Source organism: Bombina bombina, chromosome 7, assembly GCF_027579735.1.
Source record: "Bombina bombina isolate aBomBom1 chromosome 7, aBomBom1.pri, whole genome shotgun sequence".
Classification (NCBI taxonomy): Eukaryota; Metazoa; Chordata; class Amphibia; order Anura; family Bombinatoridae; genus Bombina; species Bombina bombina.
Genome location: NC_069505.1, coordinates 131484651 through 131553750, shown reverse-complemented (window position 1 = coordinate 131553750; position 69100 = coordinate 131484651). Strand labels below are relative to the sequence as shown.

The 69100-nt window shown below is 39.9% G+C and overlaps 1 protein-coding gene across 2 annotated transcripts; it reads left to right on the top strand.

The window, feature by feature from the left end:
- Positions 1–8458: 8458 nt before the first annotated feature.
- LOC128665980 (activating molecule in BECN1-regulated autophagy protein 1-like) lies at positions 8459–47433 on the top strand. Of its 2 annotated transcripts, none has more exons than XR_008403200.1 (3): positions 8459–8644; positions 36231–36335; positions 37971–47433. XR_008403200.1 is itself a non-coding variant. In XM_053720301.1 (3 exons), exons 1-3 carry the CDS (start codon positions 8488–8490, stop codon positions 38374–38376), a joined length of 624 nt encoding a protein of 207 aa, XP_053576276.1. In that variant the 5' UTR covers positions 8459–8487; the 3' UTR covers positions 38377–47433. The 2 variants fall into 2 exon arrangements, 1 of the variants encoding a protein (XP_053576276.1); XM_053720301.1 differs by having other exon boundaries at positions 38015–47433.
- Positions 47434–69100: the final 21667 nt, after the last annotated feature.

Genomic DNA, 69100 nt, shown 5'->3' with positions numbered 1-69100 from the left:
GGTTCAAACGGAACCCCTTGAAGAACCTTAAGAACTGAATTTAAACTCCATGGTGGAGCAACAGGTTTAAACACAGGCTTGATTCTAACCAGAGCCTGACAAAATGCCTGAAGATCTGGAACCTCAGCCAGACGTTTGTGCAAAAGAATAGACAGAGCAGAAATCTGTCCCCTTTAAGGAACTAGCTGACAAACCCTTCTCCAATCCTTCTTGGAGAAAGGATAATATCTTAGGAATCCTGACCTTACTCCAAGAGTAACCCTTGGATTCACACCAATGAAGATATTTACACCATATCTTATGATAGATTTTCCTGGTGACAGGCTTTCGTGCCTGTATTAAGGTATCAATGACCGACTCGGAGAAACCACGTTTTGATAAAATCAAGCGTTCAATCTCCAAGCAGTCAGACGCAGAGAAATTAGATTTGGATGGTTGAAAGGACCCTGAAGTAGAAGGTCCTGTCTCAGCGGCAGAGTCCATGGTGGAAAGGATGACATGTTCACCAGATCTGCATACCAAGTCCTGCGTGGCCACGCAGGTGCTATCAAAATCACTGATGCTCTCTTCTTCTTGATCTTGGCAATCAGACGAGGGAGCAGAGGAAATGGTGGAAACACATAAGCTAGGTTGAAGGACCAAGGCGCTGCTAGAGCATCTATCAGTGCTGCCTTGGGATCCCTGGACCCGTAACGAGGAAGCTTGGCATTCTGACAAGACGCCATGAGATCCAGTTCTGGTTTGCCCCAAAGTTGAATCAACTGTGCAAATACCTCCGGATGGAGCTCCCACTCCCCCGGATGAAAAGTCTGTCGACTTAGAAAATCCGCCTCCCAGTTCTCTACTCCTGGGATATGGATAGCTGATAGATGGCAAGAGTGAATCTCTGCCCATAGAATTATCTTTGAAACCTCCAACATTGCTAGGGAACTCCTTGTTCCCCCTTGATGGTTGATGTAAGCTACAGTCGTGATGTTGTCCGACTGAAATCTGATGAACCTGACCGCAGCAAGCTGAGGCCAAGTCTGAAGAGCGTTTAATATCGTTCTTAGTTCCAGAATGTTTATCGGAAGGAGGGCCTCCTCCAGAGTCCATGATCCCTGAGCCTTCAGGGAGTTCCAGACTGCACCCCAGCCCAGAAGGCTGGCATCTGTTGTTACTATTGTCCAATCTGGCCTGCGGAAGGTCATACCCTTGGACAGATGGACTCGAGATAGCCACCAGAGAAGAGAATCCCTGGTCTCTTGTTCCAGATTTAGTAGAGGGGACAAATCTGTGTAATCCCCATTCCACTGACTGAGCATGCAGAGTTGCAGCAGTCTGAGATGTAGACGGGCAAACGGCACTATGTCCATTGCCGCTACCATTAAGCCGATTACTTCCATACACTGAGCCACCGAAGGGCGAGAAGTAGAATAAAGAACACAGCAGGAATTTAGAAGTTTTGACAACCTGGCCTCTGTCAGGTAAATCTTCATTTCTACAGAATCTATCAGAGTTCCCAGGAAGGAAACTCTTGTGAGAGTGGATAGAGAACTCTTTTCTTTGTTCACTTTCCACCCATGAGACCTCAGGAAAGCCAGAACAATGTCCATATGGGACTTGGCAATTTGAAAATTCGACGCCTGTATCAGAATGTCGTCTAGGTAAGGGGCTACTGCTATACCCCGCGGCCTTAGGACCGCCAAGAGTGACCCCAGAACCTTTGTAAAGATTCTTGGTGCCGTGGCTAACCCAAAGGGAAGAGCCACAAACTGGTAATGCCTGTCTAGGAAGGCGAACCTGAGAAACCGATGATGATCTCTGTGTATCGGAATGTGAAGATAAGCATCCTTTAAATCCATGGTAGTCATATACTGACCCTCCTGGATCATAGGACGGATGGTTCGAATAGTCTCCATCTTGAAGGATGGAACTCTGAGAAATTTGTTTAGGATCTTGAGATCTAAGATTGGTCTGAAGGTTCCCTCTTTCTTGGGAACCACAAACAGATTTGAATAGAATCCTTGCCCCTGTTCCTCCTTTGGAACTGGGTGGATCACTCCCATAACTAGGAGGTCTTGAACACAATGTAAGAATGCCTCTCTCTTTATCTGGTTTGCAGATAATTGTGAGAGGTGAAATCTTCCTTTTGGGGAAGAAGCTTTGAATTCCAGAAGGTATCCCTGAGACACAATTTCCAACGCCCAGGGATCCTGGACATCTCTTGCCCAAGCCTGGGAAGTACTAGGTGTCCCCTGAGCGGGATTTATAGAATCTGACACGTGGGGAGAGTTAGCCGGCATAACTTCCTCCCTGTCAATTTCTTCTGGTGATACATTTTTTAAAGCCAGAATATGGTCTTTATAATTTATAGTAAAATCAGTGCATTTGGTACACATTCTAAGAGGGGGTTCCACAATGGCTTCTAAACATAATGAACAATGAGTTCCCTCTATGTCAGACATGTTTAAACAGACTAGTAATGAGACCAGCAAGCTTGGAAAACACTTTAATAACTGTGAACAAGCAAAAAATAAAAATGGTACTGTGCCTTTAAGAGAAAAAAACAATCACAGAAACTGCTAAAACAGTGAAAAACGCAGTAAATCTTACGAAATTTTTACAGTGTATATAATAGGCTAAAAGAGCATTGCACCCACTTGCAAATGGATGATTAACCCCTTAGTTTCAAAAACGGATCAAAAAAACAATATAAACGTTTTTTAAACAGTCACAACAAACTGCCACAGCTCTGCTGTGGCCCTACCTGCCCATACAACGACTTTGGAAGGCACAAAAACCCTTTAGAGAGGTCCTAAATGTTCAGGGAAATCTATTCAGTAATGTGAGTAAATAATAAAAATATTACCCTTTACAGCAAGCATGATACCAGTCGTTATTAAATCACTGTAATCAGGCTTACCTTAAATAAATCTGGTATTGTCAGCATTTTCTAGCATATTCATTTCTCTAGAAAAATGTAAAACTGCACATACCTCAGAGCAGGAGACCCTGCACGCTATTCCCCCAGCTGAAGTTACCCATCTCTTCAGTTATGTGTGAGAACAGCAATGGATCTTAGTTACAACCTGCTAAGATCATCAAAGACCACAGGCAGACTCTTCTTCAACTTTCTGCCTGAGGCTAAAATAGTACAACTCCGGTACCATTTGAAAATAACAAACTTTTGATTGAAGATAAACTACATTAATGCACCACATCTCTCTAGCTACTTCCATTGTCGAGAGCTGCAAGAGAATGACTGGGGGTGGGCAGTTAGGGGAGGAGCTCTGCTGTGGGTGATCCTCTTGCAGCTTCCTGTTGGGAAGGAGAATATCCCACAAGTAATGGATGATCCGTGGACTGGATACACCTTACAAGAGAAATATCGCTTAGTAGCATAGTGGTTGTTAATTGCGGTGGACCTGTGTGATTTCTATTCAGGTTTGTTCCTCTGCGTTCAGACCTTTTTTGGTTTCAAGGTCCGTTTTTCCTTCAGGATCTTGATTCTCTAAGATTTATGGCATGGTGATTGAATGAATATTTCTCAGGCAGAGATATTTCTCTTATTATGTTGTGAAAACTTTGATACAGGTCTGCAAGCCTTTGACTAGGATGTTTTATCATTAGGTCTAGAAGACTTTTTTTTCTTTCTGGTGTATAGATAGTTTTTTTTTTTCTCTTGCATTCTTTTAGAATTCCTTTTGGTTTTTCAATTTTTGTTGGTTTGTTTAGATAAGAGTTTATCTACTAGCTATTTGAATGATCAGATTTCTGCTCTTTCAGTTTTGTTCCTCTAGAAAATTGTTTATCTTCCTGTCATTCATAGTTTTGTTCTAGCTTTGGCTAGAATTTAACCTGCTCTTAAGCCAATTTCTCTTTCTTGGAAGGTTTTGTTTTCTTTTGGCTATCTCTTCTGCTAGATGAGTCTTTAGGTTGTCTTCTTTTTCATGTGATTCTCCTTATCTTCAGGATAAGGCAGTTTTGTGGGTTATATTTGTGAAGCCGATTTTGATAGCAAGGTTCTTCATATTTTTTATCCTGCCCCCATTACTTATGGACTATCACCAACTCGAAAGAAATGAATTTATCAGGTAAGCGTACATTTTGTTTTCTTTCATAAGGTGGTGAGAGTTCATGAGGCCCATCCTATTTTTTTATTTTAATTGTTAATTTTTTTTCTGGCTGCATTTTTAGTTTTGCACCTTATTTCCCTGTTCTGTCCTTTCCTGCCTTTCAACTTCTCCTTACTTGGCTATACGTAAGACTGGCAAATTAGTGAGGTGGGAGGGATAGAAGAGTTTTTGGGAATCTTTGCCTCCTCCTTGTGGCCAGGAGTTGAATCCCAGAAGTAATGAGCTGATGGACTCTCACCACCTCTAAAGAAATGAATTTATTAGGTAAGCATTCATTAATTAATTAATTTATTTTTTGCTAGGTGTGCTATGAGAAATAGCGATGCATTATGGTGTGAGTGAGCTTGAGTGAGCTTGAGGGTTAAAGCAAAGAGAGCTTAGTGCAGATGAAGAGAGCATGGTGGTAATACAAAAATGGAATGATTGTGCATGTGGAGAATGGGTGAGGAAAAAAAGTTGGAGAAACAGACTACAGATAATATTTTAGATTTATCAAGTCATGATGTGAATATCTTATAAGTGACTCTTGTGTTATGTAGTCATTTGTTTCTCTCACTCTCATAAAACCATATAAACACTTGTGGGTAGATGACCACTTACCTCTGGAGTATGTAGAAATATCTCCTAGAAGTCTGAGTAGATAGATAGCTACCCTTTCTGGTTTTCCCCATGGATTTGTAAACTGTGACTGATTCTTGGAGGGTTACTCTTATAGCTCAACCCTGTAGTAGCAGGCAGTATATTGTGTTCTCAAGCTTGTTAGCTCTGTAGGTTAAGTCATTCTCTACCAGGGTGAGATCTGCAGAATTATTACATTTTGTTATCCCTGTACTGTTGCTGGACCACTGTGTCCTGAGGTTTTGCCAGGCTTATGTCTCAAAAAGGCTGATATGTAAAATAAAGCTGTGTTTTGCTTTTACTGCTGTGGTTTCATATTGTACGTTGTGGCTTATAGTGAGCATAAATAAAGAGCTTTATATAGTACCCCAATTAGTACTATCATTCCTCTGAGGGTTATTTTCCCTTAAATGGAAGATGTGTAAGGAGGAACTTTGTGAAGATAATGCTATTAAAATGAGGATGTTTCTCATTTCATCAACTGTTTCTAGTTAGAATCCTGAGGCATTTCTTTAGTTCTGGTCAGATATTTTATACTTATTTTAGGTTTTAGTTTTATGCCATTTATCTTTTTGTTGAGTTACCTTTATAGCTCTGTAAGTTGTTCCAACTTTTAGTTTATGTTGTTCTTTTAAAGGGACAGTAAACACCTTGCATTTACAAGACATTTCTGTTGTGTTGCTATAGAATAACATATCAGCCTAGTCTTAACGTTTTTCAAACAAATTTACTGCAATTATTTTACAATAGCCAAACTCCACTCACCATTTGCTGTCACTTTTGTAAAGTTAGTAAAAATTTAATTGTTTTGCAGTTGTTATCATTTAAAACCAAATAGGCGCAGACATGTAGCAGGGTTATAGCCTTGAGAAGTCAGCAGGGTGCGTTTCAAGGTCTGATAGTTAGAAATTGCAAAATAAATAATGAAAATATATTGCAAAGTTGTTTCATTACGCATAACTAAACATTTTACATAAAAATCTCAAGGTGTTTACTGTCCCTTTTAACGCTGTCTCCCTTTTTAAGACCCAAATAACAAATTAACAAGCACAGTCTCCAGCAAGCATAAGCCATGTATAAGACACTAAATACATTTCAGGCATCTTCCTCTAATTATGGGTGCCGCCATTTTGGAACCTTGGTTACACTGCAGGTATGTGGAGAAGAGTTGCTGCACATGTGCAGACAAGTCAGCACTGGAATGTAGTGGAACATAGATTTCAACATCACAGTCATAACTAGATGAGGGCAGGGAACAACCCTTAATACTATTCTTATAAATTGCATTTAGTGTTTAATATCCCTTTAATGTTTGGAAAGTTCCAGGTTAATATCTGGTTGCCAGTCTGATTAAACAAAATCAATTCCTGTTGAATAAGCTTTTAGCGAATCCACTAATGTACTGGTGGTAAGAGCTATTATTTTCTCCATGGCCATCAAAGCAAGCCAATGTCCACTCCTTATAATTCAGGGACCTTTTTGTTATACATGAACTCTAATGGGGCTAGGAAGTCTTCTTGAAAGTTTGATTGCTATCTTTCAAAAGCTCCACTACGAAAGCCTAAGGAGGCTTGATTGCTTTCTACCAGTCTATCCATTTAGGACTGAGGTTTTTAATGGTAAAATGTCCCTCAAATCATACTTGAGTGAACAGGTTGTTTTCTATAATAAAGATTTTTCATCAGCCCTCCTCCAGGGTTCCCCCTTCTCTGGTGAAGGGAAGACTTTAGAGGCTGTGCTTGCAGTCCTATTCCCAGTCACTTTCAGGGATAGTATTTGTTATCTGACAAATGAGGGTGTATTTTGGTGTTAATTTTAAGAGCTATATTCCATCTTTTTAAAGGCCTAGAGGCTTAGCAGATTTAGCTTTTACCTTTAGGTTGGCCCCTGCTATAAGGATCTTTGCAAGGTTCTAAAACATCCTCTGAAAAAGATCAAAAGACAGAGTGGTTCTGTAACTCCTTATCTAGACTTAATCAATGAATAAGCATTATCAACTGGCCAGATGACCTAAGTTGATTTTGCTTTACACATTTGTGTTTCATAGATCAGTCTTTTCAAAGCTCCCCAGTACCATCAAACATAGACTGGTTCTTTGGAATTATTCTGGGCTCAGTATTTGCCAGAATATTTCTGCCATGTACTTCTGTGCAACAAATCTTTCACATTTGGTTTCCTTATACAAATGATTTATTGGTGGTAGTTTTGAATGTTTTTGTAGCAGACCATTGCAGTTGAGCTTTCTCCTCCACGGATACCATGTCTTGCTTTGGAAGCCTAAGAAATATAATTCAACTCCTCAGATTTTAGTCCCCAGCGGTGCGTAACATAGCACAAGTGCAACTAGGGAAGATGTTTCTGTTGTTCTTGACTGTAATTTTCTTATGCTCATCCTTTCTGTTAAAAGGAAACTAAATACATTTTATGTACTTCCCTCTAACTATGGGTGAGGTCTTGGTTTCACTGCAGGTATCTAAAGGAAAATTGCTACATCTATGGAAACATGTCAGTAAAAGCTAGATTTCAATATGGCTGACCCATGACTCGAGGGAGGTGAGGAAAAACCTCAATACTATGATTATGAAATATATTGTGTTTAATGTCCCTTTAAGTCCAAATTTGGTGTCGGCTCTTGACTCAGGAGATGTTGTCTCATTTGACGTCCTCTCGATACGTGTATTTGAGCTGAGTAGTGTTTCAAAGTCATATTTCTCCCCTCAGATGGTGAGAGTCCACAAGTCATCACTCTTCTTTGGTTTCTTCCTTATCTGAGTTTCCATCATAAGGCAGAATTGTTTGCCAGATAGTTTCTTCTTGAAATATTGTGATTCCTTAATTCCAAGAACAAACATAAGCTTATTTACACAGGTTGTTATAAGACTCTCTAAATATTTTGTTAGAAGGTTTGAATGCAATTGGGAAGTTTCATTTTTTTCTTTTTGTTCTCGATTCTGGTGCCAGGCAGGGCCAGAAAGCTTTGTAAATTATTTTGATGTTTGGATATGCATCCTGGGCCTATTTTCATGAAGCTTTTGGTAAAAAGGTAGATGATTTCTCAGAATAAATTTTTTTATACCCACCTTTGCCACATGCTCTGGCTTTGTTACTGACCTACCAGTACTGTTATGGTTTCATGAGAGTTTGAGAGAGAAAATAATCAGATTTACAATTACTGCTAAAGCTTTTTCTTCACACTCAAAGTAGAACCCTTTGAAGGACCACCCTGTTCGGCACAATTTTTTTTTATGCCTAACATTTGCAGTCACTTCATTGTGAAACCCCTTTCCTCTTCAAATACTTTCTTCCTTGACTTTACGTGAACTCACTCAAACAGGGAGGGGTGGATTATATGTAGGAGTTGGATCCACCCTCTGAGACCTCTTATAGACATGTCTACTTACTCCAGAGTCTATCAGTAAATATATAGTTCTACTTTGAGCATGAAAAATCTGATTTATCAGTAAGAACAAGTCTGTTTTTGTCTTATGAGACTATTTTACAATTTAGAATGTAGAACTATACATTATAAACACTCTGAATTCCACCCACACTGTAAATGCGTGGATGTTTTGGGAACATTATTGTGAATTGCAGAGACGTTTAAAATGCTCTGTGCAAAATATATTGCTTACAGTGAGTTAAGGACAAGTCATAAAGTAGTGGTGTGCCGTAAGAACGCCATTCTATAGTTTTGAGCTATATGTACTTTGCTCCCAGGACCAGTCGTGCTGCTTGGAGATCAGAGAGGGAGATGGGTCTGATGAATGCCATTGGCCTCCAACCTCGGAACCTAAGCACATCTGTGACATCGCAGGGCACACAGACACCAACTCCACAACTGCAGAATGCTGAAACCCAGACTGAACGAGAAGTACCAGAGACCCGGCCTGCATTGCCTGGCGGTGTTGGTACGTGCACACAGCCTTTACTCTCAGATTTCTAACACGTTTTGGCTTTTCATGCTCTAAAACAAAAAATTCGTACACACCAGCATTAAAATAAATATGATAAGAATAGCAGTATATCTTGTCTGTCTGTTTCCTTGAAATTAGCAGTAATAAATATTTAAATATGGGGTTGTCCACTCTCTATACACATTCTTCCTTCTATATTCATGAGGCTGTAGTACAGCATTCCATAACACTTATAGAAACATCCTATGCTACCACATTTACATGTTACCAGCCAATATCAGCACGGGTACTACACTGTTAACACTTTAACATCCCTTTTAAGTGTTTTGTACTTTTTAATAAAGAGAATAAATGAGTGTTGACTGTTGAACAACCAGTTTAAACAACAAAGGGCTAGATTACAAGTGGAGCAATATTAGCGCTACACTTTGAAATGCCAGGGCATACTAATAGGCGTTGGTATTACAAATTAAGCGCAATGCGAACGGATCTCACGTTTGCATTGCTAGGAAGCATTGCACTCATGAGAGCACACTTCCGTAGGCTCTAATGGGAGCCTCGTTCTGATGCCTTCAAAGACGACACAGAACTTAAGTGCAGTGAAGGGGGTAAGTTGCTCAGTGATTACAGCATTTTTACATATAGAGTATATGTATATGCTTAAATACATATATATTTATGTGTTAATATGTGTATAGACACAGATTAACACATAAATAAATATATATGTTTATAAGCATATACAGGTGGCCCTCGGTTTACAACGGTTCAATTTGCACCGTTTCAGAATAACAACCTTTTTTTCAGTCATGTGACTGCTATTGAAAAGTATTGAGAATCAGTGCATTGATAAAAATAGCCAGTAGGTGGAACTGTCCGCTTGTGTTGCAGCAAAGATATGCAAGCCAAGCAAGCTGTAATTAATCAGTTTAACCAAACCTGACCTATCGAGCAGATTTCAAAGGAACAAGATCTTCCTGTCTATAAATCAGTCCAGATAGGAATGCATAGAAAGAACTGTTTGCAGAAAAATGCAAGTAAAGTCTTTGTTGTGTGATTATTTTATTAGGTTTATAATGCTGTTAAGCAAATATTTTTGATCATTTAACTTAGTTTAATTATATTTTCTGTGTTGTGTGATTATTTTATTAGGTTTATAATGCTGTTTAGCGTTTAAAGTCTTCATTTCAAAGCTTTAAAAATAATGTATTAGGTGTTACTCATGACAATTTTGAGAGGGGCCTGGAACCTAACTCCCTCACTTCCCATTGACTTACATTATGAACTGGGTTTCAATTTACAACGGTTTCGATTTACAACCATTCCTTCTGGAACCTAACCCCGGCGTAAACTAAGGGCTACCTGTATATTTACTGGGAACACACAGTTCCCATAGACCGCAATGTAAAGGCACTTTTCAGTGCCGTTTTTTCTAACACTGCACACCCGCCAACTTTAAAGATCCAGAACTGCCTAGTGTCGTTATTGTTCATTTAAAAAAAATCTATTTTTTATTTCAAAAACTATAATGCCCTCTATTTTGAGGGCATTTTTGTGCACTTTTGATCTAATCAATGGTTAATTTTCTGAGCGATAATGGCTGGTTATTTATCGCATGCCTGCAAATGTGCCCGTGTTGGTGCACGATAATTTAGCAATCCACTTGTAATCTAGCCCAAAGTGTTTAGTTTCCCTTTTGTCTGTCCCTAACTTTCCCTTCTTGTTTTCTTAACATATCCCCTTTTGTCATGTCACCTTATTTTGACTTATATCATGCCTTATCTCCTCGAAATATAGCCTTTTAATTTCCTAGCCTTTTGTTCTTTTATGTTCTGCCCCGCTTCACCTAGACATCCTTTTCTCTCATTTCCTTACCACTCTCACCCCTCATAAAATGCCTCCTGATTTCCCTTTTGATGTCTTAATAGTGCAAACTTTCAATACCTCTGTTTCCTCCATATCCAGCCCTCCTGTTCTCTGTGTCCTTCCCTCTTGTTTGTTCACACTCCTTTCTCTTATCAGCCATGTTGTTTGTCACTGTGTCTTTGTCTCATTTCTTCTCATCGTCATACTCATCTTATTTCCCCCCTCCTTTCTTTCATGTAATTAACAAGAGTCCATGAGCTAGTGACGTATGGGATATACATTCCTACCAGGAGGGGCAAAGTTTCCCAAACCTTAAAATGCCTATAAATACACCCCTCACCACACCCACAAATCAGTTTTTACAAACTTTGCCTCCAAGGGAGGTGGTGAAGTAAGTTTGTGCTAGATTCTACGTTGATATGCGCTCCGCAGCAAGTTGGAGCCCGGTTTTCCTCTCAGCGTGCAGTGAATGTCAGAGGGATGTGAGGAGAGTATTGCCTATTTGAATGCAGTGATCTCCTTCTAAGGGGTCTATTTCATAGGTTCTCTGTTATCGGTCGTAGAGATTCATCTCTTACCTCCCTTTTCAGATCGTCGATATACTCTTATATATACCATTACCTCTGCTGATTCTCGTTTCAGTACTGGTTTGGCTTTCTACAAACATGTAGATGAGTGTCCTGGGGTAAGTAAGTCTTATTTTCTGTGACACTCTAAGCTATGGTTGGGCACTTTATTTATAAAGTTCTAAATATATGTATTCAAACATTTATTTGCCTTGACTCAGAATGTTCAACTTTCCTTATTTCCAGACAGTCAGTTTCATATTTGGGATTATGCTTTAATTATCATATTTTTCTTACCTCAAAAATTTGACTTTTTTCCCTGTGGGCTGTTAGGCTCGCGGGGGCTGAAAATGCTTCATTTTATTGCGTCATTCTTGGCGCGGACTTTTTTGGCGCAAAAATTCATTTCCGTTTCCGGCGTCATACGTGTCGCCGGAAGTTGCGTCATTTTTTTGACGTTATTTTGCGCCAAAAATGTCGGCGTTCCGGATGTGGCGTCATTTTTGGCGCCAAAAGCATTTAGGCGCCAAATAATGTGGGCGTCTTATTTGGCGCCAAAAAATATGGGCGTCGCTTTTGTCTCCACATTATTTCAGTCTCATTTTTCATTTGCTTCTGGTTGCTAGAAGCTTGATGTTTGGCATTTTTTTCCCATTCCTGAAACTGTCTTATAAGGAATTTGATCTATTTTGCTTTATATGTTGTTTTTTCTCTTACATATTGCAAGATGTCTCACGTTGCATCTGAGCCAGAAGATACTACAGGAAAACCTCTGCCTGCTGGATCTACCAAAGCTAAGTGTATCTGCTGTAAACTTTTGGTAGCTATTCCTCCAGCTGTTGTTTGTATTAAATGTCATGACAAACTTGTTAATGCAGATAATATTTCCTTTAGTGATGTACCATTGCCTGTTGCAGTTCCCTCAACATCTAAGGTGCAGAATGTTCCTGATAACATAAGAGATTTTGTTTCTGAATCCATAAAGAAGGCTTTGTCTGTTATTTCTCCTTCTAGTAAACGTAAAAAGTCTTTTAAATCTTCTCTCTCTACAGATGAATTTTTAAATGAACACCATCATTCTGATTCTTTGGACTCTTCTGGTTCAGAGGATTCTGTCTCAGAGATTGATGCTGATAAATCTTCATATTTATTTAAGATGGAATTTATTCGCTCTTTACTTAAAGAAGTACTAATTGCTTTAGAAATAGAGGATTCTAGTCCTCTTGATACTAATTCTATACGTTTGGATAAGGTTTTTAAAGCTCCTGCGGTTATTCCAGAAGTCTTTCCTGTTCCTAATGCTATTTCTGCAGTAATTGCTAAGGAATGGGATAGATTGGGTAATTCATTTACTCCTTCTAAACGTTTTAAGCAATTATATCCTGTTCCGCCTGACAGATTAGAATTTTGGGACAAAATCCCTAAAGTTGATGGGGCTATTTCTACCCTTGCTAAACGTACTACCATTCCTACATCAGATGGTACCTCGTTTAAGGATCCTTTAGATAGAAAAATTGAATCTTTTCTAAGAAAAGCTTATCTATGTTCAGGTAATCTTCTTAGACCTGCTATATCATTGGCTGATGTTGCTGCAGCTTCAACTTTTTGGTTGGAAACTCTAGCGCAACAAGTAACAAATCGTGATTCTCATGATATTATTATTCTTCTCCAGCATGCTAATAATTTCATCTGTGATGCCATTTTTTATATTATTAGAGTTGATGTTAGATTTATGTCTCTGGCTATCTTAGCCAGAAGAGCTTTATGGCTTAAGACTTGGAATGCTGATATGGCTTCTAAATCAACTCTACTTTCCATTTCTTTCCAGGGAAACAAATTATTTGGTTCTCAGTTGGATTCTATTATTTCAACTGTTACTGGTGGGAAAGGAACTTTTTTACCACAGGATAAAAAGTCTAAAGGTAAAAACAGGGCTAACAATCGTTTTCGTTCCTTTCGTTTCAACAAAGAACAAAAGCCTGATCCTTCGTCCTCAGGAGCAGTTTCAGTTTGGAAACCATCTCCAGTCTGGAATAAATCCAAGCCTGCTAGAAAGGCAAAGCCTGCTTCTAAGTTCACATGAAGGTACGGCCCTCATTCCAGTTCAGCTGGTAGGGGGCAGGTTACGTTTTTTCAAAGAAATTTGGATCAGTTCTGTTCACAATCTTTGGATTCATAACATTGTTTCAGAAGGGTACAGAATTGGTTTCAAGATGAGACCTCCTGCAAAGAGATTTTTTCTTTCCCATGTCCCAGTAAATCCAGTGAAAGCTCAAGCATTTCTGAATTGTGTTTCAGATCTAGAGTTGGCTGGAGTAATTATGCCAGTTCCAGTTCCGGAACAGGGGATGGGGTTTTATTCAAATCTCTTCATTGTACCAAAGAAGGAGAATTCCTTCAGACCAGTTCTGGATCTAAAATTATTGAATCGTTATGTAAGGATACCAACGTTCAAGATGGTAACTGTAAGGACTATATTGCCTTTTGTTCAGCAAGGGAATTATATGTCCACAATAGATTTACAGGATGCATATCTGCATATTCCGATTCATCCAGATCATTATCAGTTCCTGAGATTCTCTTTTCTAGACAAGCATTACCAATTTGTGGCTCTACCGTTTGGCCTTGCTACAACTCCAAGAATTTTCACAAAGATTCTCGGTGCCCTTCTGTCTGTAATCAGAGAACAGGGTATTGTGGTATTTCCTTATTTGGACGATATCTTGGTACTTGCTCCGTCTTTACATTTAGCAGAGTCTCATACGAATCGACTTGTGTTGTTTCTTCAAGATCATGGTTGGAGGATCAATTTACCAAAAAGTTCTTTGATTCCTCAAACAAGGGTAACCTTTCTGGGTTTCCAGATAGATTCAGTGTCCATGACTTTGTCTTTAACAGACAAGAGACGTCTAAAATTGATTACAGCCTGTCGAAACCTTCAGTCTCAATCATTTCCTTCGGTAGCCTTATGCATGGAAATTCTAGGTCTTATGACTGCTGTATCGGACGCGATCCCCTTTGCTCGTTTTCACATGCGACCTCTTCAGCTCTGTATGCTGAACCAATGGTGCAGGGATTACACGAAGATATATCAATTAATATCTTTAAAACCGATTGTTCGGCACTCTCTAACGTGGTGGACAGATCACCATCGTTTAATTCAGGGGGCTTCTTTTGTTCTTCCGACCTGGACTGTAATTTCAACAGATGCAAGTCTCACAGGTTGGGGAGCTGTGTGGGGATCTCTGACGGCACAAGGAGTTTGGGAATCTCAGGAGGTGAGATTACCGATCAATATCTTGGAACTCCGTGCAGTTTTCAGAGCTCTTCAGTTTTGGCCTCTTCTGAAGAGAGAATCGTTCATTTGTTTTCAGACAGACAATGTCACAACTGTGGCATACATCAATCATCAAGGAGGGACTCACAGTCCTCTGGCTATGAAAGAAGTATCTCGAATTTTGGTTTGGGCGGAATCCAGCTCCTGTCTAATCTCTGCGGTTCATATCCCAGGTGTAGACAATTGGGAAGCGGATTATCTCAGTCGCCAAACGTTGCATCCGGGCGAATGGTCTCTTCACCCAGAGGTATTTCTTCAGATTGTTCAAATGTGGGGGCTCCCAGAGATAGATCTGATGGCCTCTCATCTAAACAAGAAACTTCCCAGGTATCTGTCCAGATCCCGGGATCCTCAGGCGGAGGCAGTGGATGCATTATCACTTCCTTGGAAGTATCATCCTGCCTATATCTTTCCGCCTCTAGTTCTTCTTCCAAGAGTAATCTCCAAGATTCTGAGGGAATGCTCGTTTGTTCTGCTAATAGCTCCGGCATGGCCTCACAGGTTTTGGTATGCGGATCTTGTTCGGATGGCATCTTGCCAACCATGGACTCTTCCGTTAAGACCAGACCTTCTGTCTCAAGGTCCTTTTTTCCATCCGGATCTGAAATCCTTAAATTTAAAGGTATGGAGATTGAACGCTTGATTCTTGGTCATAGAGGTTTCTCTGACTCCGTGATTAATACTATGTTACAGGCTCGTAAATCTGTATCTCGAGAGATATATTATAGAGTCTGGAAGACTTATATTTCTTGGTGTCTTTCTCATCATTTTTCTTGGCATTCTTTTAGAATACCGAGAATTTTACAGTTTCTTCAGGATGGTTTAGATAAGGGTTTGTCCGCGAGTTCTTTGAAAGGACAAATCTCCGCTCTTTCTGTTCTTTTTCACAGAAAGATTGCTATTCTTCCTGATATTCATTGTTTTGTACAAGCTTTGGTTCGTATAAAACCTGTCATTAAGTCAATTTCTCCTCCATGGAGTTTGAATTTGGTTTTGGGAGCTCTTCAAGCTCCTCCGTTTGAACCTATGCATTCATTGGACATTAAATTACTTTCTTGGAAAGTTTTGTTCCTTTTGGCCATCTCTTCTGCTAGAAGAGTTTCTGAATTATCTGCTCTTTCGTGTGAGTCTCCTTTTCTGATTTTTCATCAGGATAAGGCGGTGTTGCGAACTTCTTTTGAATTTTTACCTAAAGTTGTGAATTCCAACAACATTAGTAGAGAAATTGTGGTTCCTTCATTATGTCCTAATCCTAAGAATTCTAAGGAGAAATCATTGCATTCTTTGGATGTTGTTAGAGCTTTGAAATATTATGTTGAAGCTACGAAATCTTTCCGTAAGACTTCTAGTCTATTTGTTATCTTTTCCGGTTCTAGGAAAGGCCAGAAAGCTTCTGCCATTTCTTTGGCATCTTGGTTGAAATCTTTAATTCATCTTGCCTATGTTGAGTCGGGTAAAATTCCGCCTCAAAGAATTACAGCTCATTCTACTAGGTCAGTTTCTACTTCCTGGGCGTTTAGGAATGAAGCTTCGGTTGTCCAGATCTGCAAAGCAGCAACTTGGTCCTCTTTGCATACTTTTACTAAATTCTTCCATTTTGATGTATTTTCTTCTTCTGAAGCAGTTTTTGGTAGAAAAGTTCTTCAGGCAGCGGTTTCAGTTTGAATCTTCTGCTTATGTTTTTTGTTAAACTTTATTTTGGGTGTGGATTATTTTCAGCAGGAATTGGCTGTCTTTATTTTATCCCTCCCTCTCTAGTGACTCTTGTGTGGAAAGATCCACATCTTGGGTAGTCATTATCCCATACGTCACTAGCTCATGGACTCTTGTTAATTACATGAAAGAAAACATAATTTATGTAAGAACTTACCTGATAAATTCATTTCTTTCATATTAACAAGAGTCCATGAGGCCCACCCTTTTTTGTGGTGGTTATGATTTTTTTGTATAAAGCACAATTATTCCAATTCCTTATTTTATATGCTTCGCACTTTTTTTCTTATCACCCCACTTCTTGGCTATTCGTTAAACTGATTTGTGGGTGTGGTGAGGGGTGTATTTATAGGCATTTTAAGGTTTGGGAAACTTTGCCCCTCCTGGTAGGAATGTATATCCCATACGTCACTAGCTCATGGACTCTTGTTAATATGAAAGAAATGAATTTATCAGGTAAGTTCTTACATAAATTATGTTTTTTGCATACTGCCACTTTAGATTTTTCTCACACAATGTCCCTCCTTTAAGTATTTTGAATCCTTCACCTTTTTTACTTGTATACTCATGTTATATCACACTCCGTTCAAATGGGTGTATTGTTTCATGCCTCAGAGCCAGTAGAATCTTTGCATTTTCTTATATAACCTTTAAAGGGACATGAAACACAAACATTTTCTTTCATTATTCAGATATAGAATACAATTTTAAACAACTTTCTAATTTACTTCTATTATCTAATCTGTTTTATTCTCTCTGTATCATTTGTTGAAGGAGCAGCAATGCAGTACTGGTTTCTAACTGAACACATGTGTGAGCCATTGACAATCAGTTTATATATGCAGCCACCAATCAACAGCTAGAACCTAGGTTCTCTGTTGCACATGAACTTGCCTAGATAAACATTTCAGCAAAGGATAACAAGAGAAAGAAGCAAGTTAAATAATAGAAGTATATTGGAAAGTTGTTTGAAATTGTGATCTCTATCTGAATCATAAAAGAAAAAATGTGGGTTTCATGTCCCTTTAAATTCCTCTTTACTGCACTTTCTGTTCATCTGGAGTAAATGAGCTGTAGTTTTTGCTTGAAGGCTTTGTTTTTTGTACAGATAAAGTGAAAAAGTGACATCTTTCTTGAATACTGTTACTGCAAGGGTCTAACTAACCCTGAATACCATCAGTTGTCTTGCTAACGCTGAATAACAGCAGGTGTCTTGCTAACCCTGAATACCAGCAGGTGTCTTGCTAACCCTGAATACCAGCAAGTGTCTTGCTAACCCTGAATACCAGCAAGGGTCTTGCTAACCCTGAATACCAGCAAGGGTCTTGCTAACCCTGAATACCAGCAGGTGTCTTGCTAACCCTGAATACCAGCAGGTGTCTTGCTAACCCTGAATACCAGCAGGTGTCTTGCTAACCCTGAATACCAGCAGGTGTCTTGCTAACCCTGAATACCAGCAGGTGTCTTGCTAACCCTGAATACCAGCAGGTGTCTTGCTAACCCTGAATACCAGCAAGGGTCTTGCTAACCCTGAATACCAGCAAGGGTCTTGCTAACCCTGAATACCAGCAAGGGTCTTGCTAACCCTGAATACCAGCAAGGGTCTTGCTAACCCTGAATACCAGCAAGGGTCTTGCTAACCCTGAACACCAGCAAGGGTCTTGCTAACCCTGAATACCAGCAAGGGTCTTGCTAACCCTGAATACCAGCAAGGGTCTTGCTAACCCTGAATACCAGCAAGGGTTTTGCTAACCCTGAATACCAGCAAGGGTTTTGCTAACCCTGAATACCAGCAAGGGTTTTGCTAACCCTGAATACCAGCAAGGGCCTTGCTAACCCTGAATACCAGCAAGGACCTTGCTAACCCTGAATACCAGCAAGGGCCTTGCTAACCCTGAATACCAGCAAGGGCCTTGCTAACCCTGAATACCAGCAAGGGCCTTGCTAACCCTGAATACCAGCAAGGGCCTTGCTAACCCTGAATACCAGCAAGGGCCTTGCTAACCCTGAATACCAGCAAGGGCCTTGCTAACCCTGAATACCAGCAAGGGCCTTGCTAACCCTGAATACCAGCAAGGGCCTTGCTAACCCTGAATACCAGCAAGGGCCTTGCTAACCCTGAATACCAGCAAGGGCCTTGCTAACCCTGAATACCAGCAAGGGCCTTGCTAACCCTGAATACCAGCAAGGGCCTTGCTAACCCTGAATACCAGCAAGGGCCTTGCTAACCCTGAATACCAGCAAGGGCCTTGCTAACCCTGAATACCAGCAAGGGCCTTGCTAACCCTGAATACCAGCAAGGGCCTTGCTAACCCTGAATACCAGCAAGGGCCTTGCTAACCCTGAATACCAGCAAGGGCCTTGCTAACCCTGAATACCAGCAAGGGCCTTGCTAACCCTGAATACCAGCAAGGGCCTTGCTAACCCTGAATACCAGCAAGGGCCTTGCTAACCCTGAATACCAGCAAGGGCCTTGCTAACCCTGAATACCAGCAAGGGCCTTGCTAACCCTTATATAGCAGCAGGGGTCTTGCTAACCCTTATATAGCAGCAGGGGTCTTGCTAACCCTTATATAGCAGCAGGGGTCTTGCTAACCCTTATATAGCAGCAGGGGTCTTGCTAACCCTTATATAGCAGCAGGGGTCTTGCTAACCCTTATATAGCAGCAAGGGTCTTGCTAACCCTTATATAGCAGCAAGGGTCTTGCTAACCCTTATATAGCAGCAAGGGTCTTGCTAACCCTTATATAGCAGCAAGGGTCTTGCTAACCCTTATATAGCAGCAAGGGTCTTGCTAACCCTTATATACCAGCAAGGGTCTTGCTAACCCTTATATAGCAGCAAGGGTCTTGCTAACCCTTATATAGCAGCAAGGGTCTTGCTAACCCTTATATAGCAGCAAGGGTCTTGCTAACCCTTATATAGCAGCAAGGGTCTTGCTAACCCTTATATACCAGCAAGGGTCTTGCTAACCCTTATATACCAGCAGGGGTCTTGCTAACCCTTATATACCAGCAGGGGTCTTGCTAACCCTTATATACCAGCAGGGGTCTTGCTAACCCTTATATACCAGCAGGGGTCTTGCTAACCCTTATATACCAGCAGGGGTCTTGCTAACCCTTATATACCAGCAGGGGTCTTGCTAACCCTTATATACCAGCAGGGGTCTTGCTAACCCTGACTACCAGCAGGGGTCTTACTAACCCTGCAACAATGACTATTTGGACTGGATCATGCAAGGCTATATATTTGCTGTGGTTTTCTCCCAGTTCTCCATGTTCTGGGTGTTCTGCTCATTTTTACGGGTTATCCCCAAGACAGAGTGTGTACCTATTAAAGCAAACCCAGGCTATATAACTGTGATGTTTTCTATCTTCTTGCACCCTATGATTCAGCAATGCAGTGCTTTCTTGATACAAGTGTTTAGATCATCAAGTTACCTAAGCAGGGTAATATTTTTTTTATTTATTTTGTACCAGGGTTTCTACATATACCTTTGTTTGTTATGACTATTTCTGTTATACTATGTATAAGGGCTCCTTTTGGGTTGCTGATGCAAGTTTGGGCCCTGACGTGTTATTTCCTGTCATACAAACCTGGATTAATTCACAAATGTCTGTGCATTGTGACTTTACTCTATCTTTTAGTAGCTTCATTGGCTTTTTGTTGCAGGAGCAGGTAAGGTGCGTTCTTACCGTACCTTAAATGTACCAGATTATGCAATCCTGCACAAGATTCACCCTTCAATCAGTTTGTATGATTATTATTAGTTAGGGTATGTTTGAAAGAGAAAAGTTTCAGTGCACTACAAGAATAATAAAATGACATTATTGCAAATTTAACAGTACATGATAATATAATGAATATGATGCCATAAAGATATATAGATAATGATCCTCAAAATGCAACATAAACTAGACAAGGCTACTCCACAATGTAACTGATGTCCCACTCCTGATTCATACCATATGGGGTCCTCGTATTTAACTTCTAGATCCCATAAGGTTTCTTTTTCTTTAGGATCTTATATTTATTACCCGCTCTAGGAGGCATAGCAGCAACATCAATCACCTTTACTAACAGCCTTTGAATATTGGTCATATGTACATAATTAAAATGCTTAGCCATCGGTGAATCCTTGTGATCACTTGTATGTCCCTCGTATGTTCCCTAGTCCTATATTTCAACTCTCAAGAAGTCTGACCCACATATTGCTGGGAACAAAGATTGCATTCTAACAAATAAACAACTAATTCAGTTCTGCAGTTGCATAATGCTCCATATGAAATTGTATTTGTCACAGAACTTCTAAAAATGTCCCACGAGGATAATACTCCACAAGTTAAACAAGACCCATCCCCACATCTTTAAGTACCCTTTCTTTCATGTAATTAGCAAGAGTCCATGAGCTAGTGACATATGGGATATACATTCCTACCAGGAGGGGCAAAGTTTCCCAAACCTCAAAATGCCTATAAATACACCCCTCACCACACCCACAAATCAGTTTTACAAACTTTGCCTCCTATGGAGGTGGTGAAGTAAGTTTGTGCTAGATTCTACGTTGATATGCGCTCCGCAGCAGGTTGGAGCCCGGTTTTCCTCTCAGCGTGCAGTGAATGTCAGAGGGATGTGAGGAGAGTATTGCCTATTTGAATGCAGTGATCTCCTTCTACGGGGTCTATTTCATAGGTTCTCTGTTATCGGTCGTAGAGATTCATCTCTTACCTCCCTTTTCAGATCGACGATATACTCTTATATATACCATTTCCTCTACTGATTCTCGTTTCAGTACTGGTTTGGCTTTCTACTACATGTAGATGAGTGTCCTGGGTAAGTAAGTCTTATTTTCTGTGACACTCTAAGCTATGGTTGGGCACTTTTATATAAAGTTCTAAATATATGTATTCAAACATTTATTTGCCTTGACTCAGGATGTTCAACGTTCCTTATTTCAGACAGTCAGTTTCATATTTGGGATAATGCATATGAATAAATAATTTTTTCTTACCTTAAAAATTTGACTTTTTCCCTGTGGGCTGTTAGGCTCGCGGGGGCTGAAAATGCTTCATTTTATTGCGTCATTCTTGGCGCGGACTTTTTTGGCGCAAATTTTTTTTCTGTTTTCGGCGTCATACGTGTCGCCGGACGTTGCGTCATTTTTGACGTTTTTTGCGCCAAAGGTGTCGGCGTTCCGGATGTGGCGTAATTTTGGCGCCAAATAATGTGGGCGTCTTTTTTGGCACTAAAAAATATGGGCGTCACTATTGTCTCCACATTATTTAAGTCTCATTATTTATTGCTTCTGGTTGCTAGAAGCTTGTTCACTGGCATTTTTTTCCATTCCTGAAACTGTCATTTAAGGAATTTGATCAATTTTGCTTTATATGTTGTTTTTTTCTATTACATATTGCAAGATGTCCCACGTTGAAGCTGAGTCAGAAGATACTTCTGGAAAATCCCTGCCTGGTACTGGAGCTACCAAAGCTAAGTGTATCTGCTGTAAACTTTTGGTATCTGTTCCTCCAGCTGTTGTTTGTACCGTTTGTCATGACAAACTTGCTAAAGCAGATAATATTTCCTTTAGTACTGTTACATTACCTGTTGCTGTTCCGTCAACATCTAATACTCAGAGTGTTCCTGATAACATAAGAGATTTTGTTTCTAAATCCATTAAGAAGGCTATGTCTGTTATTCCTCCTTCTAGTAAACGTAAAAAGTCTTTTAAAACTTCTCATTTTTCATATGAATTTTTAAATGAACATCATCATTCTGATACTGATATTGGTTCTTCTGATTCAGAGGATTCTGTCTCAGAGGTTGATGCTGATAAATCTTCATATTTATTTAAAATGGAATTTATTCGTTCTTTACTTAAAGAAGTCCTAATTGCTTTAGAAATTGAGGATTCTAGTCCTCTTGATACTAAATCTAAACGTTTAGATAAGGTTTTTAAATCTCCTGTAGTTATTCCAGAAGTTTTTCCTGTCCCTGGTGCTATTTCTGAAGTAATTTCCAGGGAATGGAATAATTTGGGTAATTCTTTTACTCCTTCTAAACGTTTTAAGCAATTATATCCTGTGCCATCTGACAGATTAGAATTTTGGGACAAAATCCCTAAGGTTGATGGGGCTGTCTCTACTCTTGCTAAGCGTACTACTATTCCTACGGCAGATGGTACTTCCTTTAAGGATCCTTTAGATAGGAAAATTGAATCCTTTCTAAGAAAAGCTTACTTGTGTTCAGGTAATCTTCTTAGACCTGCTATATCTTTAGCGGATGTTGCTGCAGCTTCAACCTTTTGGTTAGAAGCTTTAGCGCAACAAGTAACAGATCATAATTCTCATAGCATTATTATTCTTCTACAACATGCTAATAATTGTATTTGTGATGCCATCTTTGATATCATTAGAGTTGATGTCAGGTATATGTCTCTAGCTATTTTAGCTAGAAGAGCTTTATGGCTTAAAACTTGGAATGCTGATATGTCTTCTAAGTCTACTCTGCTTTCCCTTTCTTTCCAGGGTAATAAATTATTTGGTTCTCAGTTGGATTCTATTATCTCAACTGTTACTGGAGGGAAAGGAACTTTTTTACCACAGGATAAAAAATCTAAAGGTAAATTTAGGTATAATAATCTTTTTCGTTCCTTTCGTCACAACAAGGAACAAAAGCCTGATCCTTCATCCTCAGGAGCGGTATCAGTTTGGAAACCATCTCCAGTCTGGAATAAATCCAAGCCTTTTAGAAAACCAAAGCCAGCTCCCAAGTCCACATGAAGGTGCGGCCCTCATTCCAGCTCAGCTGGTAGGGGGCAGATTACGTTTTTTCAAAGAAATTTGGTTCAATTCTGTTCACAATCTCTGGATTCAGAACATCGTTTCAAAAGGGTACAGAATTGGCTTCAAGATAAGGCCTCCTGCAAAGAGATTTTTTCTTTCCCGTGTCCCAGTAAACCTAGCGAAGGCTCAAGCATTTCTGAAATGTGTTTCAGATCTAGAGTTGGCTGGAGTAATTATACCAGTTCCAGTTCTGGAACAGGGGCTGGGGTTTTATTCAAATCTCTTCATTGTACCAAAGAAGGAGAATTCCTTCAGACCAGTTCTGGATCTAAAAATATTGAATCGTTATGTAAGGATACCAACATTCAAAATGGTAACTGTAAGGACTATCCTGCCTTTTGTTCAGCAAGAGCATTATATGTCCACAATAGATTTACAGGATGCATATCTGCATATTCCGATTCATCCAGATCACTATCAGTTTCTGAGATTCTCTTTCCTAGACAAGCATTACCAGTTTGTGGCTCTACCGTTTGGCCTAGCTACAGCCCCAAGAATTTTTACAAAGGTTCTCGGTGCCCTTCTGTCTGTAATCAGAGAACAGGGTATTGTGGTATTTCCTTATTTGGACAATATCTTGGTACTTGCTCAGTCTTCACATTTAGCAGAATCTCATACGAATCGACTTGTGTTGTTTCTTCAAGATCATGGTTGGAGGATCAATTTACCAAAAAGTTCATTGATTCCTCAGACAAGGGTAACCTTTTTAGGTTTTCAGATAGATTCAGTGTCCATGACTCTGTCTTTGACAGACAAGAGACGTCTAAAGTTGATATCAGCTTGTCGAAACCTTCAGTCACAATCATTCCCTTCGGTAGCTTTATGCATGGAAATTCTAGGTCTTATGACTGCAGCATCGGATGCGATCCCCTTTGCTCGTTTTCACATGCAACCTCTTCAGCTCTGTATGCTGAACCAGTGGTGCAGGGATTACACAAAGATATCTCAATTAATATCTTTAACACCAATTGTACGACACTCTCTGATGTGGTGGACAGATCACCATCGTTTAGTTCAGGGGGCTTCTTTTGTTCTTCCGACCTGGACTGTAATTTCAACAGATGCAAGTCTGACAGGTTGGGGAGCTGTTTGGGGGTCTCTGACAGCACAAGGGGTTTGGGAATCTCAGGAGGTGAGATTACCGATCAATATTTTGGAACTCCGTGCAATTTTCAGAGCTCTTCAGTCATGGCCTCTTCTAAAGAGAGAATCGTTCATTTGTTTTCAGACAGACAATGTCACAACTGTGGCATACATCAATCATCAAGGAGGGACTCACAGTCCTCTGGCTATGAAGGAAGTATCTCGAATTCTGGTACGGGCGGAATCCAGCTCCTGTCTAGTTTCTGCGGTTCATATCCCAGGTATAGACAATTGGGAAGCGGATTATCTCAGCCGCCAAACGTTACATCCGGGCGAATGGTCTCTTCACCCAGAGGTATTTCTTCAGATTGTTCAAATGTGGGGACTTCCAGAAATAGATTTGATGGCCTCTCATCTAAACAAGAAACTTCCCAGGTATCTGTCCAGATCCAGGGATCCTCAAGCGGAAGCAGTGGATGCATTGTCACTTCCTTGGAAGTATCATCCTGCCTATATCTTTCCGCCTCTAGTTCTTCTTCCAAGAGTAATCTCCAAGATTCTGAAGGAATGCTCGTTTGTTCTGCTGGTAGCTCCAGCATGGCCTCACAGGTTTTGGTATGCGGATCTTGTCCGGATGGCCTCTTGCCAACCGTGGACTCTTCCGTTAAGACCAGACCTTTTGTCGCAAGGTCCTTTTTTCCATCAGGATCTCAAATCCTTAAATTTAAAGGTATGGAGATTGAACGCTTGATTCTTAGTCAAAGAGGTTTCTCTGACTCTGTGATTAATACTATGTTACAGGCTCGTAAATCTGTATCTAGGGAGATATATTATAGAGTCTGGAAGACTTATATTTCTTGGTGTCTTTCTCATCTTTTTTCCTGGCATTCTTTTAGAATTCCGAGAATTTTACAATTTCTTCAGGATGGTTTGGATAAAGGTTTGTCTGCAAGTTCCTTGAAAGGACAAATCTCTGCTCTTTCTGTTCTTTTTCACAGAAAGATTGCTAATCTTCCTGATATTCATTGTTTTGTACAAGCTTTGGTTCGTATAAAACCTGTCATTAAGTCAATTTCTCCTCCTTGGAGTTTGAATTTGGTTCTGGGGGCTCTTCAAGCTCCTCCGTTTGAACCTATGCATTCGTTGGACATCAAATTACTTTCTTGGAAAGTTTTGTTCCTTTTGGCTATCTCTTCTGCCAGACGAGTTTCTGAATTATCTGCTCTTTCTTGTGAGTCTCCTTTTCTGATTTTTCATCAGGATAAGGCGGTGTTGCGAACTTCTTTTAAATTTTTACCTAAGGTTGTGAATTCTAACAACATTAGTAGAGAAATTGTGGTTCCTTCATTGTGTCCTAATCCTAAGAATTCTAAGGAGAGATCATTGAATTCTTTGGATGTTGTTAGAGCTTTGAAATATTATGTTGAAGCTACTAAGAATTTCCGAAAGACTTCTAGTCTATTTGTTATCTTTTCCGGTTCTAGGAAAGGTCAGAAGGCCTCTGCCATTTCTTTAGCATCTTGGTTGAAATCTTTAATTCATCATGCTTATGTCGAGTCGGGTAAAACTCTGCCTCAAAGGATTACAGCTCATTCTACTAGGTCAGTTTCTACTTCCTGGGCGTTTAGGAATGAAGCTTCGGTTGATCAGATTTGCAAAGCAGCAACTTGGTCTTCTTTGCATACTTTTACTAAATTCTACCATTTTGATGTGTTTTCTTCTTCTGAAGCTGTTTTTGGTAGAAAAGTACTTCAGGCAGCTGTTTCAGTTTGAATCTTCTGCTTATAATTTAAACTTTATTTGGGTGTGGATTATTTTTCAGCGGAATTGGCTGTCTTTATTTTATCCCTCCCTCTCTAGTGACTCTTGCGTGGAAAGATCCACATCTTGGGTAGTCATTATCCCATACGTCACTAGCTCATGGACTCTTGCTAATTACATGAAAGAAAACATAATTTATGTAAGAACTTACCTGATAAATTCATTTCTTTCATATTAGCAAGAGTCCATGAGGCCCACCCCTTTTTTTGTGGTGGTTATGATTTTTTTGTATAAAGCACAATTATTCCAATTCCTTATTTTTTATGCTTTCGCACTTTTTTCTTATCACCCCACTTCTTGGCTATTCGTTAAACTGATTTGTGGGTGTGGTGAGGGGTGTATTTATAGGCATTTTGAGGTTTGGGAAACTTTGCCCCTCCTGGTAGGAATGTATATCCCATACGTCACTAGCTCATGGACTCTTGCTAATATGAAAGAAATGAATTTATCAGGTAAGTTCTTACATAAATTATGTTTTTTCATCAACAAATTATCACTTGCAGGTTTCCTCCTACAGATATAACTGGGGGACAATGGGTTGTGTGACAAATTCATAGTTTCATATGGAGCATTATGCCACATATGGCCCCTAACTAATTACGTATGCCATAGTTTTTGTGGTACAAGAAAGAAGTGGAGCTAAAAATGTGTGCCTTGAGGACTTTTGGTGGTTTGGTATAGCTAAAGATCCGTCTGGAGGGGAGAAAATCGGATAGATGTACTCTTCACCTAAATTTGTTCCTGTGGCACTGGATATTTTAGGAAATATATTATTTGTGTGTTTAATAGCTATAATTTATGTGTAAGTTTCTAAAATATTGATATGTGGCCCTATGTGTTAAGAAGTTGGTCATCAGTGTATTAAAATAAAGCCTCAATGTAAAAGTGGAGCATAACATTTATTGAAAGCTTTACTCTCTGTGTGCATAATTAAAGGGGAGAGGTTACATTATGAAGTGTTTTATTTAAATATAAAAAGCTTTTGAAGTCAATCTGGAAATAGACTGCACCTTTACCATAAAGATAAAAGACTTTCCTTCCCCAGATGATTTATAGATCAAAGATGTGGCGCAGGAGATATATGGGATTTTGAACAAATTTATCACGGATCCAAATGGCAGCTATTATTGTAGGTGATGAAAACAGAGCAGATTTAAAAACATCTTTTTAACATATTTACTATCAATAATGGAGCCAAACAATAGCTCTCCACCTGTAACCACATAGTTTTTTGCCAAAGTCAAGGTTAAATTTGAAAGTAATGAGGGTTTGTGGTAGCATCTTGTGATGATAGAGAAACCGCTGCACCAAATCTGTTTGGTATCTATAATGCTTGAATACCAATAACCAAAAGGGTGTTAAGTGTTTAAGACAAAGTGTATTGTCAGCAACTGAGTTTTTATGGACAGATTAAAAAAAACAATTAAATGGGTAGGCAGCTGGAAAAGAAAATGCATTTTGGGGAACTGTATCAATTTAATTGAGATCAACCTTCCTTATGACACCATTTCTAGATTTTTCCATTTATTCATTCTTCTTAGGAGTGGTCATCAATTTAGGGAAATTAACTGACAGTAAATCTTTGATTGAGGGAACATAAGAGACTTGTAGATAATTGATGACCTCTTCCACCCATAAATCGTAATTCCTTTTTTAATTATATGAAAGTTGATTAGTCCGATATATTCCCATGACTTGGGTTTCTGTTAAATCAGTACAAATAGGATTTTACCTTGCATTTAAGGGGATATGAAACCCAAAATGCTTCTTTCATGATTCAGATAGAGCATGCGATTTTAAACAACATTCTAATTTACTTCTATTATCAATTTTTCTTTGTTCTCTCTGTATCTTGAGTTGAAAAGCAGGCACTTGGGCTTAGGAGCTGGCCCATTTCTGGAGCACTATATGGCAGCAGTTTTACTAGAATGTTATCCATTTGCAAAGGTGCCTACCTGGGTATCTCTTCAACACAGAATATCATGGGGAATTTTTTTTTAATTAATAATATAAGTAAATTGGAAACTTTTTTTAAAAAATAGTGTGCCCTTACTTATATACTGTACCTTTTAAGTTAATTTTAAATTCATATTATTTTTTTTACTTGTGCTTTGAATTTTCTTTTATTTTCTTATTGATGACACTGTTTCTATTAGTAAAGGAAGCGTTATAGGGTGTCAGGTTCAGTAAAGTTCCATTCTTGTATTGCTTAAGATATTCCAATTTCTTCTCTATCCTATTTATAAACATATTGGTGGCAGACCTGGCATTTGTAGCTATCTATATATTACATTTATTAGCATGTAATTTACACTTTTTTGTTTTGTTTTTTAAACCTAGTCCTCTTTATGTGCATATTTTATAAATCCAGAATGTCTGTTGTTTTTTTTTACATCTATTTATAATGTGCAAACAGATTTTGCAGTGCTGTGGTAGGCTTCTTAGTGTTTGCAATCTAATCTGCATAGCTTTTTTTAGGCAAGTGATGATCGTAGACCGTGTCTGTAGAGGTTATTGACTTTCCAGTATGAATAATTGAGTCTTTTATATGTGCTAAACATTAGGGTTAGATGGTTGACTTCTGTCTTTGGATTTGTAGCTTTGGCTGAATAGTCTACAGCTTTATGGCTTGGATCTGGATGGATATTAACAGGATGTACCTTTTTTCAGGCCTTTTAAAAATATTTTCCAATTTTATTTGCCCTTATGGAATTTACTTTAGTTCCTATTTGTTTATCATTTTAACTGTGTTCCATCCAATTTAAAAAGTGGAAGTGAGTCTCTATTTACTCCTCTTTTTTTTTTTAACCACGCTAAATGTTATATTCTAATCCTTCTAGATTATTTCTATTTTGTCATGTTCTCTGCAGAATGATTTAATTCTATATTTTTAGCTCTCTTTTGATTTAGCCACGACTTTCCTTAACTGTGGCCACTCCGCTAACAAAATCAGATATCAGGGTATGTTTTATGTTTTCTCGCTTTGAATATACAGTGTCCCTGGGTACTGTTGGAACAGGCATGCAGTGTTCTATACTAGTAGTTTAAAATATCATTCAGTAATAAAAAATAGCTCAGTTGAGATATTTGTCTTTATGTAAGGGGCAGCCTTTGGGTACAAGATGCTGGATAGGCATTTGATGACTCAATGTTAGAGATTTGAGATTAAAAGATAGATTATTATTTTTGTTTATTTATGTATTACCAACATATCCCAAAGTGCTATGTAATGGATGGATTCATCATTTACAAAATGATCATATTACAAAGTGTGCAAAGGAGAGGGGTAAAAGGCTTCTGGGAAATTTCTGTTTTACTCCAAGGGTACAAAGTCTTAGCAGTTCTGAATATATCATCATTTCAAGTACAAAGAAAATGTTATACCTTGAGATTTATTTATAAAATGTTTAGTTATGCATAATGAAACAACTTTTGCAATATGCATTCATTATTGGTTTTGACCCCTTTTCTCCAACATTGGTGTGTCCGGTCCACGGCGTCATCCTTACTTGTGGGAATATCTCTTCCCCAACAGGAAATGGCAGAGAGTCCCAGCAAAGCTGGCCATATAGTCCCTCTTAGGCTCCGCCCACCCCAGTCATTCTCTTTGCCGTTGCACAGGCAACATCTCCACGGAGATGGTTAAGAGTATGTGGTGTTTAGTTGTAGTTTTTTATTCTACTATCAAGAGTTTGTTATTTTAAAATAGTGCTGGTATGTACTATTTACTCTGAAACAGAAAAAGATGAAGAATTCTGTTTGTGAGAGGAAGATGATTTTAGCAGACAGTAACTAAAATCCTTTGCTGTTTCCACATAGGACTGTTGAGATAAAGTAACTTCAGTTGGGGGAAACAGTTAGCAGACTTTTCTGCTTAAGGTATGACTAGCCATATTTCTAACAAGACTGTGTAATGCTGGAAGGCTGTCATTTCCCCTCATGGGGACCGGTAAGCCATTTTCTTAGTCTCGAGCAGAATAAAGGGCTTAATATGGGCTATAAAACTGGTAGACACTTTTATGGGCAAAATCGATTGCTTTATTTGGGCATTTTATACATGTTTATGCTGGTATTTCACACTTATAAACTTGGGGAACGTTTTTTAACGTCAGGCACTATGTTAGACACCTTTTCCAGTCAGGAAGGGTCTTCCCAGTTGTAGGCTGAGCCTCATTTTCGCGCCATTACTGCGCAGTTGTTTTTGAGTGCAAGACATGCAGATGCATGTGTGAGGATCTGAAGATAGTTGGAAAAGTTCCTAGAAGGCGTCATTTGGTATCGTATTCCTCTCTGGGCTTGGTAAAGTCTCAGCAAAGGCTGTAGCTGGGACTGTAGAGGGGTTAAAACTGTAACCGGCTCTGGTTTCGTTATTTTAAGGGTTAAAGCTCTTGGTGTGCAATACTTTTAATGCTTTAAGACACTGTGGTGAAATTTTGGAAAATTTTGAACAATTCCTTCATATTTTTTCACATATTCAGTAATAAAGTGTGCTCTGTTTAAAATTTAAAGAGACAGTAACGGTTTTGTTTTAAATCGGTTTTTGTGCTTTACTGACAAGTTTAAGCCTGTTTAACATGTCTGTGCCTTCAGATAAGCTATGTTCTATATGTATGAAAGTCAATGTGTCTCCCCCTTCAAAATTATGTTATAATTGTGCCATAGCGTCCAAACAAAGTAAGGACAGTACTGTCACAGATAATGAAGTTGCCCAAGATGATTCATCAGATGAAGGGAGTAGACATGGTTCTACATCATCTCCTTCTGTGTCTATACCAGTTTTGCCCACGCAGGAGGCCCCTAGTACTTCTAGCGCGCCAATGCTTATTACCATGCAACAATTGACGGCTGTAATGGATAACTCCATAGCAAATATTTTATCCAAAATGCCTGCATATCAGTGAAAGCGCGGTTGCTCTGTTTTAAACACTGAAGAGCAGGAGGGCGCTGATGATAATTGTTCTGTCATACCCTCACACCAATCTGAAGGGGCCATGAGGGAGGTTTTGTCAGATGGGGAAATTTCAGATTCAGGAAAAATTTCTCAACAGGCTGAACCTGATGTTGTGACATTTAAATTTAAATTAGAACATCTCCGCGCACTACTTAAGGAGGTGTTATCTACTCTGGATGATTGTGACAACCTGGTCATTCCAGAAAAATTATGCAAGATGGACCAGTTCCTAGAGGTTCCGGTGCACCCAGATGCTTTTCCTATACCCAAGCGGGTGGCGGATATAGTGAATAAGGAGTGGGAGAAGCCCGGCATACCTTTTGTCCCCCCTCATATATTTAAGAAATTATTTCCTATGGTCGACCCCAGAAAGGACTTATGGCAGACAGTCCCTAAGGTCGAGGGGGCAGTTTCTACTTTAAACAAGCGCACTACTATTCCTATCGAGGATAATTGTGCTTTCAAAGATCCTATGGATAAAAAATTGGAGGGTCTGCTTAAAAAGATTTTTGTACAGCAAGGTTACCTCCTGCAACCCATTTCGTGCATTGTTCCTGTCACTACAGCAGCGTGGTTCTGGTTCGAGGAACTAGAAAAGTCGCTCAGTAGAGAGACTCCATATGAGGAGGTTATGGACAGAGTTCACGCACTTAAGTTGGCTAACTCTTTTATTTTAGATGCCGCTTTGCAATTAGCTAGATTAGCAGCGAAAAATTCAGGGTTTGCAATTGTGGTGCGCAGAGCGCTTTGGCTAAAGTCTTGGTCAGCGGATGTATCATCCAAGACAAAATTGCTTAATATCCCCTTCAAGGGTAAAACTCTCTTTGGGCCAGAATTGAAAGAGATTATCTCAGACATCACTGGGGGAAAGGGCCACGCCCTCCCACAAGATAGGCCTTTCAAAGCCAAGAATAGTTCTAATTTTCGTTCCTTTCATAATTTCAGGAACGGACCGGCCTCTAATTCTGCATCCTCTAAGCAAGAGGGTAATGCCTCACAGACCAAACCAGCCTGGAAACCGATGCAAGGCTGGAACAAGGGTAAGCAGGCCAAGAAGCCTGCCGCTGCTAACAAAGCAGCATGAAGGAGTAGCCCCTGATCCGGGACCGGATCTAGTGGGGGGCAGACTCTCTCTCTTTGCTCAGTGTTGGGCAAGAGATGTTCAGGATCCCTGGACGCTAGAAATAGTTTCTCAGGGTTATCTTCTGGAATTCAAGGAACTACCCCCAAGGGGAAGGTTCCACATGTCTCACTTATCCTCAAACCAAATAAAGAGACAGGCGTTCTTACATTGTGTAGAAGACCTGTTACAGATGGGAGTGATACACCCAGTTCCAATGACGGAATAAGGAATGGGATTTTACTCAAATCTGTTCGTAGTTCCCAAAAAAGAGGGAACCTTCAGACCAATTCTGGATTTAAAGATCCTAAACAAATTTCTCAGGGTGCCATCGTTCAAAATGGAAACCATTCGACCGATTCTACCTACTATCCAGGAAGTCAATTTATGACTACCGTGGATCTAAAGGATGCTTACCTACATATTCCTATCCACAAAGAACATCATCAGTTCCTAAGGTTCGCCTTTCTGGACAAACATTACCAGTTTGTGGCCCTCCCATTCGGGTTAGCCACTGCTCCAAGGATTTTCACAAAGGTACTTGGGTCCCTTCTAGCGGTTCTAAGACCGAGGGGCATTGCAGTAGTACCATACTTGGACGACATTCTAATACAAGCGTCGTCCCTTTCAAAGGCAAAGGCTCATACAGACATCGTTCTGGCCTTTCTCAGGTCTCACGGTTGGAAGGTGAACATAGAAAAAAGTTCTCTGTCTCCGTCGACAAGAGTTCCCTTCTTGGGAACAATAATAGATTCTTTAGAAATGAGGATTTTTCTGACAGATGTCAGAAAGTCAAAACTTCTAAGCGCTTGTCAAGTTCTTCATTCTGTTCCACGTCCTTCCATAGCTCAGTGCATGGAAGTAGTAGGGTTGATGGTTGCAGCAATGGACATAGTTCCTTTTGCGCAAATTCACCTAAGACCATTACAACTGTGCATGCTGAAACAGTGGAATGGGGACTATACAGACTTGTCTCCAGTGATTCAAGTAGATCAGAAGACCAGAGATTCACTCCGTTGGTGGCTAACTCTGGAGCACCTATCCCAGGGAATGAGCTTCCGCAGACCAGGGTGGGTCATCGTTACGACCGACGCCAGTCTAGTGGGCTGGGGCGCGGTCTGGGAATCCCTGAAAGCTCAGGGACTATGGTCTCGGGAAGAGTCTCTTCTCCCGATAAACATTCTGGAACTAAGAGCGATATTCAATGCTCTCAGGGCTTGGCCTCAGCTAGCAAAGGCCAGATTCATAAGGTTCCAATCAGACAACATGATGACTGTTGCTTATATCAATCATCAGGCGGGAACAAGGAGTTCCCTGGCGATGAAAGAAGTGACCAAAATAATACAATGGGCGGAGGATCACTCCTGCCACCTATCTGCGATCCACATCCCAGGTGTGGAAAACTGGGAAGCGGATTACTTGAGTCGTCAGACATTCCATCCGGGGGAGTGGGAACTCCATCCGGAGATCTTTGCCCAGTTGACGCAATTATGGGGCATTCCAGATATGGATCTGATGGCGTCTCGTCAGAACTTCAAGGTTCCTTGCTACGGGTCCAGATCCAGGGATCCCAAGGCGACTCTAGTGGATGCACTAGTAGCGCATTGGACCTTCAACCTAGCTTATGTGTTTCCACCGTTTCCTCTCATTCCCAGGCTGGTAGCCAGGATCAAACAGGAGAGTGCCTCGGTGATCTTGATAGCTCCTGCGTGGCCACGCAGGACTTGGTATGCAGACCTGGTGAATATGTCATCGGTTCCACCATGGAAGCTACCTTTGAGACAGGACCTTCTTGTACAGGGTCCATTCGAACATCCAAATCTGGTCTCCCTCCAGCTGACGGCTTGGAGATTGAACGCTTGATTCTATCAAAGCGTGGGTTTTCAGATTCTGTGATAGATACTCTGGTTCAAGCCAGAAAACCGGTAACTAGAAAAATTTACCATAAAATATGGAAAAGATATATCTGCTGGTGTGAATCCAAGGGATTCCCATGGAATAAGGTAAAAATTCCTAAGATTCTTTCCTTTCTACAAGAAGGTTTGGATAAAGGATTATCTGAGAGTTCTCTAAAGGGACAGATTTCTGCTTTATCTGTCTTACTACACAAACGACTGGCAGCTGTGCCAGATGTTCAAGCATTTGTTCAGGCTCTGGTTAGGATCAAGCCTGTTTACAGACCTTTAACTCCTCCCTGGAGTTTGAATCTAGTTCTTTCAGTTCTTCAAGGGGTTCCGTTTGAACCTTTACATTCCATAGATATTAAGTTTTTATCTTGGAAAGTTTTGTTTTTGGTTGCTATTTCTTCTGCTAGAAGAGTTTCTGAGTTATCTGCTCTGCAGTGTACTCCGCCCTATCTGGTGTTCCATTCAGATAAGGTTGTTTTGCGTACTAAGCCTGGTTTTCTTCCAAAGGTTGTTTCCAACAAAAATATTAACCAGGAGATAGTTGTACCTTCTTTGTGTCCGAATCCAGTTTCAAAAAAGGAACGTTTGCTACACAATTTAGATGTAGTCCGTGCTCTAAAATTCTATTTAGAAGCTACAAAGGAGTTCAGACAAACATCTTCTCTGTTTGTCGTCTATTCTGGTAAAAGGAGAGGTCAAAAAGCAACTTCTACCTCTCTTTCCTTTTGGCTTAAAAGCATCATCAGATTGGCTTATGAGACTGCCGGACGGCAGCCTCCTGAAAGAATCACAGCTCACTCCACTAGGGCTGTGGCTTCCACATGGGCCTTCAAGAACGAGGCTTCTGTTGATCAGATATGTAAGGCAGCGACTTGGTCTTCACTGCACACTTTTGCCAAATTTTACAAATTTGATACTTTTGCTTCTTCGGAGGCTATTTTTGGGAGAAAGGTTTTGCAAGCCGTGGTGCCTTCCGTTTAGGTAACCTGATTTGCTCCCTCCCTTCATCCGTGTCCTAAAGCTTTGGTATTGGTTCCCACAAGTAAGGATGACGCCGTGGACCGGACACACCAATGTTGGAGAAAACAGAATTTATGCTTACCTGATAAATTACTTTCTCCAACGGTGTGTCCGGTCCACGGCCCGCCCTGGTTTTTTAATCAGGTCTGATGAATTATTTTCTCTAACTACAGTCACCATGACACCCTATGGTTTCTCCTATTTTTTCGTCCTGTCCGTCGGTCGAATGACTGGGGTGGGCAGAGCCTAGGAGGGACTATTTGGCCAGATTTGCTGGGACTCTTTGCCATTTCCTGTTGGGGAAGAGATATTCCCACAAGTAAGGATGACGCCGTGGACCGGACACACCGTTGGAGAAAGTAATTTATCAGGTAAGCATAAATTCTGTTTTCATATAATTTATCTCTTGAAATTGATGGCATTTTGAATGGTCAGAATGGGAAAAGCACACTGCAGACTTTAAAAGTGAACTGTGCTACAAATATGTGCCGAATTGGTTTTAAAGGGACAGTCAAGTCAAAATTAAACTTTCATGATTCAGATAGGGCATGCAATTTTAAACAACTTTTCAATCTTTCCAATTTAATTTTATCATTAAATTAGCTTTGTTCTCTTGGTATCCTTTGTTGAAAGCTAAACCTAGGTTGGCCCATATGCCAATTTGTTAGCCCTAGTTAATTTGTGCCATATAGATAACATTGTGCTAACTCCTGTGGAGTTATTTATGAGTCAGCACTGATGCTAAAATGCAAGTCTGTTAAGGAACTGAAATAAAGATATCACAGAGATAAAAAGTATATAAAAAAGAGAGAAAGTCCTGATTCCACTATAGAAAAAGATCTTTATTCCAACCACATTAAAAGTTCTTGACAGGAACGGTTCGAGTAAGAACAGTCTTAATTTCGGCGTAAATGTACTTTACATTTACATTGTGACCTGGCTAGCCATCCCGTAGTCCAAATTGGCTCCTCCAATTAGAAAAGTGATGGGAAAAATTTGGCTGTTGAAAGACCATTTCAACAAACAAGGTGCTAATTTATTTTAAAAATGTTTACACTCGGCTGGTGTATTATTCTACAGCAACATAACTCTGTCTGATAATTACAAATGTTTGTCACAGTTTTACATTTACAGATAAACATAACCTTCCCTACTGCTTCCCTAATTATGTCCTGTCCTCTTGTGCTAATATTATCTCATCTTATGTCCCCTCAATTTAGTCTCTTTGTTTGATACACGTCTTCCTTTTGTGCTCTCTCAAGATTTTCCCTGTCCACCTTGTTTCTTCTCATTGCTCCCCAACATTTTTTTTTTTTTTCTCTTCACTTTCTACCATTCTCGTTGATTTCATCAGGTTCCAGTGGAGAACAGACAGCAGCTTCCAGCAGTACAGATATCCCTGGAACAGCAGCTGAGTCACAGGAAGGGAATGCAGAATCTGTGGAGACTTCTGTGTCAGGTGGGATGGATCACACAATGATTCCAGAAGTTTTTGCTTTCTCATCTTAGCTGACTGCACATCTGGCACAAGATTGGTTAATGTTGCTCTTAAAAAAGGATAGTTTATTAAAAAAAATATCTTAGTTTTAATATGCTTCTTTATTTCCTATCTATTTACTGATTGGCAAAATACACCTAGCAGCCTCCCTTCTAACAACTCATGGCCTTTTTATATTAATGCATACAGAAAGAGAAGTGCTGTACCAGGAACAAACAGCTAGGTAGCTTGTTCTATGGCGAGTTACCACCCAAGAGCAGCCTCTTTAACCTTCCCTACCCATGATGAGCAATGTATACACTTTCCACAGGGGAGTGTTGAAGTCTTAAAGTGAAAGTCAACCCTAGCGCTTTTGAAACACTAGGATTGACTATTGAAACAAATGAAGGGGACTTTCATTCATGAAGTATAAGATACTTCATGTAGAAAGCTCCTTTATTTGTTTCAATCAATCGCTGTGCTGAGCTGAGCTGCTCAGGCATCCCACGGTAGATCGCTTTTTTGCTTGAGAGGTGACGTTTTCACCTCTTAGCCAATAGCTGTGCGGTAAATCCAGCTTGGTGACCTTGGGAGCCCCATTTACCGCATGGCTATTTGCTAAGAGGGGAAAACGTCACCTCTTAGCAATATTTTTTTTTGCCGTGGGCTTCGTTAGCATCTAAGAACGGCGATTGGTTGAAACAAATAAAGGAGCTTTCTGCATGAAGTATTTTATTCTTCATGAATTAAAGTCCCCTTCATTTGTTTCAATAGTCTATCCTAGCGTTTCAGTAACGCTAGGATTGACTTTCACTTTTATGGAGTAATAGTGCAAGAAGAAGGAGATATAGCTGAAGCATTTATCTCCTTTGTCTAAACAGGTCTGGCGTTTTGATGCATAAAACAAGCACAAATATTGTATCTCCTACCAGTTTCTTGCTATCAGGCCGCTACATGTTGGCGGCACTAAGCAGTCCAGTGAATACAAGCACGTTCCTAACCTTCACATTTACAATTGTGCTTAATTACCTTCGCAACCACATGACAAAGTGAGCACTTATTTTTGTCTGTGTGGAGAGCTGTCTGTCTACTTTGTAAGGGCAGAATATCTCAATATCTAGGTTTGTGCCACACAATGTTCATTGGTGGCTAAGTGCCGGATGCCATCTCTTCCATGCTTAAGTAGTTGCATTTGCCCTATGACCTGGGCTCAGGACACTGAATGGGCACTTTGTCTCATTTTATGTATTGATGCCTTGTGTATATCCCTTGGGAGGCTTCTGCAACTATCACCATTACTGTATGCATGTTTTCCTGTCTTTCTTAGTTTGTCTGCTGCCACTCTGTCTCTCTTTTGCTACTTTGTTCTGTTGCATTCTGTCCTTTGTATTAGTGTCACCCTATATATCATTCTTATATGTTGTGTGATAATATCCTTGTTTTTATGTCACCCTCTATATCATTCTTGCATGATCATACTTATGCATATACAATCCTTTTGCTATCAGCTACATCCCCCCCAGAGGTAAGAAAGTTTAAGCTTCCAGCTTTTTAACATGAGCTGCTGTTGTAGATCTTCCCTTTCTCTAAACTTTGCTTCCCTCCTGTGCTTTTCAGCAGCCATTGTCTCCCCTCACACTCTGCCCCTTGGTGTCCTACAGGAGAGGGGCAGGAGGATGCGCTGAGTAGGATCCAGCGGCTCATGGCAGAAGGAGGAATGACCGCAGTGGTTCAAAGAGAGCAGAGCACAACTATGGCTTCTATGGGGGGCTTCGGCAACAACATCATCGTGAGCCACAGAATCCACCGTGGTTCCCAGACTGCAATTGAAGCTGCTTCCCGGACCTCGACCATTCACGACTCTGGACCATATTCCCCACAGCCATCCACCTCCAGAGACACAGCAGCCGAGCTTGAGCGACGCTTCTCCTCAACTCAGCCAAGCCCACCTCTGCTTCTTGAGATGAATAACAATGACGGTGACATTTACTTGCAGCCTCCCAGTAATGGGGTAGAAAGGTAGAACAGTGGAACTACCACAAGGACAGACCCCTCCCTACCTTTTAAAATGGTGGGGCTTTCAAGCTGTGGACAATGGTGCTATAGACTTGGAGGGGTATCCATTTGGGTATCTGGCCCTCCAAAATGGGGGAAGTGCAGACATTAGGATGAGAAATATAAGCATAGCAGCTACATTTCTCATACTGCTTTCTCCCTAACTTTGCACTCTCTCTTAATGCTGGCAATGACCAGAACACAGAGACGGCCATTTCCCCATCCCCTTCTTTCTTTTCTTTTTTTTTTTTTTTTCTTATGCTGAATGAACTTCTGTAATGTTTGCTCCCTCCTGGGATTTAAAGATAAAATATAAAAATAGCCTTACAAAATGAATTGTAAGATTAGGACCTCTTATATCCATCCAAAATACTCATTCATCTGTTTTATTTTAATCCAAATTTTTGCCAGAAGTGAGCACTAAAGTTACCCACAGGTCAGTTTAGGTACAAGGAGCTGCTATATGACTGTTACTGCCCTTGTTTAAGAAAGGAGAAATGCATGCACTACAAAATGGTGGGGGCCCTATTCTGTGCCTCTGTTTCACCAGGCATACATGTTTAAGGTGCCCTGTACCCTGACAATATCTTACAACATTGGCAAAAGGGCTGTGATATGCTGGAACCCTCCTGCCTTTGTAAGGATTCAGATGAGGGCTCTTTTACCATGAATGCAGAACCAGTTAGCTCCTGGTGGTTACAAGCCCATAGCCAGTTTCACCACTAACTTGACTTTTTGGTTGCCAAATAGGTCCTTAAATATGCTTTGGATGGATGTTTCTGCTCTGGTGTCTTTTCTCTTTTTTTTTTTTTTTTTTTTTTGATGATGATTATTTTGATTGTATTTGTTTTTGTAACAGTGACTTGGCTTAACCTTACTGGTCTAATCCCATACCCTCTAAGCAATGTATGTTTGATGTGTAATGAATTGTGTGTGTCCCAATCCTGCCTGTTAATACAGGTTTTGTTCTGCACCCTAAGTAAGACTGTCGGTCCAAACAAACCCCAAACCCTGCCAAAGGCCAGTAGAGCTTCATATGTGCTAATGCCGATGCTCAATTACAATCACCAGTGTGTGGAAGGCATAGGCATTATCATAAGTGGCTGCACATCTAACCCAGTAGCTCCTTGTATATATGAGATTTGGGCTCGCTCTTCTGGATGTTAAATCACACTGGCATACCATATGGTGATGTGCTAGATATTTGTCTAGTGTGCACCGTACAGCTGGTAACAGTATTTATGATGAATGTTACAGAAGGGGCTGGGTTATATTAAGCTCTTGCATGTAAAAATAACGTGAAAATTTAGTTTCTACAGAAATAACGAGAGCCACAACAGTGATTCCTTCCTTTTTACTACACTGCCGGCTCTCTTCATTTGCAGCTGCTCCCTTTACATTTATAGTGACCTAGGGGGTGTCTTTCTTGAAGCTTGTGAAGCTGTACACTAACAGACAGTATGCACTTATTAAATTGATGTGCAGCCAAGTTCTCCTGTTTACCTTTTCATGCTACTGTTTTTGATTATCACACCAATTATATTACCGGTTATATAGACAGGCTGCCTTTATTAGTTCTATGCAGCTTTAATCCAATAATAGCTGTTCTTATTCACTAATGCAGAGTGTTGCTTTAATACTGCTGTATCGTTCCTCTGCAGAAAGTTGCACTTAATGTTTTGAGCCAGTAAGTACTGGAGAGCATTACTTCAGTACAGTCTCTCATATCATTACAATCTGCAGAGCATCACTCCAGTGCCCCGCTGTAACATTTAAAGATTTGCAGAGCATTGCTCCAGTAGTCTGTAATGCTTGGTTGGTTTTGGTCTTAAATTCTGTGTAACACGATGCTTTGCAAAGCATCATTCCGATAACCTATTGTGACCTTTAGGGCATGACTCAATCCATGTAACAATTGTTGAATCAGCAGAGCATTGCTCCAGTAAAACCTGTGATACCAACAAACTCTAGAGCCTCATTTCAGAAACTATGATATTGCTAAATATATGCTGTGAGTGGGACATCTGTTTATTTCACTTATGTTCACTGAATTTAGTAATGAAAAGGTTATCTTCAGCTTGCCTAGACCTTTAACCTGCCTGCTTGTGTGGCTCTTCTGAACTTTTGAATTGTTGTTATGCGGCCATTTTGGAGCCTGTGTTATTTTAATTGGCTCCTTGTTTCTGGCAGGTGACAGTTCTGCTCCCTAAATCCTTGGCCAATATAGTGCTAGTTAGTTGCTGGCCTCTTGAGCCTTGGTAATTGGTCGCAGTTGAGAGCTTTGGCAGAATGAGGCCAACAGAGACAGGCAGCTGTATCCCTCGCCCCAGGACAACCAGGCCTGCATTCAGCAGTAGGTTTATGACTATTATAATTCTTACTTTTTAATTCATCTAGGAAACTCTACGACCAAAGGATAATCCCATCCATGACACATTCATACTTTTGTGTTTTCTCTCTCTAATTAGTTGCAAACATTCTTCTTGTGGTCCTTTTTCTATCTATAAACTGTCCTCTCATATGCACTGTCACATCCCTACATCGCTCTTATCACCTACATGCTGCTTTGCATTCTTTACCCTTCCAGTACTTACACATTAAAATACATTTTCACTGATTCATCCTCTTATTGTAATGTAGTCATGACTGCATATACTTTGTTCCTCTATGATGCTTTCACAATGTCATTTGTCTACACATAATCACTTTGTTACTTTGATGTCCCATGTTATGCCCTTAAACACTAACTACATTCAGTTTCTCTCTGATACTAACATACTGTTGCTTATCTGTCCTCTGTATGTAAACTTATTTTAAATTATTGCCGCTTAATAATAGCCCAATGAATCTATATTCTTTCATTGTAAAGGTTACAGTAGTATTTTGCTCTTTTCTTACCATGAATTCTTTTTTTGATGCCTAAACTGATTTAGTTCCTCTGATTCCCAGGCTTTCAGTTGCTCTGACGTTTGCAAAAAAACGGCACATTCTCTTATTCAGGCCCTCTCATATCTTCAGCGTTGCTCATTCTCCTCTTGTGATGTCTATGCTATCATTTATTTTGACCTTCTCTGAAGACTGTATATACCTGGGTTCAGTCCTTTAAACATTCTGCTTCTCTGTCACACCCTCTCCAATGCCTATACACTATCACTGATTCTGTTCCACTTTTGCCGACTCTGTCAATCATTCCCTTCTTCTAATGTCTGTGTCCTCTCTAATTCCGACACACTGTCATCAGTCCTGTACAACTTTTTACCTACTGTTGCCTACATTCTTGAATGTCTACAAGCAGTTGTTTTTTTTTCCTCTGATATCTTTGCTGCCACTTTTTCTTTCCTTCATTAAATCTTACACACCTTCCATTGTTATGGTGCAGTCATATTGATACCTACACACATTGTTCCTTCCCAACTGGTTCCTATAGTGTTAATTGTTCTGTCCAGGTATGATATGGAAATAATGTATCTGTCTCTTTCCAATATCTGCACATTGTTTAATTGATGCCTACACACATTCACATGTTTTTTCATTCCCTTGTTTGTAGTTTCTGTCTCTAGACAGTAGCCTGATATGCTACTAAGGAGTTCATGAATACTAAAAGACTGTTCCAGGTGCCAGATAAGATTGTTAAGTTTTAGTCTTTAAATGACTTGGGATGCTTATTTTTTTAAATAGCCCTTGTAACAGCAATGCTGCCATCAATCGATTATCTAAAAAAGTATTTTTCCTGCAGATGTTACAGGTCTGTTTAAAGATTCAATGGGAAAAAAAAGATGGACCCTAATTTACAAAGAGTATTTTTATAGCAAGGAGTTATGTCTCATACTTCGTTGAATGCAGTGTTCTAGTTTGTGCCTATGCCTAATGAATTGTCACATACTAATAAGCAAAGTGTGCTTGATGTTTCTGAAATTATATTTAGCCTTTCTCACAGAAGCTGTGATATATTTTCCAAAGTTAAATGCATGAACAATTGTAGTTACTTCTCTGGTAAGACATGCACTTTAGCCGAGAAACTCTGGGGCAAACACATGATTCAATGGTAACCCTTTTTTCTTTTCTTTTTTTTTAAATCTGTATCTTCTAAGTATCTAGACATATTTATTGCAAAAAGTGGAGGGAAGAGTGTTTTTCTTCTACATCTGCCAGAATTAAGACGTCAGCAACTCCTAATTTTCATTTATTTTATTAAGGCAGTTTTCTAAGACATCAGGATCCAGTGAGCGCTTTCACTCTCAAGCATGGAAAGCACAGTACCAGTCTAAAAGTAGAAGATGTAGGCGTCCATTCGCTCAGTCTTCAAGCACGTCAGCATAACAGGTTGTTGGCAGTTGGTGGATTCTATAGCAAACTTTGTAAATGCCTGTGCCACCGTCAAAAGACAATGCATGGGCGCTTTAGAAATTTGATATAGTAGAATTCAAACATCATACTCTGAGATCATGTTTTCAGAATTATCCACTTCCACAGAGTCAAGAGAAGAAATAGATAATTCTGTGGTCATGCCCATACTATTAGAATCACCTTGTGTGTTCCTCTTCACCACAGAAAAAGGAGATTTCTAATTCAAAAGAACAAAAAAAAAACAGTGCAAAAAATGTTCTTGGCGGTTGAGATCACATCAGACCTGAATCAGGTAGGTGTTCTACAACACAAGATCATCCACCTGATAAGTTTCATTCACAGTCTACTACCACTAATTTTCTTGTCAGAACCCCAATGACTCTTCAAGAGAAATTGGCATTCACTTTTTACATAGTAAAGTGGGTAAGGTGGCATAACCAATTTTTTAACCTGCAAGACAGGAGCAAAGACTATCTTTGTCCAGTCACATCTCATCTCTAGAAGCTATAAACCAGATCTAGCTGTTAGAACAAACTTGCTTTCCTGTTACTACAGACAAAAGCACCAAATGTGGAAGGTAGCCTTCCAAATCAGTATGCTCTAGCATTGTGAATTTATTTTTCAGAGGAAAATAAAATGCAAGTAATTACATACAACATAGCAATGTGTCCTACATTTGTCTCAAAGGAGAAAAAAACATTTTTTTCAATTCATTTTATAGGCAAAAAATAATGTGGATGACTTAATAGCGGTTTAAATTCTAGCCACACGAAATCTCATAACAAGTGACTTAAGCATGTATCAACGAGAATAACAGCTCAGCAGAATCAGATTCCTTCAATAAAAATGTTAGGCTTCCCAGAAATAAATCTCATGGTCTCTCCCAGCAACTTCTAGATACCGATAACCTCTCTCTAGCAGGATATGTTCAGAAGTGGCAGATTAAACTTGGTTATGATTTCCCACCAGTCTTCCTAAATCCAATATTATGTATGGAAAAAAAACTAACAAAAAGAAAAGGAGAATCATGGTGGTCTTGCATTTTTGGATAAGAAAGCCATGAAGACACTGGCCCTAGAGCCACCTTGATACCCTGTTTTACATCATGGGCCAGTGGATCATCCACATCAGAATATCTTCAGTTAGCAGCATGATTGCTTATTGGACAAGATTTCAATAGTTAGATATTTTTAATACAGTTATCAAGAGATTGATTCAAGCCAACAAAAAACCTCTTCCAAAACCATTTGAGATGTTTTCTATATCAAATGCTTATATCTGATTTTCTGGAATTCCTCAACAGAAGTTATTTACAGGAAAAGTGTATATCATCTTGGCTGCTACTGGTACAAGGTCAGATTTCAGCTGTTAATTATTAATTTATTTCAAGCCTTGACCCATATCCAGCAAAAAATCAGATCATATGTGTCTTCATTGGACCTGTCTTTGGTTGTAGATGCTTTAACTTTAAAACTACTTTAACCATTTTGACACATTGTTAGGAATATTGTTTTAAGAGTATGATTCCATACTTTTATTTTCCGTCTCTCTTCTAGGAGTATCTCTAAAATCCATGCTTTTTTAGTTAAACAACCGTATCTGGTCTTCCATGAAGATAAAGTGGTTCTCAGGGCTTTTCCAGAGTCCATAATTGTTGCCTTGGATTTGAGATATATAAATTCAACCTTTTGTTCAAAGAAGAGTGTAATGTAAATTTGTACACACTCTGGGTGTTTGTTGTCTCCACATTTATGTAAATTGTACAAAAGACTAGAGAGCACCAGATTGACTATGTGTCATAGGACAAAGGCGTTGGAAAGGTTACGCTCCAGTCTAGATGGACTGTGTATTATCAAGACCTACAAGTCCAAACATATTCCTCTTCTAACATGGCTTATTTTACTAAAGCTTTATCCACCTTTTGTGCATCATTAACAGACCTTTGCAATCAGCTGCTTGGAAATCTACCTTTCTTTCACATTTATAAATTGGATATCAGTCTGCAGAACCAAGATTTGGCAGTTTTTTTTTACATGCAGTTCTTTTCTCATAAATAAATTGCTTTTGCAGCATAGTTGTTTTGTTTCTTTATTTTCCACTGAAATGTTAATCTAGGTTGAGTTAAGATCATTGGAAATTAAAGCTAACATAGATATTTCCACATTTTGGCTCAAATCTTTAGACAATAGTCACCAGTATTTATTTTGTTTGTCCTTTTTGTGGCCTTCACAAAGAATTAGATACAGGGATAAAGGGTCCAGGGACAGGTGGCGTTCTTGCCATTCATTCAAGGGGCAGGGGTTCTTCTCTGGTGAATGTTGCATAGAGAAATGAGTCATGATATGGAAATATCATCATTTTGGCATTGAATTCAGATTTTTCCACATCAAAAAAAATCAGTGCTCTCAATCCAAAAAACCATCTAGCAGCTTCTGTAGCTTTTTATTCAACTCTCTGTAACATATAAACTATTGCATCTATGGTCTTTAGTAGTATATAAAAGGTCAGTGTGCAACATTGCTGATATTCTTAGTTTTTAGAACTGGCTCTGCATATTTTACATATCTGAGAAACACCACAAAGTCAAAACAAAAATACCAATAAATCTGCATATTAAAAGTGATCATGAAACCAAATTTCCTGTAAGTCTAAAGCAAATTATTTTATAGACCGTTTCTATTCATGGTATATGAAGTGTCAGAGTGAAACAATGAGGAAGCCCAGTCAACCAATGATTTCAAGTATATGAAACCCAATTTTTTTTTTCTTTCATGATTCAGTCAAAGCATGAAATTTTAAGCAACTTTCTAATTTACCCCTATTAGCATTTTTTTCTTCTTTCTCTTGGTATCTTTATTTGAAAATGCAGGTAGTAAAGCTTAGGAGCCAGACCTTTTTTGGTTCAGCACCCTGGGTGCTGAAAAATTGATAATAGGAGTAAATTAGAAAGTTGCTTAACATTGCATGCTCTATCTGAATCATAAAAGAAAAAAAAAATGGGTTTCATATCCCTTTAAAAGGAAAAATGGGCACTTAGCCAGGCAAATTATGTTCCTTCTTAGTTCTTATTGCATGACAGCACATAAAGTAAAGAAAAAGATTTATTGGTAAAGAAAAAATATATAGATTTGTCATGTGTCAAAGCATATGATGCTAAATTTTGGATCAGTAACAATATTAATAAGTCATGAAGGCTTGTTGGTACTTTATGAATCAAAAGTTTACATTTAAAATGTAAACCCTGTTTTTATGAATGCATTGTGTATTTTTGTGTGTATCTATTTATGACCAAACATTGAAGCTCTTCACATGCACATCGTTTAACGTGTCAATTTTGGTGCTTACAAGTTATTCGCACACACAGTTTGCTCTCCTTTTTAATAATGGGCAATGAGGATACAACAGAACTTATGAAATTAATATAGTTTATAAATTTAGAAGTGTAGCTGAGTGACTCAATTTGCTGATGGTGGTCAGCAAGACCTTCAATCTTCTTTGCTTTAAATCAAGTGAATAATTAAATGGCACTAGTAGTTCTTACTAATAAAAATGTCCCCCCGTTCAAAAGCGACAAACCTAGAGGTAGAAGTCCACCTTTTCAGGTTGGTACATGATTCCTTAATGTAACATACTACTTTTTATATCCTCTTCTCCAAACATACTCTTCTTTTTATATTCTCTTTTCCAAACATGATGAAAGGTTATTTATAGTGGTGTTAACCAAAATTTGGTTTGATGGCATCCAGTAAGAACACTAGCTACTCCTTAGTTGATGGAGGTAGATGCTTTCTCTCAGACATGGTACTTTAAACTGACCTATGACTTCCACCAATTCAACAAATTCCTTAGCTGATGTGCAGAATCAATTGGTATCGATAGTATGTGAGCTTAGTTGGATAGAGCTACTACATATTCCAAGTCCAGTAAGGGGAAAAAGTATTATTGTTTGTATATTGATACAATCTAATTCGTGTGCATTCAAAGGAATTTCTGAGTAGATAGGTCTTTAAATCATTGGCTTATATCTGTCCTTCAAAGATTTCAATTGCCCTACCTTGGTACTTACCTCTTGAGCGTTTCTAGATGCACTTTTTGAACCTCTTAGCAAAGGTCTATTTCTGGTTTCTGACACTTAAAACCATTTCCTCATACTTATTTCTTTTTCAAGCATGTTCAGTGGAAGAACTATAGTTTGTACTTCATAAGGACAAAGTAGTATTGCATACAAATCCAGATTTTTTGCCTAAGTTTTTTTGTTTTCATGCTTTCAAAGATATTGTCTTACCCTGTTGTCCAGAAGGCTATGAATAAATACCTGTAGAGATTGGATGTTTTCACATGCCTACACTATCATGTTAACAGAATAAAACAAATTCTCTGTTATTCCACAAGTACACAGTAAAGGCTCTGGCTAGTTTGTATTTATAAAGCTTATAAATCCAATGGAGTACTAGATATAGCTGGGGTCAAGGCTTATTCTACAGCGACATTTTCAATTTATCTGGCATTGGAAGCAGATGTATTTTCGGCTGAACTGTGTCAGGCAGCTCTATGGAAGAACTCCTAATACTTTTCTTTCCCGCTACAAAATGGATAATTGGTAATCGGCCTTTACAAAATTTGGGCGGATAATATTGAATTTTAATGTCTCAATAAATATTTATTATGTTAAACAGCACATTTATTTTCTTGTGTATTTATTCCTACCCATTATGTGCATTCTTTTTTGCTTGTATCTATTAACTTAATAAGCCTGTTTTACTAGAAATGCAAAATACATTTGTATATCTTGACTTATATCCTAGTTAATATTAACAAGGATTCTTTTCATAACCACCTATTTTGATTTCAGCATTTATAAAGAATGGGTGGAGCCTCCAGGGCAAACTTTTTAAGGTGTTAAAGGGGCGTAGTAAATATTTGCCCATTACACCTGTAGAAGAATAATTCACATCTGATAATTCTATTAACTAGGTTATGAGCCAAAATCTAGAAATTTGTTTGCTTTTTAATTTTTCTTATTCATCATAAATTCAGTTTCAGCATACCAAGCAATTCATATAACCCTAAATCTCTACTATTGACCACAGCAATGGATACTTTAGTACTCAGGTCACAGCCTGCTAGTCCACAGCTGAAGACAAACTCTCAGAGGTAATTTACAAAAGAGAACAAAGCTTTAGTTGATTATATTTTGGGAAAGAATATAACCATGGTGCTTGTAATATTAGTCAATGTTTACCTTTCTCAGAAGAAAACTTTCAGCCTACTGTCATCCAAATTTATGGAAATTCTCGACTGAAGTAAAAAGTGAGTAAAACAAAATTCAGTTCAACATTAGATTCAGGAAGTTATCAATGCCAGCACTTTGAATTTTTACTAGAAAATTGTTTCTGAAAGAAATGATTGGGAAGGATTGAGGTAAACAGCCTTTAATGACGTTGATAAATATGAAATCTGAGAGCCATGTCTTGTGCAGCCAAGCAATAGCTTTTGTGTTGTCCAAATGAACTTGGAAATATCAGTAAAGAAGCTGCTGTCAGGTTCCCCAAGGCAGAACATGCTGTGATCTGAGATGTCATCGCAGAAAATGCAGCAGGTCTGCAGAAAGATCAAGACATATGCATAAACCTTCATGGGAATTAATTTTGCAGTGCTGTGGCACATCAGACTTTTCTTTTCAAACAGTGCTGTGCTCTGGCTGCATTGTGTAAGTTTTCCTTAACACAATGAAGCCCCAGCTGTTTGAAGAGAACAGTCAAATATGGAGCAGCGGTGCAAAGTGGCATTGATGACTGGCTCACAGGGATTTTTCAACACCGCCCCCTAGCCTTTCCCACTCTGTAAAGCTGTGACATACTTATGAGCATTGCACCTTTTTATTACTACATTATAATTACCTTATAATTATCTGATGTTATTCATGGGACATTATAAAAACTTACGGCTAGATTTAGAGTTTGGCGTTAGCCGTCAAAACCAGCGTTAGAGGCTCCTAACGCTGGTTTTGGGCTACCGCTGGTATTTAGAGTCAGTCAGGAAAGGGTCTAACGCTCACTTTCCAGCCGCGACTTTTCCATACCGCAGATCCCCCTACGCCAATTGCGTAGCCTATCTTTTCAATGGGATCTTTCTAACGCCGGTATTTAGAGTCGTGGCTGAAGTGAGCGTTAGAAATCTAACGACAAAACTCCAGCCGCAGAAAAAAGTCAGGAGTTAAGAGCTTTCTGGGCTAACGCCGGTTCATAAAGCTCTTAACTACTGTGCTCTAAAGTACACTAACACCCATAAACTACCTATGTACCCCTAAACCGAGGTCCCCCCACATCGCCGCCACTCTATTATAATTTTTTAACCCCTAATCTGCCGACCGCACACCGCCGCAACCTACGTTATCCCTATGAACCCCTAATCTGCTGCCCCTAACACCGCCAACCCCTATATTATATTTATTAACCCCTAATCTGCCGCCCCCAACGTCGCCGCCAGCTACCTACAATTATTAACCCCTAATCTGCCAACCGGACCTCACCGCTACTATAATAAATGTATTAACCCCTAATCCGCCTCACTCCCGCCTCAATAACCCTATAATAAATAGTATTAACCCCTAATCTGCCTTCCCTAACATCGCCGACACCTAACTTCAAGTATTAACCCCTAATATGCCGACCGGACCTCACCGCTACTCTAATAAATTTATTAACCCCTAAAGCTAAGTCTAACCTTAACACTAACACCCCCCTAAAGTTAAATATAATTTAAATCTAACAAAATAAATTAACTCTTATTAAATAAATTATTCCTATTTAAAGCTAAATACTTACCTGTAAAATAAACCCTAATATAGCTACAATATAAATTATAATTATATTGTAGCTATTTTAGGATTAATATTTATTTTACAGGCAACTTTGTATTTATTTTAACCAGGTACAATAGCTATTAAATAGTTATTTACTATTTAATAGCTACCTAGTTAAAATAATTACAAAATTACCTGTAAAATAAATCCTAACCTAAGTTACAATTAAACCTAACACTACACTATCAATAAATAAATTAAATAAAATACCTACAATTATCTACAATTAAACCTAACACTACACTATCAATAAATTAATTAAATACAATACCTACAAATAAATACAATTAAATAAACTAACTAAAGTTCAAAAAATAAAAAAGAACTAAGTTACAAAAAATAAAAAAATATTTACAAACATTAGAAAAATATTACAACAATTTTAAACTAATTACACCTACTCTAAGCCCCCTAATAAAATAACAAAGCCCCCCAAAATAAAAAAATGCCCTACCCTATCCTAAATTAAAAAAGTTCAAAGCTCTTTTACCTTATCAGCCCTTAAAAGGGCCTTTTTGCGGGGCATGCCCCAAAGAAAACTGCTCTTTTGCCTGTAAAAGAAAAATACAACCCCCCCCCCCAACATTAAAACCCACCACCCACATACCCCTAATCTAACCCAAACCCCCCTTAAATAAAACCTAACACTACCCCCCTGAAGATCATCTTACCTTGAGTCGTCTTCACTCAGCCGAGCCACCGATGGAACTGAAGAGGAGATCCGGAGCGGCAGAAGTGATCCTCCAAGGGGCGCTGAAGAAGTCTTCCATCCGATGAAGTGATCCTCCAAGCGGCGCTGAAGAAGTCTTCCATCCGATGAAGTGATCCTCCAAGCGGCGCTGAAGAAGTCTTCCATCCGGGCGATGTCATCTTCCAAGCGGGGTCTTCAATCTTCTTTCTTCAGGATCCATCTTCATTCCGCCGACGCGGAACATCCTTCTTCCCCGACGGACTACCGACGAATGAAGGCTCCTTTAAGGGACGTCATCCAAGATGGCGTCCCTCAAATTCCGATTGGCTGATAGGATTCTATCAGCCAATCGGAATTAAGGTAGGAAAATTCTGATTGGCTTATTGAATCAGCCAATCAGATTCAAGTTCAATCCGATTGGCTGATCCAATCAGCCAATCAGATTCAGCCAATAGAATGCGAGCTCAATCTGATTGGATCAGCCAATCGGATTGAACTTGAATCTGATTGGCTGATTCAATCAGCCAATCAGAATTTTCCTACCTTAATTCCGATTGGCTGATAGAATCCTATCAGCCAATCGGAATTTGAGGGACGCCATCTTGGATGACGTCCCTTAAAGGAGCCTTCATTCGTCGGTAGTCAGTCGGGGAAGAAGGATGTTCCGCGTCGGCGGAATGAAGATTGAAGACCCCGCTTGGAAGATGACATCGCCCGGATGGAAGACTTCTTCAGCGCCGCTTGGAGGATCACTTCATCGGATGGAAGACTTCTTCAGCGCCCCTTGGAGGATCACTTCTGCCGCTCCGGATCTCCTCTTCAGTTCCATCGGTGGCTCGGCTGAGTGAAGACGACTCAAGGTAGGATGATCTTCAGGGGGGTAGTGTTAGGTTTTTTTAAGGGGGGTTTGGGTTAGATTAGGGGTATGTGGGTGGTGGGTTATAATGTTGGGGGGGGGTTGTATTTTTCTCTTACAGGCAAAAGAGCAGTTTTCTTTGGGGCATGCCCTGCAAAAAGGCCCTTTTAAGGGCTGGTAAGGTAAAAGAGCTTTGAACTTTTTTAATTTAGGGTAGGGCATTTTTTTATTTTGGGGGGCTTTGTTATTTTATTAGGGGGCTTAGAGTAGGTGTAATTAGTTTAAAATTGTTGTAATATTTTTCTAATGTTTGTAACTTAGTTCTTTTTTATTTTTTGTACTTTAGTTAGTTTATTTAATTGTATTTATTTGTAGGTATTGTATTTAATTAATTTATTGATAGTGTAGTGTTAGGTTTAATTGTAGATAATTGTAGGTATTTTATTTAATTTATTTATTGATAGTGTAGTGTTAGGTTTAATTGTAACTTAGGTTAGGATTTATTTTACAGGTAATTTTGTAATTATTTTAACTAGGTAGCTATTAAATAGTAAATAACCATTTAATAGCTATTGTACCTGGTTAAAATAAATACAAAGTTGCCTGTAAAATAAATATTAATCCTAAAATAGCTACAATATAATTATAATTTATATTGTAGCTATATTAGGGTTTATTTTACAGGTAAGTATTTAGCTTTAAATAGGAATAATTTATTTAATAAGAGTTCATTTATTTTGTTAGATTTAAATTATATTTAACTTAGGGGGGTGTTAGTGTTAGACTTAGCTTTAGGGGTTAATACATTTATTAGAGTAGCGGTGAGGTCCGGTCGGCAGATTAGGGGTTAATACTTAAAGTTAGGTGTCGGTCGATGTTAGGGAGGGCAGATTAGGGGTTAATACTATTTATTATAGGGTTATTGAGGCGGGAGTGAGGCGGATTAGGGGTTAATACATTTATTATAGTAGCGGTGAGGTCCGGTCGGCATATTAGGGGTTAATAATTGTAGGTAGGTGGAGGCGACGTTGGGGGCGGCAGATTAGGGATTAATAAATATAATATAGAGGTCGGCCGTGTTAGGGGCAGCAGATTAGGGGTACATAGGGATAACGTAGGTTGCGGCGGTGTACAGAGCGGCAGATTAGGGGTTAAAAAAATATGCAGGTGTCAGCAATAGCGGGGGCGGCAGATTAGGGGTTAATAAGTGTAAGGTTAGGGGTGTTTAGACTCGGGGTTCATGTTAGGGTGTTAGGTGCAGACTTAGGAAGTGTTTCCCCATAGGAAACAATGGGGCTGCGTTAGGAGCTGAACGCTGCTTTTTTGCAGGTGTTAGGTTTTTTTTCAGCTCAAAATGCCCCATTGTTTTCTATGGGGGAATCGTGCACGAGCACGTTTTTTAAGCTGGCCGCGTCCGTAAGCACTGCTGGTATTTAGAGTTGCAGTGGCGGTAAATATGCTATACGCTCCCTTTTTGGAGCCTAACGCAGCCCTTCTGTGAACACTAAATACCAGCAGTATTTAAAAGGTGCGGGAGAAAAAAAGCATGCGTAGCTAACGCACCCCTTTGGCCGCAGAACTCTAAATCTAGCCGTTAGCATTTTTTTTCTGCAGCTAATCTGCAATGCAATTTTCATTTGCTGCAATACATTATAAAACTTAAAATATTGCTTTATTCTCCAAATAATCATCGCAGTGCAATCAAATTGGTGCCTTAGTGTTACTGCCTAATTTAAAATTTAATTTCAAAGTGACGTGCAGAAAATGTTTCACTAAAAAAATCTCATTGCAGAAAGTGAAGACAATTTCTGCCTCTGGGGTCAGGTTATCAGGACATGAAAAATTGTTCTGATTTACAATATGTTGATACATAAGGCAAACCCCTTTTGGGCATTACATGAAATAACTCCTCTCTTTATAGAAAAGGCAAGTTATCGAGCTAAACTTGCAGTGGGCCTATGTGGATGATGTGTTTACAATGCTGTCCGTTATTTCATTTACCACAATACAAAACAATCTACTTTATGAGGAAAACGTGTAATACGCGTTTATAGTTAATAGCTGAAATTGTATGTTCTCTAATCAAAACCTGAGAATTTCTTTGCATTTTGTATATTTTGGGCTTTGAGGATAAGCATTGTTTACGCTCATAGTAAATATGCACTGTTCTGCCTCTGAATATAGAGTTATTGTACAAAAGTAATACAATATTTAATTTGCAACTTTCAAATACCTTGTCAGTCCCTTCAGGTTTAATATTGGTCAGTGTAAAATCATTATTAGTAATTAACATCGGAGCACTCCTTGATAGGATGGTTACCATTTCTTTTATAAGATGGTGACAGTCCAAGAGCAATCATGTGGGAATACATTTCAGTCCACCAGGAGGGGGCAAAACACCCAATATAACAGAGCTTTTAATCCCTTCCACTTTCCCCTAATCCATCAGTCAATTTTTCTGTGGGATATAATTCCTGCCACTAGGAGGAGTCCAAGAACCCACACAAGAGCTTAAATTCCCTCCCACTTCCCATGTTTTCAGCCTCTCAGTAGAAGGTTGAGAATAGAGGTGTTAAAGCTACTTTCTTACTGTTTGGGAGCTCAGTCCAATGTGAGACCCTTATCCCTGGGACATGACATATTCACAAAGAAGACAGAAGAGATTTCATTGTAGCTAAATGATACAGGGACATAGGAGTACCCTATGTGCACAGTATTTCCCTATGGGACTTCATCCATAACTGCCCTCAGGTGTTGCAGGGACTTATCCATAGCCTCCCTCTGTGGGATTCAGGTATTTCCTTCAGGTATCCTCTCTAATGCACGTACCAGCACTGGATGGGCTCTCTACTGGATATGGCTGCAGCTTGGTGAGTAAGCGGTTGGGGGGGGGGGGTGCTACCCTCAGGTAAGTGACTTACTACAGCATGCACAAAGCCCAGAGGCTGTTAATAGGTACTTTGACACAGATACAGCTTAGCCAGGAGACTTGGCCTGCTTCCCTTCTGACACACTTTTTTTCTTTTCCAGGTATATGTCTGCCCTATCCTAATCAGGGACACAGCCAGGTAAGACTGATGTCCTTTATATTCCTCTGGCATCTCTGGGCACCTATTTTTGGCACTTAAGAAAAAATGGGTGTATGGCCTTTTAATAAAATAGGAGACCATCTGGTTTGGGGGGTCACTTTTATTTCATTTATTTGGGGCAAGTTTAGTGCTTGGTGCATATGTTTACATTTTTGAACACATTAAGCCTCTCTGAGGTACTGGCATTTCACTGGGCAATAGCCCCGCCCCCTCAGCTTTGCACTTTTTCCTCTTCACTCTGGAGCTGCTGCAGAGCAGAATACAGCTCAGGAGCTTCTTGGCCTTCAGTTTTCAAGCTTTTCACCAGATCCTCAGTCCTGTCACTGGAGCGGGGTGAGTACCCATGCAGGAGCTGCCAGTTGGATAACTGGGGGTACAGTCGGTAGCTTGGGGCTTTAGTGTGATCCTCGGTAATGTCACTGGAGCGGGGTGAGTACCTATGCAGGAGTGACCAGGGGGATAGCTTGGGGTACAGTCTGTAGCTTGGGCTTTAGTGTGGACTCTTTAATACTTTAAAGGTGTCAGATGGGTTATTAGCCTCAGTGTACAGGGCTCTCTACCTTGTTTATTATATCTGTGTATGTCTGGTGTCTTTTCATACTCTGCTATTGCACACAATGGAGCAAACTGTATATGTCCCTACTGATATCAGTGGTCACACTTTAGAGGAGTTATCTACTGATAACCCTCCCTGTACTTTATTATGTGTGTTTTGCAAGTCTGCTCCAGTGTGCCATGTTCCAAGAAAAAAAGCAAACCCGTGAAATTAGCTAACCATGTCACCTCCTGTGACGTTGCATTGGCTGTTTGACAAAGTTTTACCTTAATGTGCATGCCTGCCGCGTCATGGCTTCACTTTCTATCCCCGTAAAATTCCTTGACAGTCTTTAAAGCATATGCGCATGATTTTTAACTGTCTATACCACACCCCACTAACTTTGCTAACTGCGGCAGGAGATAATACAAGACAATCATCATTTACTATACACTGAGTTTATATAACTCCCACTTTGGTATTTAGATACATGTGGTATATAAATATTTATTTTAATAAAATAATAATGTTCCGACAGAAGTTCCATTCTGTAACAAAGTGTACTTCTAAAAATGCACAGTTCAGTGTTGTCTGTAATAAATAATCAGTTCAGGCAACTAAATACCAATGTGGGAGACATTTAAACTTGTTGAATAGTAAATGATGATTGTCTTGTATTATCTCCTGCAGCAGTTTGCAAAGGTAGTGGGGTGCGATATAGACAAGAGTTAAAAATCACATGCATGCACGTTAAAGACTGTCGAGGAATTTTACAGGGATGGAAAATTAAGCACTGACGTGTGCGGTCAGAAATGCCATGACGTGGCACGCATGCGCAGTTAGATAAGAAATTGTCAAACAGATGATGCCACGTCAAAGGAAGTGATGTGGTTTGCTAATTTCACGAGTTCGCTATTTTCTCAGAACACCGGGTCAATGAACTCTGCGACAGTTGTGTACCTTATTTTTGCATACAAATCAGCCACAACCCTCTTCTTTTGTCCTGTGCATGTTATTCACTGGGCTACTTCTGACTTTACCACTGAGTTTAAAAATAGCTTGTACAAGGCTATGGCAGAATATTTAGCAGCTATTATTGAGTTACATACTCTTGTTAAACTCTCTGCTTATAAGGTCCTATATGTTGTATGTATCATAGTTATCAGAGGGGTAAATCACTTATTCCTTAGTGTTCATGATTGATAATGTCCTATATGCAGTTTTGTTTCCAATATGCAATATGTGCAAGAATGTAATTGTACTGAACATAATGACATATGGTGCCATTATCATATATTTATAACTATCTGTGATATCAATACCTATATATAGGTCCATCAAGCATTGTATTCACTTCATTTTAAGTGGATGTAAACAGATAGTTTGTTTATGTCAGTTTACATCCTTTATACGGTTGTACTTATTTCTTCTACTAGATACGACGAGTCCACGGATTCATCCTTGTGGGATATTATCCTCCTGCTAACAGGAAGTGGCAAAGAGCCCCACAGCAGAGCTGTATATATAGCTCCTCCCTTCTCTCCACCCCCAGTCATTCTCTTTGCCTATACTAGTAATAGGAAGAGGTAAAGTGAAAGAGGTGTTAAAATGATAGTTATTTCTCCAACATTGGTGTGTCCGGTCCACGGCGTCATCCTTACTTGTGGGAATATCTCTTCCCCAACAGGAAATGGCAAAGAGTCCCAGCAAAGCTGGCCATATAGTCCCTCCTAGGCTCCGCCCACCCCAGTCATTCTCTTTGCCGTTGCACAGGCAACATCTCCACGGAGATGGTTAAGAGTTTTTTGGTGATTAAATGTAGTTTTTATTCTTCTATCAAGTGTTTGTTATTTTAAAATAGTGCTGGTATGTACTATTTACTCTGAAACAGAAAAGGATGAAGATTTCTGTTTGTGAGAGGAAGATGATTTTAGCAGACAGTAACTAAAATCGATTGCTGTTTCCACATAGGACTGTTGAGATGAAGTAACTTCAGTTGGGGGAAACAGTTAGCAGACTTTTATGCTTAAGGTATGACTAGCCATATTTCTAACAAGACCATGTAATGCTGGAAGGCTGTCATTTCCCCTCATGGGGACCGTTAAGCCATTTTCTTAGTCAAGCAAACAGAATAAAGGGCTTAATATGGGCTATAAAACTGGTAGACACTTTTATGGGCTAAATCGATTGTTTTATTTGGGCTTTTTTTACATGTTTATGCTGATAATTCACATTTATAAACTTGGGGAACGTTTTTTAAAGGCAGGCACTATGTTAGACACCTTTTCCAGTCAGGGAGGGCCTTCCCAGTTGTAGGCTGAGCCTCATTTTCGCACCATTACTGCGCAGTTGTTTTTGAGAGCAAGACATGCAGATGCATGTGTGAGGATCTGAAAGTAGCTGGAAAAGTTTCTAGAAGGCGTCACTTGGTATCGTATTCCCCTCTGGGCTTGGTTAGGTCACAGCAAAGGCTATAGCTGGGACTGTATAGGGGTTAAATTTGTAAACGGCTCCGGTTCCGTTATTTTAAGGGTTAAAGCTCTGAAAATTGGTGTGCAATACTCTTAATGCTTTAAGACACCGTGGTGAAATTTTGGTAATTTTTGAACAATTCCTTCATACTTTTTCACATATTCCTATCCACAAAGAACATCATCAGTTCCTAAGGTTCGCCTTTCTGGACAAACATTACCAGTTTGTGGCCCTCCCATTCGGGTTAGCCACTGCTCCAAGGATTTTCACAAAGGTACTCGGGTCCCTTCTAGCGGTTCTAAGACCGAGGGGCATTGCAGTAGTACCTTACTTGGACGACATTCTAATACAAGCGTCGTCCCTGTCAAAAGCAAAGGCTCATACAGACATCGTTCTGGCCTTTCTCAGATCACACGGATGGAAGGTGAACATAGAAAAAAGTTCTCTGTCTCCGTCAACAAGAGTTCCCTTCTTGGGAACAATAATAGATTCCTTAGAAATGAGGATTTTTCTGACAGAGGTCAGAAAGTCAAAACTTCTAAGCACTTGTCAAGTTCTTCATTCTGTTCCACGTCCTTCCATAGCGCAGTGCATGGAAGTAGTAGGGTTGATGGTTGCAGCAATGGACATAGTTCCTTTTGCACGAATTCATCTAAGACCATTACAACTGTGCATGCTGAAACGGTGGAATGGGGACTATACAGACTTGTCTCCAATGATTCAGGTAGATCAGAAGACCAGAGATTCACTCCGTTGGTGGCTGACCCTGGACCATCTATCCCAGGGAATGAGCTTCCGCAGACCAGAGTGGGTCATTGTCACGACCGACGCCAGTCTAGTGGGCTGGGGCGCGGTCTGGGAATCCCTGAAAGCTCAGGGACTATGGTCTCGGGAAGAGTCTCTTCTCCCGATAAACATTCTGGAACTAAGAGCGATCTTCAATGCTCTCAGGGCTTGGCCTCAGCTAGCAAAGGCCAGATTCATAAGATTCCAATCAGACAACATGACGACTGTTGCGTATATCAATCATCAGGGGGGAACAAGGAGTTCCCTGGCGATGAAAGAAGTGACCAAAATAATTCAATGGGCGGAGGATCACTCCTGCCACCTATCTGCGATCCACATCCCAGGTGTGGAAAACTGGGAAGCGGATTATCTGAGTCGTCAGACATTCCATCCGGGGGAGTGGGAACTCCACCCGGAGATCTTTGCCCAACTAACTCAATTATGGGGCATTCCGGACATGGATCTGATGGCGTCTCGTCAGAACTTCAAGGTTCCTTGCTACGGGTCCAGATCCAGGGATCCCAAGGCGACTCTAGTAGATGCACTAGTAGCACCTTGGACCTTCAACCTAGCTTATGTATTTCCACCGTTTCCTCTCATTCCCAGGCTGGTAGCCAGGATCAAACAGGAGAGGGCCTCGGTGATCTTGATAGCTCCTGCGTGGCCACGCAGGACTTGGTATGCAGACCTGGTGAATATGTCATCGGTTCCACCATGGAAGCTACCTTTGAGACAGGACCTTCTTGTTCAGGGTCCATTCGAACATCCAAATCTGGTCTCCCTCCAGCTGACGGCTTGGAGATTGAACGCTTGATTCTATCAAAGCGTGGGTTTTCAGATTCTGTGATAGATACTCTGGTTCAGGCCAGAAAACCGGTAACTAGAAAAATTTACCATAAAATATGGAAAAGATATATCTGTTGGTGTGAATCCAAAGGATTCCCATGGAATAAGATAAAAATTCCTAAGATTCTCTCCTTTCTACAAGAAGGTTTGGAGAAAGGATTATCTGCAAGTTCTCTAAAAGGACAGATCTCTGCTTTATCTGTCTTACTACACAAAAGACTGGCAGCTGTGCCAGATGTTCAAGCATTTGTTCAGGCTCTGGTTAGGATCAAGCCTGTTTACAGACCTTTGACTCCTCCCTGGAGTCTAAATCTAGTTCTTTCAGTTCTTCAAGGGGTTCCATTTGAACCTTTACATTCCATAGATATTAAGTTACTATCTTGGAAAGTTTTGTTTTTGGTTGCTATTTCCTCTGCTAGAAGAGTTTCAGAGTTATCTGCTCTGCAGTGTTCTCCGCCCTATCTGGTGTTCCATGCAGATAAGGTGGTTTTGCGTACTAAGCCTGGTTTTCTTCCAAATGTTGTTTCTAACAAGAATATTAACCAGGAGATAGTTGTACCTTCTTTATGTCCGAATCCAGTTTCAAAGAAGGAACGTTTGTTACACAATTTGGACGTAGTCCGTGCTCTAAAATTCTATTTAGAGGCTACAAAAGATTTCAGACAAACATCTTCTTTGTTTGTTGTCTATTCTGGTAAAAGGAGAGGTCAAAAAGCGACTTCTACCTCTCTTTCCTTTTGGCTTAAAAGCATCATCCGATTGGCTTATGAGACTGCCGGACGGCAGCCTCCTGAAAGAATCACAGCTCACTCCACTAGGGCTGTGGCTTCCACATGGGCCTTCAAGAACGAGACTTCTGTTGACCAGATATGTAAGGCAGCGACTTGGTCTTCACTGCACACTTTTGCCAAATTTTACAAATTTGATACTTTTGCTTCTTCGGAGGCTATTTTTGGGAGAAAGGTTTTGCAAGCCGTGGTGCCTTCCGTTTAGGTAACCTGATTTGCTCCCTCCCTTCATCTGTGTCCTAAAGCTTTGGTATTGGTTCCCACAAGTAAGGATGACGCCGTGGACCGGACACACCAATGTTGGAGAAAACAGAATTTATGCTTACCTGATAAATTACTTTCTCCAACGGTGTGTCCGGTCCACGGCCCGCCCTGGTTTTTTAATCAGGTCTGATGAATTATTTTCTCTAACTACAGTCACCACGGTACCATATGGTTTCTCCTATATTTTTCCTCCTGTCCGTCGGTCGAATGACTGGGGTGGGCGGAGCCTAGGAGGGACTATATGGCCAGCTTTGCTGGGACTCTTTGCCATTTCCTGTTGGGGAAGAGATATTCCCACAAGTAAGGATGACGCCGTGGACCGGACACACCGTTGGTTAAAGTAATTTATCAGGTAAGCATAAATTCTGTTTTTCTTCAAGCAAGACTTTTTTATTTTAAATGGTACCGGTGAGTGCTATTTTTCCTCAGGCAGCAGATGGATGAAGATTCCTGCCTGGAGGCTGATGATCTTAGCATTTGTCACTAAGATCCAGAGAAGTTCCCACAGAATGGCTGAGGAGTACTTGAGAAGCTTCAGTGTGGGGAACGTTTTTCTTAATGCTACAAGCATTGAGGTATGTTCAGACATTTTTTTCTGGAGAGACTGTGGTATTTCAGAACTGGCCAACATTGTTCCCATTAGGGAAGGGGTAAGCAGTAATCCTACATGTAATGAAGGGGTATTACTGGGACCTGTATATTATGGGCTAAATGACACTGGTAACATAATGTTTTGCTGAGAAAACGGTTTTATGCTTAGGGGCAACATAACGTTTTTATGGGCAAACGTTTTCATGTTTGATGGCACTGGAGGGTTTCACATGGCTTATAGTATTAAATTGGGAATATGAAAAACCCACATGGCTAGTTTTTAGACCGCTTTACAGCGGTTTTTACTAGGCAGAGAGACATCGTATAGGATGGGCGGAGCCTAATTTCGCGCCTCAGATGCGCAGTTGAATTTCAGATGAAGGCAGCAAGCTCCAGCTCCGGTGGGCCTAAGCTGAAGATTTAGCCTAACAAAGTGATAGTGTGAATTATCAGACCCCTGAGGGCAGGTAGGCGCCACAGAGATGCAGGGGGTTGCTATTTTATTTTTCATAACGTTTTTAGGTAACATTTTTTTCTCATAAAGGGTTAAGTATACCTTACTTGTGGTGCAATCTTAGGTTGCAAGATAAGACACATATATGCTAAAATTGTGACAATTATAACATTTTAAAGCAGTTTTGGAAAAATTGTACGCTTTTTTACTCTTAAAGGCGCAGTACCGTTTTTCAGATTGTTTTTTTTTTTCACTAAATAAAGTGTTTTCAAGACTTTTTATGGTTATTACTAGCATGTTCAACATGTCTGACATTGAGGAAAGTCAGTGCTCTATGTGTTTAGAAGCCATTGTGGAACCCCCACTTAAAATGTGTCCCTCATGTACTGAAAGGGCCTTACATTGCAAAGAACATATTTTAGGTGATAAAAGTATGTCTAAGGATGATTCTCAGTCTGAAGAGAATCAGGTTATGCCACCCAATTCTCCACAAGTGTCACAACCTTTATCGCCCACTCAAGCGACGCCAAGTACTTCTAGTGCGTCTAATTCTTTTACCCTGCAAGATATGGCTGCCGTTATGTCTACTACCCTTACAGAGGTATTATCTAAACTGCCAGGTTTACAGGGTAAGCGCAGTAGGTCAGGTATTAGAGTAAATGGTGAGCCCTCTGATGCTTTATTGGCCATCTCCGATGTACCCTCACAGTGTTCTGATTTGGGGGTAGGGAAATTGCTGTCTGAGGGAGAGCTTTCAGACTCAGGAAATGTGTTCCCTCAAACAGACTCTGATGTGACGGCCTTTAAGTTTAAGCTTGAACACCTCCGCCTGTTTTAGCGACTCTGGATGATTGTGACCCTATTGTAATACCACCAGAGAAATTGTGTAAAATGGATAAATATCTAGAGCTCCCTTACACTAATGTTTTTCCAGTCCCTAGGAGGATTTTGGACATTGTTACTAAGGAATGGGATAGACCAGGCATTCCGTTCTCTCCCCCTCCTACTTTTAAGAAAATGTTTCCCTTATCTGACACCATTCGGGATTCCTGGCAGAGGGTCCCTAAGGTGGAGGGAGCTATTTCTACCCTGGCTAAGCGTACAACTATACCTATTGAGGACAGTTGTGCTTTCAAAGATCCTATGGCTAAAAAATTAGAGGGTCTTTTAAAGAAATTGTTTATTCATCAGGGTTTTCTTCTACAACCTATAGCGTGCATTGTTTCAGTGACTACTGCAGCAGCTTTTTGGTTTGATGCTCTAGGGGAGTCTCTTAAGGTTGAGACCCCATTAGATGATATTTTGGATAGAATTAAGGCTCTCAAGCTAGCTAATTCTTTTATTACCGATGCCGCTTTTCAAATGGCTAAATTAGCGGCAAAAAATGCAGGCTTTGCCATTTTAGCGCGTAGAGCGTTATGGCTTAAGTCTTGGTCTGCTGATGTGTCATCAAAATCTAAACTTCTAGCTATTCCTTTTAAAGGTAAGACCCTATTTGGGCCTAAACCAAAGGAAATCATTTCCGACATTACTGGAGGTAAAGGTAATGCCCTTCCTCAGGACAAGACTGTTAAAATGAGGGCTAAACAAAATAATTTTCGTTCCTTTCGAAATTTTAAAGGTGGACTCTCTACTTCCTCCTCCGCCACAAAGCAGGAGGGGAATTTTGCACAATCCAAGTCAGTCTGGAGACCTAACCAGACCTGGAATAAAGGTAAACAAGCCAAGAAGCCCGCTACTGCTACCAAGACAGCATGAAGGGGCAACCCCGATCCGGGACCAGATCTAGTAGGGGGCAGACTTTCTCTCTACGCTCAGGCTTGGGCAAGGGGCGTTCAGGATCCCTGGGCATTAGAAATTGTGACCCAGGGGTATCGACTAGAATTCAAGGATTTTCTCCCAAGAGGGAGATTTCATCTTTCACGTTTGTCTGTAGACCAGACAAAAAGAGAGGCGTTCTTACGCTGTGTAGAAGACCTCTATACCATGGGTGTAATCTGTCCAGTTCCAAAACTAGAACAGGGGCTGGGGTTTTACTCAAATCTGTTTGTGGTTCCCAAAAAAAGAGGGAACCTTCAGACTGATTTTAGATCTCAAATGTCTAAACAAATTTCTCAGAGTCCCATAGTTCAAGTTGGAGACCATACGAACAATTTTACCAATGATTCAGGAGGGTCAATATATGACCACCGTGGACTTGAAGGATGCGTATCTTCACATTCCTATCCACAAAGATCATCACCAGTTTCTCAGGTTCGCCTTCCTGGACAAACACTACCAGTTTGTGGCCCTCCCTTTCGGGTTGGCTACAGCTCCCAGAATTTTCACAAAGGTGCTAGGGTCCCTTCTGGCGGTTCTAAGGCCGCGGGGCATAGCAGTGGCGCCCTATCTGGATGATATTTTGATTCAGGCGTCAACTTACCATCTAGTCAAATCTCACACGGACATCATGTTGGCTTTTCTAAGAACTCACGGGTGGAAGGTGAATATAGAAAAGAGTTCACTAGTTCCACTGACAAGAGTTCCATTCCTGGGAACTCTGATAGACTCCGTAGACATGAAAAATTTTCTGACGGAGGTCAGAAAATCAAAGATCCTAACTACTTGCCGAGCACTTCAGTCCATTCCTCGGCCATCAGTGGCGCAGTGTATGGAGGTCATTGGATTAATGGTAGCGGCAATGGACATTGTTCCGTTTGCTCGCTTTCATCTCAGACCACTGCAGCTGTGCATGCTCAGACAGTGGAATGGGGATTATGCGGATTTATCTCCTCAGATAAATCTGGACCTAGAGACCAGAGACTCTCTTCTTTGGTGGTTGTCACAGGATCATCTGTCCCAGGGAATGTGCTTCCGCAGGCCAGCATGGGTCATAGTGATGACGGACGCCAGCCTCTTGGGCTGGGGTGCAGTCTGGAATTCCCTGAAGGCTCGGGGTTTTTGGACTCAGGAGGAGTCCCTACTACCAATCAATATTCTGGAACTGAGAGCAATATTCAACACTCTTCAAGCGTGGCCTCAGCCAAATTCATAAGATTCCAGTCGGACAATATCACAACTGTAGCATATATCAATCATCAAGGGGGAACAAAGAGTTCTCTAGTGATGATAGAGGTTTCCAAGATAATTCGATGGGCAGAGACTCACTCTTGCCATCTATCAGCAATCTATATCCCAGGAGTAGAGAACTGGGAAGCAGATTTTCTAAGTCGTCAGACATTTCATCCGGGGGAGTGGGAGCTCCATCCGGAGGTGTTTGCGGCATTGATCCGTCAATGGGGCACACCGGAATTGGATCTGATGGCATCTCGTCAGAATGCCAAACTTCCTTGTTACGGGTCCAGATCCAGGGATCCCCAAGCAGTACTGATAGATGCTCTAGCAGTACCTTGGTCGTTCAACCTGGCTTATGTGTTTCCTCCTTTTCCTCTCCTACCTCGTCTGATTGCCAGAATCAAACAGGAGAGGGCTTCGGTAATCTTGATAGCGCCTGCGTGGCCACGCAGGACTTGGTATGCAGATCTAGTGGAAATGTCATCTCTGCCACCGTGGAAACTGCCACTGAGACAGGACCTTCTCATCCAAGGTCCGTTCCAACATCCAAATCTAAATTCTCTGCAGCTGACTGCCTGGAGATTGAACGCTTGATTTTATCTAAGCGGGGATTCTCTGAGTCGGTCATTGATACCTTGATTCAGGCTCGCAAGCCTGTCACTAGGAAAATTTACCATAAGATATGGCGTAAATATCTTTATTGGTGCAAGGGCTACTCATGGAGTAGGGTTAGGATTCCTAGGATTTTGTCCTTTCTCCAAGAAGGGATTATCAGCTAGTTCCTTAAAGGGACAAATTTCTGCTTTGTCAATTTTACTACACAAGCGTCTGGCGGATGTCCCAGACGTTCAGTCTTTTTGTCAGGCTTTAGTCAGAATCAAGCCTGTGTTTAAACCTGTTGCTCCGCCATGGAGTTTGAATTTAGTTCTCAATGTTCTTCAAGGGGTTCCGTTTGAACCCATGCATTCCATAGATATTAAGCTTTTATCTTTGAAAGTTTTGTTTTTAGTTGCTATCTCTTCTGCTCGAAGAGTTTCTGAGCTTTCTGAGTTACAATGTGACTTGCCTTATCTTATATTCCATTTTGATAAGGTGGTTTTGCGTACTAAACCTGGATTCCTTCCTAAGGTTGTTTCAAATAAGAATATTAATCAGGAAATTGTTGTTCCTTCTTTGGGCTCTATTTATCATTCCAATTCTCCTATATTTTCTCCTAAAAGTTCTCATGAGAAATAATTCTCCTATTTATCATTCAAAAATACTCCTAAAATTGGGCGAGTTCGACTGTAAAATTCTCCTACTCTGTTCTAACTCTCCTTGGAGAACATGTTCTCCAAAAAAAGGGTTAAATTAGATCTTTTTAGTCGTATTTCATATAGTTCTCATAATCCTCCTAGTTACAAATTTATCATTTATATTCTCCTGTGGAGGACTGAAAGTTCTCCTGCAAGTTCCTACCTTAAAGTTCTCCATAGCTACAGTGGAGAACAGCATTAGAAATCTATTCTCTACCAGTTGTAGAAGCAGTTACACACAAAAAAAGGGCTCTACAAGGTTAAAAAATGATCTATAACAAAGCACAATAATAATGGTTATTGGAGTGCAATAATAATTTATAATGGAGTAAAAAAAAAATATATATATAATGGAGCACCAAAATAATATATAACAGAGCACAAAAATTATATCTATTGGGGCATAAAAATAAGATATAAAAAAGCGCTAAAATTTAAGCACAAAAACAATGAAAATGTAGATCTATTTTCTTATATGAAAGTTTGCTGAAGAGGGGCGTTAACAAAGCTACTAGGAAGGCTGTATAAAGATTTCTATTGGTTTATAAATGATTGACATGGAGAATAGTTGCTTATTTTTAGTGATAAATAAGGAGAAGATACTAATCCGACTGGAGAAATTTATCATTAGTTCTCCCCAGCTCTCCTCAGCTCTCCCATGGAGAAAAAACAACTTTTTTATGATAAATATGGGCGCACATGTGCTCCTCTCCTAAGGAGAGCTATGGAGAACTGATAGGAGAACAGAAAGGAGAATTCCCCAAATGATTGATAAATGGAGCCCTATGTGTCCCAATCCTTCTTCTAAGAAGGAGCGTCTGTTACATAACTTGGACGTGGTTCGTGCCTTGAAGTTTTACTTACAAGCGACCAAGGATTTCTGCCAAACATCTTCCCTATTCATTGTTTATTCTGGAAAGCGTAGGGGTCAAAAAGCTACGGCTACCTCTCTTTCTTTTTGGCTGAAAAGCACCATCCGTTTGGCATACGAGACTGCTGGACAGAATCAAACAATCGTCAACAATATGATAAGAAGAGTTGGAGAGAGATGGAAGAATTAGTGCTTTCCTGCCTTCAGTGAAACATGGTGGAGAGTCTGTCCTGGTTTGGTGCTGCATTTCTGCCAGTGGTGTTGGCAATATAGTCAGAATTTATGGGATCATGAATGCTAAAAAGTACAGGTTTTAATTCATCACGCCATTTATTCTGGAAAGAGCCTGATTGGGAATGGTTACATTTTTCAGCATGAGAATGATCCCAAGCACACTGCTAATGCAGTGAAATCATATTTGGAGAGAAATGCAGCTGATAAAACACTGACAGTCGAGGACTGGCCTCCACAGAGTCCAGACCTGATTATTAGAGAGGCCGTATAGAATCACCTGGAAAGAGAGAGAAATTAAAGACAAGCTAAATCTTAAGAAGAACTCTGGGAAATGCTGAAAGAAGCCTGGTATAATATACCAGAAGATTACTTCAGAAAACTTCAGGACAGTCTCCCCAAAAGAGTTCACAATGTGCTTAATGCCAAGGAAGGTCACGCTAAATAGTGACTTTTGCCTGAAGAAGCCATTTTTTTTTATATATATTGTGTACATATTTCATGTTTGTATCTTAATAAAGAGACCAAAAAGTAAATATGATCATTAAAACTTTGCTTATTCTGGACATGGATTTACGGTGTACCTGTTTATATGTAGTGCTTGTCTAGTCAGTCAGGCCAAATTACATTCTATATATGTACATATACAACTGTATTTTAGTATATGCATGTGTATAGTACATACTGATACTTATTTAATGTACAGAATTATAATCTTTGTATTATATTTATTTGTATTACTTTATTATGCAATTCAGAATTTATCAGGAAAAAATGTACATCCGGATTTATTCCTTTTGTCCTTCAAAAGATCAGGAGTTTTCCTTATCTTAGAACCAGAGTCCTTCTAAATGACCAGCAGACCTGGATCCTCTTTGAAAAATGTCCCATGATGGCTAAGTTGGCTTGAAAGCTGAAGGTTAAGAGTTCAAAAACAGCTATGGCTACTTGCTTTAACCAGAAATCCAGCAAAGATGGCTGCCTTTTATCTAACGTGTCCAGGACCTGGAGGACATGGCAATGTTTGTCCCTGTCTCAGAAGGGAAGGGACTTTCAGATCATCTTAGACTTGAAACCCCTTAACAAAATCCTAAGGGTACCTTCAAGAATTAGCAATTTTTTTCCCCTTAATCCAACAAGGTCAATGCATGCCTATGATAGACCTTAAGGATGCATACCTGCACATCTCTATCCCCAATGATCAGTTACTAAGGTTTGCATTCCTAGACAAACACTTCAGTTGTCGTCCTTCCATTAGGTCTGAATACAGCTCCTTACATCTTTTTAAATGTGCTAGAAGCATTGTTGGCGGTGCTCAGGGCTCTAAATTGCCCCTTATCTGCATAGATGTTAATGATTACACTCACATATGGTTAGACACCCCTAGTGGTGTAGACGAGGCAGTCTGGGATCAATATCAGTCACCCAGAAGACTGGACTAGAGAATGTGTCCGGATCTCTGCAGAGGATTATATAAAGGAACACAAAAAAGCCTATGGCCTAGTAATGTCGAGACAAGCAGTGGGAGTTAGAGAGATAAATATACACTCACATTTGGTGGAGCATCTCCCTTAGTGCTATAGAGGCAAGCTCGGGTCAATATAGTCACCCAGTAGACTTATCCCACAGGGGTCAGGAGCTTCCAGTGTCCAGTCTCTGGTTGATAGTATTTTAAAATAAAAACACAGAGTATGGCAGCAAGTGGTAAGTTAATATAAAACGTACTTTTTTAAAATAAGTATAAAATAATTGCAACGCGTTTCTCAGACCACCAGTGGCTGTTTCATCAGGCATAATAAAAATGAACAAAAAAACACTTGCTATATACCATACTAACAGAGTTAAATAACAAGCAACACCTGAAGTGGGTGTTGTCTTTATGCAGACAATTAGAAAATCACATCCAATCAAAAATAGGCAGAGCACTCTGACATCATTTACTTAGAGAGTCGCTAGAAGATGCCACACAGTTCACAGAGACTTTGAATGCTAATGAATTTGGGTTGGAATTTACCAGTAATATCCAGTCATCTAAAATCGACTTTCTAGATTTATCTTTATCAACATCTGGTACTACCATGTCTGAAACTTTTTTTCAAAAAGGTGGATTGCAATAGTTTTTTTTATTTTAATAGCAGCCATTACTTTAGCTGGAAGAAAAATGTGCCCTACGGGCAATTCAGACGTATTAGACGAAATTGTAGCACAATAGAAAGTTATGAGACACAGTCTATTATATTAAAAGACAGATTTCTGGAAAAAGGGTATCCTATGGAATTAGTACAGAAGGGGTATCTCAGGGCCCTATATGTAGATAGAACCACCTATTTTACTCACGATAAGAATAAGAACAAATTACAAGAAACAAAGGATGTTTATTCATTACGGGATACAGTAGCCGGCATTGTGAGATTAAAAGAATTATCTCTAAACATTGGCCCATCGTTTGCAATGATCCCTACCTTAAGAACCGACTACCCTCTAAACCGAAAATAGTATTCAGAAGGGCTCCCACTCTAAAAAATAAATTAGCACCTAGCAAAGTTGTTCGAGACAAGATCAACATTTCTATACTTCACACTAATATTAAAATCAACAGAACATTTCTAAGTAATTTCACACCTAGAAATGGGGTCTTTAAATGCCTCAAGTCACAA

Bases quoted from the DNA above. Each gene is read 5' to 3' on its own strand.
- LOC128665980 (XM_053720301.1), top strand. From the start codon at position 8,488: ATGGGTCTGATGAATGCCATTGGCCTCCAACCTCGGAACCTAAGCACA. The intron at 8,645-36,230 runs GTACGTGCACAC...TGATTTCATCAG, and splicing joins TGCATTGCCTGGCGGTGTTG to GTTCCAGTGGAGAACAGACA. The intron at 36,336-38,014 runs GTGGGATGGATC...GGTGTCCTACAG, and splicing joins TGTGGAGACTTCTGTGTCAG to GAGAGGGGCAGGAGGATGCG.